The sequence below is a fragment of the Hevea brasiliensis genome, chromosome 8 (assembly GCF_030052815.1).
Source record: "Hevea brasiliensis isolate MT/VB/25A 57/8 chromosome 8, ASM3005281v1, whole genome shotgun sequence".
Taxonomy (NCBI): domain Eukaryota; kingdom Viridiplantae; phylum Streptophyta; class Magnoliopsida; order Malpighiales; family Euphorbiaceae; genus Hevea; species Hevea brasiliensis.
Genome location: NC_079500.1, coordinates 34,696,004 through 34,768,092, shown reverse-complemented (window position 1 = coordinate 34,768,092; position 72,089 = coordinate 34,696,004). Strand labels below are relative to the sequence as shown.

The window sequence follows — 72,089 nt, the reverse complement described above, 5'->3', positions numbered from 1 at the left end:
GGTTAATGTGGGATTAAGTGAACAATTAGATTATAATATGATTAAATTTATGAGTGGACCACTAATGAATAAAATAAACACATAATAGGGCAGCTGTAACTCCACTAAACCAGCAGAAATATTCATCTTCTCCAAAACAACCAAACCAGCCGAATTGAAGAACCAAGAAAAAACTCCATGGGCGTTTGCATGCAAGCTTGATCCATCCCTCATTTCAACCCCAAATCACTTAGGTTCCTTCATGAAACTTTTTCTACTCATCACAAGGAAGAGTTTGATACTAAATTTGATAAGTTTAAGCTAGGTTTAACAAGCTCCAAACATAAGGTAAGTTCATATTTTTGAAGATAGCTTTGTTAAGTTTTGTGTACATGTTATGGGTGTTGGGTTTGTGAAGAAAATTTTTGAGTTTGAAGAGTTATTGTTGTGTTCATTTTGGACAGCCATGGAGTCATGTATTTGATGAAGTATTTGTACATATAATTGATGAGAATGATGTTGATCATGATGATTTAATGACCTAGTGAATTACTTCACATGTATAAGGTGATCTTTGCACTTGGAATGAGATTTAATAAATTGTAGGACACTTGGTGTTGAAGGACAATTTTCGGCAGCTTGGGGACACTTGAATAAATGTATGTATTCATGGAAATGTTGGCAGAATGTTGACATAGAAGGAGTGATGGATATGTGTATGAAATTAATTTGTAAAGTGTATGTGAGAATTAGTGATGTTTAGGTGTGTGTGTGATTGTATTTAGACTTTGTAAATGTGAACTTTAATTGGTGTATTGAAGATAATTGTAATCTGCCCAAAGTGAGGATAATGTAAAGTGGGATGTGGTTTTGGTAATGTACCAAAACAGATTTGGTAGGGAAGTAAACATATTGCAAGGTAAATGTGTGTGATTGAAGTGTGTTGAGCAAAGTAACCAAGGGCAGTGTATATTTTAGCCAATAAGTTTAAATGTGTAACCTCAATTGGTATGAGACCAATTGGAGGTGGAACTAGGCACAAAATGTGCCAACTTTCATTGAGAAAACATACCAAAATTCTGCTTGCAAGGTGACCTAAGAAAATGACCAATTCGGATTAGGTACAATTAGGACCTGAAAAATGACCAATTGGGCAGCAGTGAGTGTTTAGGCCATAACTCACTCAAAACAGGTCCAATTGACCTGAAATTTTAACCATGAATAGTTAAGACCCATACCTACAAGTCTTATGAAGACACAAAAACCCAGAAATGGCCAGAAGCAGGTCAAAAAGCTTGCACAAGTTCGGGTCCAAAAACTGGCCGAACCAAAGTTGACCAAATTGACCTAAAATTGACCTAATTTGATGCCATTTGACCAGCAATAGTATAATGACCATAACTTGGTCTACTTAACTTGGATTGACCTGAAATTTTGCACCGCGTGCAATAAGACATAGATCTACAAGTTTTTAGTTTTGACCGAAACCCGAAAACTGAGGGAACTAGATCGTCTGGCTCGGTCAAACTAGTATCCCGAAATCCAGCAAATTGCAATAAAATGCAAGAAAATGCAATATACATAGAATTGAGTTTGGTAACACGTACCAAACCTAAAACCCTATCGAATGTGACATATTATTGACACTAAGACCTAATTTACCTAAAACGCATCGAGGATCGGTATATTAGGTGATTAAGCAAATAAAAGTATTCAGTGAATTGTTTATCGAACATTATCGTTAGAGGCAAATTAATTTAGCACTGAAACACTTCAAATTGTGTTTCTCAGTTAACAAGGACTCAGAAAAAGGGAAAGAAATACTGAGTCAAGACCAGGAGACAAATATCAGAGGTTTGTGCACAACAACTATTTCTTTTGAATTATTTTCAATTGAAATAAATATTGACTATTTGTATATTATTGTTTTAAATTGTGGAAATGTATTTGAATGAATATTTATTGCTTGAAAAGCATTGTAAATGATTTGAAACTGTGAGAAATTGTTGAATGACATTGATGGATACTTATTGAATTAAAAGCATTGGAAATGGTTTGAAACCACAGCTATCATGTATATTGATTGTATTCCTCATTAGCTTGTCTAGTGGGACGAATTGAATTCCTCTCCGTCAAGTGTTGAGGTGTGTGCCTGTTGAGGACGAATTGGATGAGTACTCATATTTTTGCTAGCTAGCTATGTTATTCCTCATTAGTCATCGACTTTTGGGACGAATTGAATACCTCATTAGCCATTGGCTTTTGGGACGAATTGAACTATGGATCATGATTAAGCTGTGTGTGATTTATTGATATGTATTGTGAGATTGTGAAATGGATTTAAACTCTTATTGACATATACTGTCTTTTGAATTCAAACATGATCTAACTTATGAAAATTATTGTGATATTGACAAATGGAGTTTAAATTCTTATGGACAATTACTGTCTAGAAATTGACTATGGTTTTAAGTATCCACTATTGATATGATTTATGAATTGTGATTTAAATTGTATTTGGTTAATGTTGTACACCACTGAGACATTATCTCAGCGATAGCTTTTTATTGCTGTCGCAGGTAGAGAGACAGACAGGGCAACAGACTAGGCTGCATATACATCCAGTGAGGGATTACCTGGTATAATGAGTATACCAATATTTTGCATTTTGTAATCAGAATGTATGACATCGTATGAACATTTTGTTTTTGGTTTTGAGCAGTTGTAAATTCAAATTGTACCTTGAAGTTGTAAATTAATTATGAGTTATTTGACTTGTGAAAATTGTATTATATTTCCTTATCTCAGACTTTGAAAAATTTCTATGGAATTGAGTTGATAAATTGTTGTGTTGAGAAATGTATTGGAGTTGAGATTTGGAAAATTATTGAAGTGTCTTTTTACAGGTTTTCTGAAGAACTGTTTTGTCCAAAATACAGATGGCACTCTGCCAAAATTTTTACAGAAATTCCAAATAAACCAAATGAGTTAGTTATTTCACTCAATTCACCAAAGTCTTTAACACCTGTAAATAGTGCTCACCACTGTAAAAGAAGTAAGAAAAGTTTTTAAAATCCCTTGTAGTGTATTTAATGGGTTATCAGTAGACGGAGTTGGTAATTCATTAGGTATACTACGGGATCATGTTATGCCTTACAGAGGGGTAGGGTGTGACATTTGGTTTTATCAAAAATGAGGATGAGCCATGTGTATATAAGAAGGTTAGTGACAGAGCTATCACTTTCCTTATCTTATATGTGGATGACATACTGTTGATAGGTAATGACACAGGTATGTTGACAACTATAAAGGTATGGTTGTCAAATACATTCTCCATGAAAGACTTAGGGGAGGCAACCTATATTCTTGGGATTCGCATTTATAGAGATAGAGCGAAAAGAATAATAGGTTTATCCCAAAGTCTATACTTGGAAAAGGTGTTAAAGAGGTTTAACATGCTTGATTCCAAGAGAGGATTGTTACCAGTAAGACATGGTATCCATCTTTCTAAAGAGATGTCTCCAAAGACACCCGAAGAAAGAGATAAGATGGCCAGGATTCAATATGCTTCGGCTATTGGAAGTTTAATGTATGCAATGTTATGTACTAGGCCGGATATCGCATATGCTGTTAGTTTGACTAGCAGGTATCAATCCAATCCAGGTTTGGAACATCGATAGTCACAAGAATATCCTTAAGTACTTGAGAAGAACTAAGGATTTATTCTTGATTTATGGAGGTGGAGACTTGCAATTAGATGGTTATACTGATTCTGACTTCCAATTAGATATCGATGATAGAAAGTCTACCTCTGGATATGTGTTCATTTGTAATGGAGGTGCGATGGTTGGAAGAGTTCCAAACAGAGCACGATCGCAGATTCCACTCATCGAGGTCGAGTATATTGTCGCATCGATGTCGCAAAAGAAGTCGCTTTGGATAAAGAAGTTTGTGACAGAACTTACAAGAGTTCCTTCCATTGAGTCGCAGTTCCACTACATCGTGACAATAATGGAGCAAATACAAAGTGCTAAGGAACCAAGGTCTCACCGTAAATCCAAACACATAGAAAGGCGCTACCACATTATCAGAGAAATAGTTGGGCGAGGCGATGTAGCCATGCAGAAAATAGCATCAGCTGAAAATCCAGCTGATCCATTCACTAAGCCTATGTCACAGACTCAGTTAGACCGACATCTTGAGAAGATAGGTCTAAGATATTGTAATGAATGGCTCTAGAGCTAGTGGGAGATTGTTAGTAGTATGCCCTAGAGCATATCATTTAGTATGTATCTTGTACATAATTTTATTAATAAAAGGCATTTCCACTTTTCCGTTTACATAATATATTTATGTGTAATAGAAAAGGTCCATTGATATTTTGTTAGAAATATTATTCTTAAGTTGTTAAGAATATGAGTGACAATATTTCTAGCACAAAGTATCATAAATAGGTTCACAATCGAGGATACTTCATAATAAGGACATGACTTATCCAGAAAGATTGTATTCATGTTTGTTCCCAAGTTATTTATATGAGATATAAATAAGATGGAATGGTGAGTCTCATGCCATATAACAAACGTGATAGGCACTTATAAATGATAAGTAGGTCGAACTAAAGGACACTTATGACAAGCACATGGAGTTTACTCTTATCAATGTTTTGTCATAAATCATATCGGCATATAATCTTTAGACACGAGATAGCACAGCTTATCTTGTATATAGGTAGTTTGAGTTTGATATCGCTTTCATACTTGTACTATGTATGGGTATATGGGCATGTGTTGGCTCCTGCTAGTTATATATGGAGGTAGGTGTTGATCAAGATGGAATTTGTTCCTCTAAGTAAATAGAGATAAAATCCTATGTTCATTTAATTGTTCTTGATGTTTCAAGTTCTGCCAGATAGATAGATTTATTCGTAAAAGAGTTTCGATGAGAAAATCTTTTAATCAAGAACTGAATTAAAAGAGAACATAATATTCATAGCAAATGGAGTTTGACATAAACCATGACTCAAATTTGAGTTGGGATTTTGTAACAGAGAGATTCTAGTGCATGGTAACATATGATTATAGGTTCATTTAAGGTAAATCTTATTACTAAATGGGTGGCCATGGCATGCTATGCTAGGTGTTAACCATGGTCTATGAGGATCATAAAATGATTTAGAGAAATCATTTATGGTAAGAAAGAGTTCTGATGATATTAAGAGTTGATATCATGTCTCATTGCCAATTAGTGATGAGCCTAGTAAGTCACACACATACACAAGTTATTACCTATTTAAATATGATTTAATTAATTAATTAAAGAGTTTAATTGATTAATTAAATAGGTTTGGTTTGCAATTAAATTGCAAAGTCCCTAGCATGACTTGAAACCAAATCTAGATTATTGGATGTGTAGTATAAATTAAATTTATATTTAAAGTGTTTAAATATGAATTTAATTGATGAGAAATTAATTAATAGAGATTAATTAATTAATTTATATTTGATATAAATTAATTAGAAGAAGAAAATAATTATTTTGGGTTAAGAACTCAAAATTAAGACACAGGGGCATTTTGGTCATTTCACAGTGTGACACGTGGCACCATGAGATGGTGACACATGGGATTACACATAAGCTTGCCAAATGTTTTTAATCATGTAAGATGATTAAAATCAAGATTAAATATAGGTTTGACACTTGGCACAATGTGATTGGGTCACTTAAACCTAGAGCTAATCAAAAGGTGACATGTGGCTAGGGTTTAATGTGTTAACCTAGCTATTTAACTGTGGTTATGAAAAGAAAAAATAACCAGCAGCCTCTCCTCTCATTTGTCACGCCACTTTGAGCCTCTCCAGCTATTTCTCTTCATCTCTCATCAATTCAAAGAGATTAGCCATCAATCTCTTGAATTAAGAACACTAGAAATTGTTTCTAGTGTCCTGTTTACATCTCTAATCTCTTAAAAGGCAGAACTTGAATTTCTAATTAATAGAAAAAGCTTTAGAGGCTGTTCAAGGGCTGCCATAGGTGTTCTTGGTGTGGACAAGCTAGAGGGACAACATTTGGTGTCCTGAAGACGAATCTCAAAGGCGCAGACACGCTGCAGTGCATCAAGAGTTTAGTGTAATCGTTCTTGATTTAATCTAGGGTTCTAAAATTAATCTGATTAATTTTAAAATCTTAAATGGCAAATGAAGATCCAAAAACATATTAAAAGAGTTTTAATATGTTGTTTATCATTGAAATCAAATAGATAAAAATAAATCTTGCATGGTGCATGTGACCCTAGGCGAAATTTTTTTGAATTCAATGGTATAATCTTGTGTTTTTTACACTTCCGTTCCTTCATTTCTTGTATTTTCTTTTCTTGTATTTCATTATTTTATGTCTCCTCACTCATATCGAAGTGTAGTTCTAGGCATTCTAGCTGTCCGGACAACACTGGTCATTGGAACAGCAGAACGCACTACCGAACATAGGGGTGTTACACCAAGTTTAGCATATTAAAGCTAGGTATAAGTGAATTTGAATTCGTTTTTGGATTTGCAATGAGTTATGATACCGAAACACTGTGAAACTGTCTATTTCAGTTGAAAAGAACACCTGGAAAGAACCCGAGGAATCGAGTCAAGGCCAAGAGGCGACTCGCTTAAGGTTTGTGCACAACTAACTATTTTGTTACTTTTCACTTCTAAATTGATTTGAACTAGTTTATTTTATGATTTATAATTTTGTTGTGTTGAGGATTTTAATTTGTTGAATGAAATTATATAAATTAAATGTAAATTTTCTTATGCATTTAAGGATTTATTGCATGGTTTTGAGGATTGTAAATTTTAAGTTTGATGTGTTGCCAACCTTGAGCATGAATTTATGATGATTAAATATGTTGATGATTTGTAAACACTTTGTAAATAGAAATTGTTTTGAATATGATTTAAAACCACAGTTGACATGGCAAAATATGTTGTGAATTCTCATTAGCTTGTTTAGTGAGATATCTCCTCCATTAGATGGGGCGAGTTCCTTCCTCTCTGACTTGCCAGTTGGGGAAGAGTTTGAATGAGTACTCATATATACTAGCTATTCTTTGTTCCTCCCTTTTAGCCTCGGTTATTGGGAGAGTCTGAAATATCGTGGTGTACAACACGGCATCTATTTGAATTTTGAGTCATGGGTTCAACTATGTGAATTCTTGGCAACGCCCTTTAAATTATGCATAGTTTGATAAATTGTGGTTGAAATAAATAATTTGTCAGTGATTCAAAATATTTTTATATTGTTTCGGGATTTAAAAGAAATGTAGATAAATAGTTACTATTTGATCAAAATGTTATTCAAATGAATAATTTGCATGAATGAAAATATTGATTTCTGAATGTTATGAATTTTGAAGAATTTAGAAATTTTAAATTTTTATTTGTTATGAATTATCAAGCATAACTTGTATTAAGTTTTAAATTATTAGTTTGTGCACCACTAAGTTCACCACTCAGCGATAGCTTTGTATGCTGTCGCAGGTGAAAGAAAATATAAAGTAGCTGAGCAAGATTACTAAAAGGCATAGTGAGACTATCTTCGGGTATATCATAGGTATACCCTTGTACTTTAGATTTTGATGTAATTCTGTAATTATATGTATAAAATTTACTTTGAGCAGTTGTACCAACTCTTTTGTAATATATTTTTGGATTATAATTAAATACAAATTATTATAAGGTTATCTTGAGATTTTATGTATTTATAAAGTTTTGCACTACTAAATTTTTAATGATCCTATGAATGTAAATATTAATTTTGTTACCTTAATGAGAGGTTTCAATGTTTGATTTAATTTAAACTGTGCATTGAGTTGCTTATGTTGAATTGTAAAATGAGATTGAATAATGGAGTTGTGATTGAGAAAAATATTGGGAGTGTCTTTATTTTCAGGTATGAAGAACTGTTTTCTCAAAATAAAGACGGCACTCTGCCGAAATTTTTATAAAAATTACGGAGATTTTAAATATCTAAAAATTTAGTTTATGTTTAGACTTTAAATAAAGGTTTTTAAAATCTGAAAAAAAAAATTTTACCCACCAATTTAAAAATGAACGAAAATTGTTTTAAAATCCCTTGTAGTATATTTAATGAGTTACCGGTAGGCGAAGTACGGTAATTCATTAGGTGTACTACGGAAGCATGTTACATCTTACGAGGAGTAGGGTGTGACAGTCATCATAACACTTACATTGTAATGCATGATATGCAATCTATCTAGGTTCAAAAACGCCTAAATCGTGCTTTGATGCCACTAAATGCAACACCCCTCACCCGTTTATAGTGTCGCCGAGCAAGGCGTGCTACACGGCATACCGGAGCACCTAGTCTGTGATTATCTCATTTTCTAAACTCAATTTGATTTAAGAAGTCTTTTATGTAAAATTCATGTCATACTGGTTCTATTTTCATACTTTAATAAAATCAGTATTTCAAAAATGGTAATAAAAATCCGGCAAGGTGCCGTCTGTATTTCGAACAAACTATCCTTCTAAACCTATTAAAAACAGTTCAAAATGATAATCTCAATCTTCCAACTAATTTTTCAATCTCAAAATTTCATAGTTTCAAAATACAATCCATCATAATTTACATTCATCCAAACACTCTCCATAGGAGTTTAATATGTACAAATTATTATAAACTTTAAAGTTTTATAATATGCAAATTACATAACAATATGTCAAAATACAACTGATAGTCATTACAAAAGATCCTAAGTCCTACCATGTATGCAGTGTATGCAGATGACTCTAGACTCCTGTGCAGATCTGATGTCTCACCCGGTCGTAGGTCTACTAGGCTCCCCAGCTGTGTCTCCAATACCTACGCGTAGCAAAAGCAACGCGCTAAGCAATTCTGCTTAGTAGTGCCAAATATAAAGAAATATACACTAAAATAAAATAAATGAATTGTTTATGAATTGATAACATCGATATTCTTTGCAGTTGCTGTTTGTATTTTTATTTGCTAACATTTCAATTTTTACTAATTTTGGTGGTGTTGTATGTTAGTAGACAGGATTTAGCTATTTGAATTTAATAGTGCTTAAATTAACTGCCCATATAGCCTATACACTGACAAGACTGGATAAACGGATATACTGGCACTGGATACCTAGTACCTCGGACCATCATACCGTCGGTCACAAAGTGTTTCCCAGTGTGCAAATAGTGTGGCTAAAAAGCCATATAATCAATCAGGCGATAAGCCAAATATAATGACACAATACGTATAGTCGTAGGCTATCAAAGTCACAGTGCGGCATAATAAGTCGTAAAACACAGTATAGCATGAAGCGATTTACAGAATAGCTATCAAAATCTATTGGCATGCCAACCTATCCAAACTTGTCAACTAGGCAAACTAGGGCACATTACAAATTAATTGTTTAATTCTTTTTTTTTTTAGTTTATTAGTTATCATGTAATTCACAAGTCAATGTAAATGTTGCCCTTTTTAGGTAATATGGATAATTTGATTCTAGCATCAACATATCACAAATTGTAATTCAATATGCTGCCAATATAGTGCAATTCACCTTTTCACAAGTTGGCATTCATTGCCAAATTACTTCAAGCATCATCGTATGTAAATGTCAAATTTTCAATTTTAGTGTTCTAGATTGGTCTAGCTTAATGTCCTATTTCTCTTAGTTTTTAACTTCTGGTCAAAGAAGAAAAATTCTAGCTCTATATCTTATTGAACTTTTAGCACAAATTTCAGGTCATTCTGAGTTGTATAGACCAATATATGGTCAATTTACTAAAGCTGGATAGATTTCATCTTTAGTGCAAATTTTGGTCAATTTTAGGTCACATTCAGTTCTAGCAGTTTTGGCACCCGAATTTGGGCAAGCATTTTGACTTGGTTTTGGCCATTTCTAGGCTTTGGTGTCTTCATAAGAATTGTAGCTCTATGTCTAAGTTATACATGGTAAAAATTCCAGGTCATTTGGACCTATTTTGAGTGAGTTATGGTCATCTTAGTGACTACTGTTCATATGGTCAAAAATCTGGGTTTGCAAGGTTGCAATTCCAGATTTGGTCATTTTTAAGGTCAGTTTCTAGGCAAAATTTTGACAACATTTTTATATGAAAGTTGGTCTATTCTCCTATTGGTCTCATACAAATTGGGTTCACAATTTTGCACTTATAACCTAATTTAGGTACTGCCAACAACACACAACCTGCACATGAAAATCACACTTCTAATTTGACAATCCTCCTCCTTCCAATACTACAATATTCATTCATGGCACTTCTATACATATTCAACACAATTCTAGCAAAGCATTTTGGGAAGAACACTCAAGTGCTCAATGCACACAATACACCATTAATGTTCAATATTTACTTCAACCCAAATTCAATATACATCAACATCTATATTATACATACACTTCCATGGCAATTACACAAACTGCCCACAATTCAACACCATCATATTTCATCAATAAATTTCATAAACTCACACACAATTTCATGAGATTAAAGGCTACCAAACATGGCAGTTTACTAAAGTATCAAAGTCCCATTTTTAAACCCTTAATTCAAGCACTAACATACACATACTTGGGCATTAACCAACTACAACTTCAATTTTAGTTAATCAACCTTAATTCTCATCCATTAGAGGTAAGAAAAACTCAAACACATCAAGCTTTCATGGCTATCGAAAGTGAACAATTTCATAACTCAATAATTTCTTCCATTCTCTTCACCAATTTACTCACCTCAACCTAAACATAAAGTTTACTAAAGCAAGGGAGAGGATTTGGACACTTACCACTTTTGGAGCTTATTAAAAACTCAACTAATCCCCTTCAATTTACCATCAATCTCTTCCTTGTGATGTTGTGAACAACTTTAATGAAAGAACTAGGTGGAAAACATGGCGTGAAGGTGGTTGTATGAAAGGTTAGGAAGCTTTGGCCATGGTGTTTTCATGGTGGTCTATTTCGGCTGGAGAAGATGATGCAGAAAACTGAATTGTTTAGTGGACATACACATGTCCTTTAGGTGTTTAAATACCCCTTAGTGCTCCACTCACTTTTAATTAAGTAATTTTATATGTTAAGATTTTAATTATTTAATTTATACCTCATTTCTTGCACTATTAATATAATGTACCACACTTTAATTTTTAAGACATTTTCAAAGTGTAATACCACTTATTTTTAATGGAAATTTAGGTCAAAAGGCTAATGGACATTTAGGTCAAAAGGCAACTGTGACACCCCTTACCCGTCTACAGTATATCCGAGTAAAATATGTCACACAGTGTACCGGAACACTCTATTTTATCTTAATCATTTTTTTTATTCTTCCTTAATTAATTTTTATCATAGTTTTGAATATAACTTGTGAAATATAATTCATTTAAGTCATTTATTGAAATTATAATTTATTTGAGGTTTCAAATATTTTATAGAAAATCTGGCAGAGTACCGGCTAAAAATGGAGAAAACAGTTCTTCGGAACCTGTGAAAAAGCACTTCCAATAATCATTTCCAATCAATCCCAACTCCATTTCATCAACAAAATCTCAATACGTTTTTGAACAACATTTCCATTTCTCAATCATTCATCTCATATGATAATCATGTAAAAGTCGTAAATAAATATTCACTTTTTTATTCACAAACATAATTTCCACTATATACATTAACATCAAAATACATTATATAAATCTCATTTACACAAGAGAAAATAAAAGATAGTTATAAAATACCAAAATGAAACCTAGTGTCCTACCAATGCACTGAAGATGGTGAGGTGACACGGACACTATGCAGAGCTGCAGGAGGTCTCACCCAGTCTGTGGTCTACTGGGCTCTCGATCAGTATCTCCAGAACCTACGCGTGGCAAAAGCAATGCGCTAAGCAATAATGCTTAGTGGTGCCAATAATAAAATAAAAATAAATAACAGAAAATAAATATACAGTGAATGTATTGATGTTTCATTTCAAATAAATTTTTGATGAGTATTTGTAATCTTACTTATTTTGTACTTGTTATATTCATTATTTTATTAAATTTGTCCACTTTCATTTTTGGTTGCCCAAGTAACCTATACTGGACGACTGGACTGGATAAACGGGTAAACTGGCACTGGGTATCAAGTACCTCGGTTCGTCACACCATCGGTCACATATGTGTCTCTCGGTGTTCAACAGAACAGCTAATAAGCTGTAATAACATTAGGCACAAGGCCAAGTATCAACATAATGTCAGAATGGCTAAAAGCCATGAAATCACAGCTTATTAGCTCGAGTTCTGACCCATAGGTCTCTCCCTCTTTTCTATTTCATGTTGCCCTTGTGGGGGTTGGGTCTGTACTTGAGCTTGAGCTGACAGAGTATCAGCCATTTGTTGAAAGAAAGTGGCCATTTGCTGGGCCATTAGTGCAGTAATTTGTACCAGTAAAATTGGTACAGTCGGGCCTTTGACACTTTGTGGAGCTAGGGCCTCAACTTGTACTTCTGCTATCACAGACTGTTCTATTGTCTCATTTTTCTTCTTTACAAACAGCACTGGAGCTCCCCATGGTGACACACTGGGGCGTATAAACCCCTTATCCAGTAACTCCTGTAATTGGATTTTCAGTTTTCATACCCTATCTTTACTATTCCATTAGTTACTGTTGTAGTGGGAATTTGAGAAAATGATAAACATGAAAGTTGTTCCTTATTTTGTCTAGTTGAATTTATTTTTTTGAATCACTCCATTTGGAGTTTTGTAGCTCAAGTTATTTTCCAAAAACCACAACTGGCCGGATTGGAATTTTTCTGGACTAACCATATCTACAGTGCAGTGAACAGTGAATGCAACTCCCTTTTTGGATGGGTTCTGTTCATAATTTTGGGTAGGTTTCTTCATGAAAGTTGTTGGTCTATATCTAAGCTTGTTGCTGGTAAAATTTCAGGTCAATTGGACCATTCTACACTGAGTTATGGCCAAATGAACAATCACTGTTCATTTGGTCATTCTGCAGAAACTGGTTGCAGGAAACCAGGATTGGGGCAAGTTTTTGGTCCACTTGGTTTGGTCTTATGGGCATGGTTTCTTCACCAAAGTTGTGCCATTATGTGTCTAGTTTCATGTCCAATTGGCTAAACACCAATTGAACCTACACAACCCAAGTTATGGCTGTCCAAACAGGCTGGACTCACATCCAAACCTGCTGGTTTCACTAGGCAGCATACCAAATCAGATTTCTAATGCTACAATTCACTCTAAGTTGTGGTCAATTTACCTCAAATGGTCACTAATTGACCATTAGAATGTTCATTCACCATTACATAAGCAAAGTCCAAATTTCTCTCCAAAACCCTAATTCTCCATTCCCATTCTCACAACATACTTTAGTTAAGCACACTAATTCATTATCAATATATATATACACTTTAAACACCATCTCTAGTCCATTCTAAACCCATCAAAACAATCAAAATCACCACCCCCTATAGGCTGCCGAAATTGACCATATACCCTAGCATGCATAATTCTCTTCAATTCCCACAAATTCCTAGCCTAACTTAGTGTCTTAACATGGATATCCAAAGAAAGAAATAGAAAGATGGCACTAACCTTAGTAGGGCAGAATTTTCTCTTATAAATTCTTCACTTTCTTTTGTTTTCTTGGCTTCCAAACACTCTAGCAAGGTTGGGTGACAAATTTTAGTGAAGGACTTTATAGAATTTGGGGTGAGAAATCAAAGGATTAAAGGTATGAGAGAATGAGAGTTATGGAGGAAGAAGGAGAAAACTCACGACTGGCTGAAGAAGAAGCAGAAACACCAAAAATTTTTGGTCCATTTTGTCTCTTTTAATTGTTTTAAGAAGGCTTGTTGAATGGTGATTGATGGAGGCCTTCCTAATGACATCATGTGATGTCATATTTAGGTATTTCTTTCATTTTCTTTTCTTCTTTTCTCTACTCATTTTCAATTCAATTTTTAACAATATTTATTCATATTTTAGATCATAATAATTATTTACTTAACTGGACAAGTCGGCCAAAAATCGCCTCTGAAGGCGAAATGACCAAAATGCCCTCCGTTTGGCTTAATGGGTCAAAATTGTCTGTACCGATTGAAAATTTTTTCTAAATATTTTCTTGGCATTCTAATGCCATAGGAACCTCAATGACCCTTCTCTGGAGTCCCAAAAATTATTTTATGAATTTTTCCCCGGGTCTAGGGCTCCTAGTTGCGAGAACCGCAACTTCTCACTAGGTTACCCATCGCTAGGGCACCGGCTCATTTAACTTGGTTGTATTTTATTTCTAAAATTTTTTCTAAATTTTTCTTATTAATATTTGAGTTAATTATGGTTCCTCACTTTAGTTTAAATATTTTTCTGGACGTTCTAGCTGTCCGGACCGACACTGGTCACCGGAACAGTAGAATGTACGGAGTTGCTACCGGGAGGATGTTACAGCAACTCTAGATGTCAAATGACCAAAATGCCCTTCTTCGGGTTGTATTCCCGATTTTTCGGTAACATCGATTTTTATCAGTTTTTCAATTTTTTATTTTTCTTTGTACTAATTTATTAATTTTCTTTGACATTTCTAATGTCAATTACACCTTAATAAACCTTTTATTATGTCCCAAAATTTAATTTTGATGGTTCCCCGCAGTCCTGGGGTCGGTAATTGCTTTCGCCGTAACTTCCCAATGCGGTCACCCATCGCTACTCTGCCGACTCGTTTAACTTAGTTTCATTTCCTCTCTTTTAATTTTCTTTGATTTTTCTTGTATTTTCTTTTTATTTATTTCATCATTATATGTCTGTTCACTATCACCGAAGTGTAGTTCCAAACATCCTGACTTGCCTGGACTAATATTAGGTCACTGGAGCAATAGAATGTATAGAATACGTACAGTGGGGATGTTGCAACACTTCCCACATACTTCTTCTTAAATTCAGCGAGGAAGAAATCCCAAGTTATCAACTCTGGCCGGACCTCACTAGATACGGTGTCCCACCACTAATAGGCATCATCTTGAAGTAGGGACACAGCACCCTCCAAGTTCTGCTCTGGGGTGGAATGCAGTTGCTTCAATACCCGAATGGTGCGATCTAACCAATTTTCAGCTGCTACTGAGTCATCTTCTTTCTTACCCACGAAGTCCATAGCTCCAAATTTTTTCAGTTTTTCTAGATGGGATTTCTGCTATAGAGGTCATGGTGGTGGCATTACTATGACACCCCTTACGCGTGTACAGTTTATCCGAGTAAGCAATGTCACACGGTGTACCGGCACACTCTATTTTACCTTAATTAATTTTTATCATAGTTTTGAATATAACTTGTAAAATATAGTTCATTTAAGCCATTTATTGAAATTACAATTTATTTGAGGTTCCGAAAATTTTATAGAAAATCCGGCAGAGTACCGGCTAAAAATGGAGAAAACAGTTCTTCGGAACCTGTGAAAAACACTTCCAATAGCCATGTTCAATCATTCTCAAACTCCAATATCAAAATCTCAACCTTTTTCAATTTCATTTCTCAATCATTCATCTCAAGTGGTAATCATGTATAAAACACAGATAAACATTCACTTTTCCATTCACAAACACAGTTCTCATTATTTACATGAAAATCAAAATACATTACATAAGTTTCATTTACACAAGGGAAAATAAAAATCAATTACAAAATACCAAAATGAAGCCTGGTGTCCTACCAATGCACTGTAGATGGTGAGGTGACACAGACACTGTGCAGAACTGCAGGATGGACTCACCCAGTCTGCGGTCTACTGGGCTCACGATCGGTATCTCCAGAACCTACGCGTGGCAAAAGCAACGCGCTAAGCAATGATGCTTAGTGGTGCAATAATAAAATAAAAGAAAATAGCAGAAAATAAATATGTATTAAATGTATATGTCTTACTTGTTTTGTATTTATTATATTCATTTATTTCTTTAACTTTGTCCATTTTCATTCATTTGGTTGCCCAAGTAACCTATCTTCGACGATCGGATCGGATAAACGGTAAACCGCACTGGGTATCTAGTACCTCGGGCCGTCACTCCATCGTTCACATTTGCATCTCCCGTGCAGGCAGCTAATAATAAGTAATAACAATAGGCACAAGGCCAAATATCAACACAAGGTCGAATGGCTAAAAGCCATGAAATCACTGAATGGCATATTGCCATGTGCGATCGCTAACTGAACCCTATTGGCATGCCAAACTATCCAAACCAATTTTGTTAGGTATACTAGGGCATTTGATACTTTTAAATTCTTCAATTTTTGAATTTCAAGTTTTAGTGTCACTATTCACCTCGTTGGTCAACAAAAATATTGACTTTTGGATAGAAAATAGGTACATTGGTTTCAACACTCCCAATGTACCACATTTTGCATTTAAAACTTATTAGAATTGATCATCATTACCATTTCTAAGCTTAAATCCAAGAGAGCAGAATTTTCAGTTTTTGAACCCTAACTTTACTGTTCCATTAAGCACTGTTGCAGTGGGAATTTGAGGAAATGGTAAACATGAAAGTTGTTCCTTATTTTGTCTAGTTGAATTTCTTTTTTTTGAATCACTCCATTTGGAGTTTTTTAGCTCCATTTATGGTCCAAAAACCACAGCTGGCCGGATTGCAAAACTGCAGAATTGACCATATCTACAGTGTAGTGAACAGTAACTGCTACTGCCTTGTTGGATAGGTTCTGGTCATAATTTGGGGTAGGTTTCTTCATGAAAGTTTTTTGTCTATGTCTTAACTTGTTTCTGTAAAAATTTCATGGCAATTGGCCCATTCTACAATGAGTTATGGCCAAATGAACAGTTACTGTTCATTTGGTCATTCTGCAGAATCTGAGTTCAGGGTACCCGGATTGGGGCCAATTTTTGGTCCACTTGCTTTGATCTTTTGGACATGGTTTCTTCAGAAAAATTGTGCCATTATAAGTCTAGTTTCATGTACAATTGGCCAAACACCAATTGAACCTACACAGCCAAAGATATGGCAGTCCAAACAGGCTGGATTCACAACCTCCTTGCTGCTGTCCCTAGGCAGCCTACCATTTCACTTTGCCATGCTATATTTTAGTCCAAATTATGGTCAACTTACCTCAAATGGTCACTAATTGACCATTAGAATGTTCTTTAACAATTTCATAAGCCAAGTCAAATTTTCACTCCCAAACCCTAGCCCAAATTCAAAGTTCACCCATATTGCCTTAGTTAACTAACTAATCCATTATCCTTATATTTACATACTTTAAATATGATCTCTAGTTCACTCCAAGTCCATCAAGACACTCAATCATGTTCCTTCCTTAGGGCTGCCGAAATTCATGGTAAACATAAACATAAATTTCATTCATTTGACTTTTAAATTCTTACTCCTTTTTAAGTCTTTAACATAGAAATAAAGAGTTCTAAGTATATATGTGCACTAACCTCTTGTAGGGCAGAATTTTCCCAAGCTTAACTTCACTTTCTTTCTTCTTCTTAGCTGCCAAAAGGTTATGCAATGTGCAAGGATGAATTTTAGTGAAAGGAATAGGAGGAATTATGGTGAAAGGAGGAGAGAAATGAAGCTTTTTGAAGATGTTAATGGAGGTTTGGGCTAGGCATGGATTTCAGCTGGTTTTGGGGAAGAAGAAGGCAGCTGGTATTTTAATTCCTTTGGCCTTATTTATCTCTTTTTTATTAATTAATTAAATAGTTGTTTAAATGTGATTGGTGGAAGCTTTTAAATGACATCATCATATGTCATAAATGAGCCTTTTATCTCATTTTCTATTCTTTACTTCTCTACTTATTTTCAATTTAATTTTTAGCAATATTTATTCACATTTTATGTTATAATAATTATTTACTCAACTGGACAAGTCGGCCAAAAATCCCCTCTGAAGGCGAAATGACCAAAATGCCCTCCGTTTGGCTTAACGGGTCAAAATTGTCTGTACCGATTGAAAAATTTTTCTAAATATTTTCTTGGCATTCTAATGCCATAGGAACCTCAATGACCCTTCTCTGGAGTCCCAAAAATTATTTTATGAATTTTTCCCTGGGTCTAGGGCTCCTAGTTGCAAGAACCGCAACTTCCCTCTAGGTTACCCATCACTTGGGCACCGGCTCATTTAACTTGGTTGTATTTTATTTCTAAAATTTTTACTAAATTTTTCTTATTAATATTTGAGTTAATTATGGTCCCTCACTTTAATTTAAATATTTTTTCGAACGTTCTAACTGTCCGGACCGACACCGGTCACCGGAACAGTAGAATGTACGGAGTTGCTACCGGGAGGGTGTTACAACTACTCCTGCCATTTGTCTGAAAAACTCGACCATTTGCTGAAACATGGCTTGTGGAGGCTATGCAGGCTCTGCTAGTGCTGGTGAAGCAGGTTCTTCCTTACCCCCAGTCTTAGCTGCTGTAGGTGGAGCACGACTCTCCACTTCCTCCTTAACTGCCCTCTGTGATGTGGGGTCCATATCCTAATCAAAATAAGAAAATTGAGCAGATATGCATTAGTGTTACCTCAAATCTTACAAATACAATGCATGGTATGGACTCGATCTAGACCCAGAAACGCCTAAACCATGCTCTGATACCACTAAATGTGACACCCCTTACCTGTCTACAGTGTAGCAAAGCAAGATATGCCACACAGTGTACCGGAACACCATATTTTATCTCAATTACTTTTATCCTTCCTTAATTTATTTCTTCATGAATGAAGTGTAATTTGTGAAATTTAACTCATTTAAGTCATTTATTGAAATTTTAAATTCATTTGAGGTTCCGAAAATTTTATAGAAAATCCGGCAGAGTGTCGGCTAAAAATAGATAAAACAGTTCTTCGGAACCTGTGAAAAACAATTCCAATAGTCATTCTATTCCACTACTCCCAATTATCACATCAATTTTCAAAAATTCCTCAATAATTCTTTCATTAGTCATTCATTCATTTAACATCATAATCATGTACATTTCATTTATAAACACAAATTTACAAATACTAACATTCATACCAAATTATATTACATAAGTTTCAATTTATACATGAGAAAATAAATGTTTAATTACAAATAGTATAAAATACCAAAATGGGACCTAATGTCCTACCAATGCACTGTAGCCTGTGAGGTGACACGGACACTATGCAGAACTGTGAATGGCCTCACCCAGTCTGTGGTCTACTGGGCTCTCTGTCCAAATCTTTAGTACCTACGCGTTGCAAAAGCGATGCGCTAAGCATAAAGCTTAGTGGTGCCAATAATAAAAGAAAATATAATATGCAAATAAAAGTAAAAATTTCCTAATTATTGTGCTTATAAGAAATAAATAATTACTAACTTATTGTTTAGTCGAAGGCTAATTATATCTTATGATATTAACTCTTTCTAGCATTTTCTTAATCATTTTCTTGATGATTTTGAGCTTCTTTTTATTGTAATCATTTTTCTCCTTTATCTTGATATTTAATTTTCTTACTTCCTTTAATAATTAATTTAATTACATTTATACTTTTCCACGCCCAAGTAACCTATACAAATTGACCGAACTGGATAAACGGGTAAACTAGCACTGGGTACCAGGTACCTCAGGCTGTCACACCATCGGTCATAATATGTCTCCCGGTGTGTAGACAGAATGGCTAATAAGCCATAAAAGTAATAAGGCATAAAGCCAAGTATAACATCATAATCAGTATAGCCATAGGCTATCATATCACAGAATGGCATGAAGCTATACGCAGTACTGCTATCAGAACCCTTTTGGCATGCCAACCTATCCAAACTATCACATTAGGCTTACTAGGGCAATTACACTTTTTAATTATGTAATTCTTGGAAATTGAAATTTTATGGCTACTATTCATTTCATTAGTCAACTAAAATGCTGACTTTTTTATAGACAATAGGTATATTGGTTCTAAGATCACCAACATACCACATTTTGCATTCTAAAATTGTTTGTCACACCCTACTCCTCGTAACTCCTCGTAAGATGTAACATGCTCTCGTAGTATACCTAATGAATTACCGTACTTCGCCTACCGATAACCCATTAAATATACTACAAGGGATTTTAAAACAATTTTCTTACTTTTATAAGTGGTGAGCATTTTCTAATAGGTATTAAAATCATTTACTTCAAGTTGAAAATTAGTTAAAATTTTTGGCCCATTTTATTTTTTCGCAAATTCTATAAAAATTTTGGCAGAGTTCCGTTTGTATTTTGAGAAAACAGTTCTTCAAATACCTAAAAAAAAAAAAAGCACTTCCAATAATTTTTCCACCACTTCTTCAAATTCACAATCAATCTCAACCATTTTCCCAAATTTCCAACTTCAACAATTCTCAAGATACTATCAATCACTATCATTCATTCATATTTCATTAAAGATAAACAATTTATATATATATACAACATACTAAAATTTACATTCAGAAAATCCAAACTAAAATTTATTATAAATTTTATACAACTTTGTACAAGCTGCTCAAGACCCATTTTCACATGTTCATAAATTTACGTACATTACATACATCAAAATAAACTTCTACAACAGGGTATAAAATATACCCGATATAACTTCAAGCTGATAGATCCTCAATCCTCAGCAGCTCAGTCTGCTGCTCCTCTAGTCTCTATATCTGTGATAGCATACAAAGCTATCGCTGAGTGGTGAACTTAGTGGTGCACAAACTAATAATTTAAAACTTAATACAAATTATTCTTAACAATTCATAATGAGTAAAAATTTAAAATTTCTAAATTCTTCAAAATCCATGACATACAAAAATCATTATTTTTATTTATGCAAATTATTCATTTGAATAACATTATGATCAACTAATAACTATTTATTTACATTTCTTTTAAATTCCAAAATAATACAAAGACATTTTGAATCACTAACAAATTATTTATTTCAATCACAATTTATCAAATTATACATAATTTAAAGGGCGTTGCCAACAATTCACACAGTTTATCTCATGGCCCAAAATTCAAATAGATGTCATGTTGTACACCACGACATTTCACATTCTCCCAATAACAGAGGCTAAAAGGGAGAAACAAAGACTAGCTAGTATATATGAGTACTCATTCAAATTCTTCCCCAACTGGCAAGCCAGAGAGGAAGTAACTCGCCCCATCTAGTGGAGGAGATATCTCACTAGACAAGCTAATGAGAATTCACAACAAATTTTGCCATGTCAACTATGGTTTCAAATCATATTCAAAACAATTTCTATTTACAAAGTATTTACAAATCATCAATATATTGAATCATCATAAATTCATGCTCAAGGTTGACAACACATCAAACTTAAAATTTACGATTCTCAAAACCATGCAATAAATCCTTAAATGCATAAGAAAATTTATATTTAAATTATAAAATTTCATTCAATAAGTTAAAATTCTCAACACAACAAAAATCATAAATCATACCATAAATTTATTTCAAATCAATTTGGAATTGAAAAATAACAAAAGAGTTAGTTGTGCACAAACCTTATACGAGTCGCCTCTTGGCCTTGACTCGATTCCTCGAGTTCTTTCCTAGTATTCTTTTCAACTGAAACACACAGTCTCACAGTGTTTCAATATAATAACTCATCATAAATCCACAAATAAATTCAAATTCACTTATACCTAGCTTATATATGTTAAACTTGACGTTCTTTAAATTTTGTATTTCGGGGTTACTATTCACTACACTATTCAAGTCAATTTGTTGACTTTCTAAGGCTTAATAGGTATGGGAATTCCAACTTCACCCACATACCACATTTTGGTCACTAAATTTGTTGGTTTTGGTGGTTTACTCAAATTCTAAGTCCTTTAGGCAAATTTGCAAATTTTCAGTTTTGGTGTCTTAAGTTGCACTATTCCATTGGTCACTTTTCTGTTCGAATTTGGCAGAACTTCCTTCATAGAAAATGTTCCCTATTGTCTTAAGTTTATTCTCCTTTTTGAATCACTCCAATTGGATTTTTGTAGCTCAAGTTATAGCCATTTGAACCATGGCTGCCGGATTAGACTCAACCAAAAATTCTGGGCAAATTTTGGTTCTGGCAGTTTTAGGTCACCAAATTGGGGTGGCCAAATGACTTGGTTAATGGCATAATTTGGGTTTGTGTTCTTCATGAAAGTTTTAGGTCTATACCTCAACTATCCACTGGAAAATTTTCAGGTTATTTAGACCTGCCTAGCTCAAGTTATGGCTAAATGAACAAACACTGTTCATTTGGTCAGTTTGTACAGGGCAAACTGAGATTTTCCAAGTTTGGTCAATTTGTTCACTAGGTTTTGGTCACTTTTTGGGCATGGTTCCTAAATGAAAATTGTGTCATTTAGTGTCTATTTTCATTCTCAATTGGTATCATACCAATTAGACTTAAAAATTTTCATTTTTGGTTCCTCAAAGGGACCTTGGTCATGCTGCCAACAGCATTACCAAATTGAGTCCGAATTTAGTCTCAACTCCAACACTTCCAACACATTTCATTTGGTCACAAATGACCATTTCTCACCTCAAAATAGGTCAAACATATTATTTACCAATTTCTCATATTTTTGTCTCTAAACCCTAAGTGTCCAAACCCTAACTACACTAGTAATTACATTTAACCAAATCCAAGTATCTCAACATCACCTCTACCTTCATATAAGCTTGCCTACACTTATAATCCAATCAAATTCATGCACTACCATATCAAACCCTAGCTAATCAAAATCCATGTTTATTCCTCCTACAATTAATTTCATTTCATTTTAAGTTAAGATCTAAGTTACATACAACAAAAACACAAATATTAAACGTAAATTTTCAATTTAAATTCACTAACCTTAAACTTTGAATTTCAATCTTCAATTCCACTCCTCTTTCCTTCTTTCTTTCTTACTCAATCCTCTTCTCAAGTGAGGTTATCAAGTTTTTATGGAATAATTATGGAAGAAATTGGGGTTTAGTAGGGATTTACAAGCTTGAAGCAAGCTTTAATAGAGTTTAACTAATGGAGAGGGAGAGTGAGATGGGAGACGGCAACTTAGGGAAAGAAAAAGAACTTTTTGCTTTTTTTTTTCTTTTCTTTTATGTCTTTTGTCTTATGGAAGACCAAAATATCTAATTAATTGAATTTATTAATTATACTATTTATGGTATCATGCATGATGTCATGCATGATGTCATCTCCCTACACTTTTTCATTTTCTTTTTTTTTTATTTATTTTTTTCTATTAGTTTTTTAATTTAATTCTCGACTCCGAAATTTTTTTTTCTCCGATTTTATTTGACAGTTAGGTCAGGAGTCAGCTCTCGAGGTCAATTGACCAAATTGCCCCTCGCCGGTTCAACTCGATTTGCAAATAATTCAATATTTCTTCCGGCTCCCTGACCTAATTATTTGACTGGCTTAATAATTTTTTTTTTTGTGATTTTCTCTTTTCCACTGTGTTCGCAATAGTCCTAAGGACCGCAGCGTCACATTTTACAGTTCGAAATTCGAGTTTAAATCGACTTTGCAATCCTGCCCGAGAAGGTCACCCATCGCTGTGACTCTCGGCTCGTTTAACTTCTTATGTTCTGTTTTTCTTATTTATAGTTAACTAATTGGCAATTACTAATTATTTGTGTTTATGGCTTATCTAGTTGTCTTAAGTGTGGTTCTAATCCCCTTAATTGTCCGGACTGACTCCGGTCACCGGAACAGTTAAATATACCAGGCTATGCAAATAGGGGTATTTTATTGTTGGCATTGGTTGCCAATTCCATTTCAAAGCTTAGGGTTAGTTATTTAAAATTTTCAGATTTCAAGTACTTGGTTTACTGTTCTATTGGTCAATTGTATAGTAAGAATTTGGCAATATTATCTTCATGAAAGTTGTTCCTTTATGTGTCTTCTTTAATTTTTTTTTTTTTTTAATCACTCTATTTGGAGTTTTCTAGCTCAAGATATGCCACTTTGAGCAAGGCTGACCATATTGGTATTTGCCCAGAAATTCTGGGCAGAATACCATTCTACTAGATTTGGTAGTTCAAATTTGGCCAATAATTTTATTTGGTTAAGTCCAAAATTAGAGTTTGTGTTCAACATAAAAGTTGTTTTAAATTGTCTAAGCTTTTCATTGACATAAATTCTAGGTTAATTGGACCTTTCTACAATGAGTTATGACCAAATTAATAAACATTGTTTATTTGGTCATTTTGCCCAGGCAGAATGTGTGTTACCCGGATTTGGTCAATTTTTAGGGCATCCTAAGTTTGTTTTCTGGATAGGTTTCCTTCATCGAAGTTGTGCATTATGTGTCTAATTTCATGTCCAATTGGCCTTGCACCAATTGAACCTGCACAACTCAAGTTATAGCTACCCAAACATGCTATATTCACATCCAGGCCTACAGAGCACTCAAGGCAGCATACCAAACCTCACATCCAAAGCTACAATTCACTTCAATTCCTCATTATACTCAGCCAAATAGTCACTAATTGACCATTAAAACTCCACTTAACATTAAAATACAATAATCCTCAATTCATCACAAACCCTAATTAATCAAAGTCTCAATCTCATGCAACTCCTAAAATCCCCGACTCCAATCCTTATATACACATTAATTGACATCAATACACAAATTTAATTGTTAGTAAATCATCAAAACCCTCACACTCTCTTGGCTGCCAAAATTTGAAGTGGTCCTATCATGCATATTTTTCTTCTTTTTCCACAATTTCTAGTTGATTTTTTTGTATCCTAACATGAAAACAAGAAAGGAGAGAGAAAGAGATAGCACTAACCTTGTGAGCAAAATTTTTCCTTAGCTAACTTCAATTTTTCCTTCACTTTCTTCAAATTTCTTGGCAGCCAAACACTTTAGCTAGAGTCTAGGGCAATTTTTAATATTGGAAGTTAGGGGAAATATGGTGAGGAGAGTGAGAGAATTAAGGTAGATGAAGAGAATTTGAGGGAGTGCTTCAATGGAAGCAATTCGGCTAGCTGAAAAAAAAAAAAAAAAAAAGAAGAAGACAACAGAAATTTTGGGTTAATTTTGTCTCTTTTTAATAGTTTAATAAGTGTTTATCTAAATATGATTGGGGTGATTTTAAATGACATCATTATGATGTCGAAATTCTCAATTTTCTTCATTTTCTTTCCATTTCTTTTCTACTCATTTTCAATTCAATTTGTAGCAATATTTATTTATATTTTATGTCATAATAATTATTTACTAACTGGACAAGTCGGCCAAAAATCATCTCTGAAGAGAAGATGACCAAAATGCCCTCTGTTTAGCTTATCGAGCCAAAATTGTCTGTACCGATTGAAAAAAAATTTTAAGCCTTTTCTTGGCATTATAATGCCATAGAAACCTCAATGACTCTTCTCTGGAGTCCCAAAAATTATTTCATGAATTTTTCCCTAGGTTTAGGGCTCCTAGCTGCGAAGACCGCAACTTCCCACTATGTTACCCATCGCTTGGGCACTGGCTCATTTAACTTGGTTGTATTTTATTTTTAAAATTTTTTTTCTAAATTTTTCTTATTATTATTTGAGTTATTTATGACTCCTTACTCTAGTCTAAATATTTTTTCAGACGTTCTAGCTGTCCGAACCAACACCAGTCACTTGAACAGTAGAATGTACGGGGTGGCTACAGTGAGGGTGTTACAAAGATGTCCAAGTAAGAGCATACATGCCCAGACTGATAAGCTATTCATACTAAAAGGAACATATCTATTGATAATTTGTGAAGAGTTTAACCATTAATAATCTTTTAATCATCCTATCAAATAAGTAAAAGATTCATTAAGTTGTTAAATATTACGCTGCCATAATGCGTGGTGCTTCCAATCCTAATAAAAATCAAACCATCTAATGGTATTTAACATCTAGAAAACTGCTGAATAAAATGTGGCCTAAGTTGAAATATCATAAGTATCACTGTGTATCAGACCATCACAAGGAAAACTATAACCAAAATCCATTTTATATGGCATTAACTTGAACCATGTGCATCTAAAGCACATTTTAATAATATCAATGTGGTTATATGTAAACCTAGAGCAATAGCATAATGAACTAAGAAGTTTCCATGCCCTATTGTTAAGAATAATGAATTACTATTTTTATCAATAGCATTTAACTAGAAATGGCAACTTTTCAGGTATTTGCAAATACTCGACTAAACCCTAATAGAATGGGTTGAGGTAGTTTATGATCCAATTTTGGATGGGTTTGGATTTGAGAAATAATATTCATGGTAGGTTTGGATTGGATTCTGTTTTGCATGTTAGATACTATTACCTGAACCATTTATATAAATAATTAATTAGTATATGTTCTTATAATAATTTTATATATTATATTTTAAATAAATAAAATTTAAATATTTGGTAGTTGAGGGTAAATTTTAATCGGAATGAGGACAAGTTTGGGTTGTGTGGATATTAATCAAGTTCGGATTCAAGTTGGGTGATTTTCGTGAGTAACCTACTCGTTGCCATTCTTACATTTAACCAGGTAGACAACCATATGCTTCGACCTAAGGGGGGGAGGGAGGGGCAGTGGGGGCAATGCCCTTCAACCCTCCTAAAACCTTCTTTTATATATATATACACCATTGTTTTAAAACGTTAAAATATTAAAATGATAATCACAAATTAAGAGTTTTTTCCTTCTTATCTATGCTACCTAATAGAATTTAAACATAAAATATTTTTATGTATATCTCATTTTTTTTTATATTGAACAAAATTTAAAAATAAATTATTTAATTTTTTAGAAAAATAAATTATGTAATTATTGACCCAATTTTATATTTTTTTTTTACCAATTTTAATAAAATTTATTTAAAATATTTTTTATATTATATATTTTTTAAAAGTCTTTATTAAGTTGAGTAGGTCAATTGACTATAATTAATAACACATAATCCTATTGTTGTATTGGCCTCTTCAAGAAAAAAATTTTCTGACTAGCCACTGCTTGGACTCACATTGAAATTTTGAGTATTTGTTTAAGATAAAAGTACATCAAATCCATAATGAAGATTTGTTTCTTAGGTTAGCAAAAACAAACATGACATCATTGTAAACATAAAGATAGAATATATGGATGAGACTGGCCCAACTTAAATAAAATACCATGGCTCCTTTATGGTCTGCTAACATTTTTGCCAATAAATTATTCAAATCTTGTCCTAGATTGGGATCCCTAATGAAAATATATCGTTACAAGAGTGCTCCTGTCATGATGATAGCTTCATTTTCGTTGGCACAATACACAATTATCTGTATCAAATGTTGCTTTCAATTCCATGCCCACTATGCATATAAATGAGGAAGTGGTTCACATACTGCCATCTGATCTTGGTGGGAAAGCATTTTTGAACTCGTGTCCTAAACCAATTGCTGGTGAAGTTCCCCATTGGAAGATGTATGAATAGGGTTTTTCTTCCTTTCTATCATTTTCATGGTAATGCTCAGGGCAAAATTTTTGCTCCATACTGGTCCATGGAGGATTTGGCTGAAAGGCGATGCATTTAAAGCATTATTTCGTGGAAATGCTCACAATAGACTTGAGGTATATATAATTTCCCTGATCATTTTTATTACGTATTCAAGTTTATTCAATGCTCTTAATTTGTTGGCTCTTGCTTGGCAATTTGCATATGCTGTTTCTATTTACAGACATACTGCAAGACTGAGGAAGTTTTGATGGATGTTCTTATTTGGGGAATTGCTGCACAGAACAGAGTTGTAAGTCTAGAGTTCAGTGTTTCTAAGGGATTTTCTAATTTGTGATGTTTATTTTTATTTTTTTTTTCCACCTTATTAAGAAGTCAGATAATGACTTGGAATTGGAATTGGAATTGGATTTTGGAATTAAATGCCTGACTGACAAAAAGACCAAACTCTCCAAATACAATAAGCACACAGGAATAGGCATTTTAGTGCCAATTGTTGTGCAAATACAAGTTGGCAGTAAGGAAGCAAAAACAAGTCGACAAAACCCACAATTAATTTGTGGACAGAAGTACATTTAAGGGTTCATGCCCATACAGAACATGGTCCTTCCTTTCAAATGGCAGTGGCTATAGATAATGAACCACTTTAGGACTGGGAAGACTTGTATAATTGAGAAGATTATTATCATGGAGATCAGATATAAGGCTGTAATGAGAGATTTGAATTTGCAGGTTTAGAATCCAAATTCTTCATGTCTACTCTATGTTTTATATGTGTGTGCATTTACTTAGTACATGTTAAACTTTCTTATGTAGAATGAACAACTGACTTTAATTCCTTATTTTGTTTAGCCTCTTAGGTTTCATGGATGGTGCCATCAACTGATTTCATAAGACACCTATCACGAGGAAAAGATGCACTAAGAAAGTTTCATTTTGATTACCAATACCACTACAACTAGGTTTGTTGCGAGAGGAACCATCAGAGTTCTATTACAAGAAGCTAAGGGGAGGAGGTGGCGAACCAAAGTGAGGTATGCAAATGCTTGGGAGCTCTCCTTACCAAAAAAAATCTCTTGATCTCCATCAAAGGCATAGTAGCTCCAATATTATAGATTTGACTTTGCCTTTTCTTGCAGGGTTTAGCAAATGCAGAGTAGCTCTAATGTAATAAATTTGACTTTGCCTTTTCATAAATTAAAGCCTTTGGGCGAACTGAGTTAATTTCTGGAGATTTTTATTAAGACGGAATTCTTTTCTGGCATCTGTTTTACCCAAAAATGACCTTGTGGGCTCTGTTTTTTTACCCTGAAGATCCTTTATTAAACTAGATTTTGAGATTTTTGGAGTTTTTATACTCTGTTTTTGTGTGGGTACTTTGGGTTTTTGCCCTTTGTGGGTGATTAAGATAATTTTGGGGGAATGGGATTATTATGAAGGAGGTTAAAGAAGCTGGAAGGCATGAAGAGCTGCCATAGAGTTGAGCTTTTGTTGTCTCAACCCCAAGATCAGGTCTGATGGAGGGATTTAATGGTGGCAACTGGAGAGGCTGTGTTTAGGTTAAGAAACTTATTTCTCTTCTAAATTCTGGTTTAGGTCATGCAAGAGTTGGGAAGCTCAAGAAATTTCTGACCCCTTTAATCCCAAAGCATCCGTTGTTTTGGTAGTTACCCTGGCAGCCTCTCAGTTCAGGAATTGGGTTCGAACGCTAAGAGTTCCCTTTGTTTTGGGCCCCTATCTTTGGAGCTGAGTTCAAATCGGAAGAACCTTCTTCACTTTGCCCAACAAACACCATCAACACATTATCACTTCCATCAACAACAGCAACTTTTACAGCTCTAACAGCAGAAGCAAATGAAGCAGCAAGTTTAGATGATGTTTAGGAGCAATGGTGGGATTAGTTGGAACTTCGATGACTCTAGCTGTACGCCAACAATTTCATCTACCAAATATTTATATCTTCCTTGAGTATAGGTGGTAGTCTTGTTTAGAATAAATCATTTACACTTGTTTAGAATAAATCATTTACAACAAAAAAAAAAAAATAATTTAATTCTCACACAATCATACTTGATTTTTTTTTTAAATAATTTTTTTATATTAAAAACAATTGAATTCTTTTATTTTAAACATGAGAATTGACAAAAAAAAAATATATCAATTGAATTGAATTCTTGTAAAATTTTAAATTTCTAACATGTGCTTCATTTAGGAAGTGCACCTCATACCTCGGATCAGAGTTCATAGGGTAAAAGGGGTCAATCAAGGTACCTGCTGTTAGCAACAAACTTGTTGATATCCCTTCTGATGATTATTCGCGGAGGAAGTATTTACAAAAGATAATCAAGGGTTCTCCTCATCCAAGGTATGTTCATTGTTGGCACTAACATGTGGTTACAATTGAAAGGAGTACTTTAAAGTTTTCTCATTAAATTAATATATTTAAAGAGTTATTTTTAATCATTATTTCAATAATAATCCAACAAACTTTTAAATTACTAACCAAGCTGGATTACTTAGTTTTAACTATGCTTAAATTACTGTAACCTATGTTACTTTCTTTTGACTCTCTCTCTCTGTCACTCTCTCTATAATTGTTCAATCTTATATTATTAAAATTATTATTTGTCTATATTAGATGCTATGTAAGATAAGTCACATGCATGAGATTCCAAACTGAGTTTTAAGGTTTCTGTTTTGAATAATTGTTAGATTGCCTAAAATATTCCACTAATGAGAAAAACGATTGTTGAATGCTCTTGAACGATGAAAAAGACGCCACTTCACAAAAACGACGCGGTTTGGATTTTACCCTTCACCCATTGTCCTAACAGTTGGCGTGAGATATTGGATCTTTAGAAACCTTATAAAGAACAGGCCAATTTAAGTAGCAAATTTAGAAACCTTACAAAGATTGCATGCGTTTGTTCATTCTACTATTTCAATTAATTAATTGAGAAAAAAAAAATCAGGTTTATCTACTATATGAAGCAAGCACTAAGCAAAGCTGGGCGATAGGGTGAGGAAAAGAGATGTAATTAAGTTTGAGAATTAATGAGATGCTGATTTATTTTATTCCTTAAAGCTATTCTACTAATTTGTTATTTGAAGTATTAAGAAGGATGAAGGGCAGAGATTTTCATGTGTTATCATCTACAGAATCAGATAGGCTTGCTTAGAGTAAATTATTTTAATTTTTAATGGTTCATTTTTGGGTGTTAACAATTTTGATGTTGCTTCCATTTTCGATAGAGAGCGTCTTCATAAGCAGGTTTTCACCTCTCAAATTCAAAATTTTAGTTCATTTATTTTCTCTTGGTTTCTCTGTCACCTGCATTTAGTACTAGAGATTTTTTTGTTTTCAACATTTGAATATTTTATATCTAAGTAGCAATCTTTAGTGAAAAGTTAAAACTCAATTACCTTTATTAAATCATGTTACGTTAACAGTCGAAAAGATTAAGAATAATCGGTCATTCATAATACATAGCTTTCTCATGTTTTAGCATAAAATTAAACATGTCTCTTTTCAAAACAAACATAGAAATCTTAATTAATGACTGTGGTTTAGTACGTTAAGTTAACGTGTAAACAAGAAACATTACACCATATTATATTTTTGATGGGGTTTATATAAAATAAATGAAGGGAATCATAATCCAAGATCCACAAATAAAATTAACCAAATGAAGATAAAAACTTGATTGAAGCTCTTATCATGCATCGATTGTAATATTGAGTATTTATTGGCATTATGTCAAGGCTCATTGACTCTACCGTCAACTTTAGATTAACCAGTGCATATACCATGATTTTGTGAGGCTCCAAGACATTCAAAAACATCTTGACTGCTCTAAGATTCAGGTTTTATAATGATTTTTATTCAAGGTTAATGATTAGTTATTCACTTGATTGATTTAGTAATTAGTTATTGTTTAAGTAATTGAATTGCTATAATTGAAATTTTTACCTTGCTTCCTCATAACAGTAGACAGTAGGAATTCAATAGGATGTAATTTTCTTTTTTATTCAAAAATCTAAATGATAGGGATTAAGAGATCCTAAGAGATCATACTTTTGTTCCTTAATCTCTTGTTTCTTACTGTCCTACTAGAAATTTCTGGATTACAAAGAATTTTGCAATATTTTTATGCAACTAATTTCATAATCGTCTTATTGGGGCAGCGAATTGGCAACCTTAGTGAAGCCATGATTGGAATTGCCCTTGGTAAGGAGAAAGCCCTGTTCCCAAATGAAAAAAAAAAAGCAGTTTTTTTTTTTTTTTTTTTTTTGAACTGCATCCAAAAACTTATATTAAAAAGATAACTGTGCATCAGAAAACAAAATGGACAAAAGATTCTGGGGAATAGCTCTAATCCAAGAACAATCTAAAGAACCCGATAAAACATTTTTTGCTACAAAATCAGCTGCCTTGTTGACTGTTCTCTTCACTAACATTACAGGCACATCATCAAATGCAGCCATGTGATCTTTAATTGCAAGTTCTGAAGCTCTAATTTCCCATGGAATAACTCCTGACTGAGCTTGAATTGCATGGAACAGTTCTGCATTATCAGTTTCAAGAACAAAAGAAAGGGCAGTTTGGATCTGTGTTGAAGCACTTTTCACAAGTTCTTTTCTTTTCAAAGTTCTCTTCATTGAAGATTTGATATATTAAAGGCATAAGTTGATACTCGCATTTGCCTGATTTGTTGATATTATGGCAATGAAATCTGTCGTCTGACTCATTTTCGTTTATTCTTTATTTTGCATGCAAATATAATCTTTTGTTAACAATCAAGCTGTAATTGCAGACAATGACTGACAAAAAAAAGCTAGGTCATATGATAAATATTCTATTTTTAATTAGTGAAATATCTTTTCATATGTGTATATGTGCGTCTTTTGGTTGAAGATATAGAAATTCTTTTTCATAGCATATTTAATATCTTTATTGTAAAAGTTAGTAAAATGCACCGTCAACCTCAATTTAATTGATAAACAGAAATTAAAAAAAAAAAATTCTTACTTCCGAAGCAATGCGAGGGCATGTTTCTAATAATGATTATGGCCCATAATCTGAAATATATCAGGTGTTGTATATATTGGATCAGACCTGAACAAAATCAATGTCCTCATTTAAGTTCAAAGACGTGAACAACTAGGCCCGACTGATAATTTGTACAAGTGTTTCGCGTTATTATTAGAATTACTATTGATAAAATAAATTAATTAGTGAGTATTAAAAATAATTTAAAATTAAATTTAATAAATGTCATAACAACAGTAAAATAATAAATAATTTTTATAAATTTATTTTAATATATATATATATATATATATATATTTTTTTTTTTTTTTCTTTTTCTTCTAAAAGGCAGTTTTCGCTTATAATGATCCACACATTTGAGATCCCATGCTTCCTTACTCCTTATCATTTATCACCCACATGAGCTTCATGTTCCTGATAGTCTACCCATTAGAAGATCTATGGTGTTTGGTGTGTTATTGTAATACAACAGAAAAAGGGAAAAAAACTTAAAACAGGGCAACTTCATCTGTGTATTCAGCACTGTTTTCTTTCTGAATAACCAAATCCATCATTGTTTGCATTCGCAAATTAAAAAAAAAAGTATATATTACTCTGTGATTCAATAAATCCCCCTATATTGGCCAGGTGATTGCTTCCAAATTTTCGGTATTATGTACAAAATGCCTCTGGCCAATGCAGTCTCTCTCTCTCTCTCTCTCTCTCTCTCTCTCACACACACACACACACACACTAAATAATACCACAACAGCACTATGTGGGTACCTCACGAATTGACAGACCAATCATAGTTTTGGTACACAATGTTGATGGGGCCACCATCTCCCAAAAGATGTGTCAGAAGACCCGCTTTGGTTGCATCCAAGTAGTTGATAATCCACTTGAGAATGTCTCTCTCTTGTCCAAAATCTGCGCTGAACCTGCACAATAATACAAACTTGATCAATCAAATGCTGCCATGGAGTTTTTGCTAGTGATATTGGACTTATTTTTCAGGACTATAAGTCTCAAGTTCAAACTTCTGGTCAAAGAAAAAAGTTGTCATGGCCTTCTGGACCGATTGAAGTCAAGAACTCATAGCTCACCACTTGATGATCCGTGTGAGATGAACTGCCCTCTTTTCCAAGTCCACCTCCATTCCAGTTCTTTGGAAGAACTCCCTAGCAGCGTATTTTAATTCAGCTTCAATTCCTTGGGCTGTGAAAAACCTTACTGTGGGACTTGACCTTGTCCCATTGCAGAGCCCAAAATGAATTAATGGATTCACTTTAGGAAGAGCTATCTGCAAATTTTATCAAACAACAGTTTAATCATCATAATTTATGCATTCCTAAGCTTCAAAAATCGTCACAATTTTCATTGCAATTTACAAAGTTATTTAAGCATTGCATTTGTCCAGATGAACTATCAAATTCCTATATTTGTGCTCTAGATTGCATCATTTGGGGAAGGGAAAGAAATAGTTGGCTGCCTAGAATGAATGCAAGTGTTAGAATCCTTCATATACTAGCAGATAAATGATTTTAATGGGCTTGGCTTTATCCCAAAAAAAAAAACTGAAAAGTGTTTACCTCCAACCGTTTGTCTCCAGCTCCAAGGGGCTTTACCAACGAGTATGGAGGTCTTCGATTGTTTCTGAGAATTCCATTCTTTATGGTATTGAGCGAGTAAGCAGATCCTCCTACAATGTATTGGAAGTCTGAATTGAAGGATCTCCGATCGATTACCCCTTCAGGGCACCCCAATCTAATTACAGCATGGATGGCCATGGCATTATGCAGGTTCATAAAGAAGGCCAGTTTCTCATCTGTTGAGAGTTCTAGTAGATCCACCCTGTGGAGATCTTCAGCCAAATTTACATATCTGCATTTATAATAGAAGTGAAGTTAGAGAAGGTAACAAGGAAACAAGTGGATATATTTAGTGTAAAGAGTTCACTGAAGCTAATGCAATCGCAATGTCCTTCAAAGATCAAGTGCTTAAGTAGGAAAATATCTTGGTTTTTGAAGGAAATAATTATGCATGGACATGGTATAAAAATTTGTCCAAAGTTTTAAGGCTAGATATATATACTCTAGAAGAATGCATCAGATTCCCAAAAAGAAATAAAAGTTTTAATCCTCTAAGTCTTGGTTTGTTCCTCAAAAATGCAGTCCGATTAGATAGGATATAAGGAACTGCTGGTGACATTATTAGGTAGCAAAGGCCAATACTAAACCAGTTAAAAATGAATAAGTAAATTAGATGAGGTAATTCATTTTTAGGCCTCCTGTCAGAAAGCAGCCAAAGGAAGATTAAAGATTCATAAAATGAAAGTTCAAAAAGAAAAACGTTCAAATTTAATTGCCAGTACTACATCTTTAAAAGGTTTTTCAACGAAAATAATAGTCCTTATGCAAGAATTCAGAAAGAGCTATGATCGAAGTTGGAGCAGATGTCCTAAAGCTGATATATACGGTAGAAAAATTCAAAAGGCATGATTTACCAGGTTTGTGAATATGGGACCTTTATAGTACGTTAGGAGCTAGTGTTTTTGAGAACTTGCAATGGTACATGTTTCCAAAAGTTCAGGTACAGCTTATCATAGTTTTTGAAAAATTTAGAGCAATCATGTCATGTCTACCAAAACAAGGTGGACTCAAAAGCCCAAAAATGAAATGAAAGCACTAATGAAAATACCAGGACATCTTTAGACACGAAACGAATCCATGATCTATAGGTCAAACTGAAAACAAAATCAACCCACCTTCAAAGAAAATAATAATGAAAACAAATTCTGAATTAATGGAGGTAAGAGTACAAATTATTATCGCCTGTTCCACTCAATTAATTATCTTAACATTTTTCTGTCTATCTGCAGTTCTGCACTGCATTAAATTGCCATGTAGTTAAACAATAATTTATATGTACTTCTTTTTGTAACTAGTTGAAGCCTCAATTAACATTGCAAATCCATCTTCATCATTCTCCTTAATGGTGTTAAAAGTTAACAACAATGATCTTCTAGTTTTATTTTAACTAAACCTCTATCTACATTCAGACAGTCAAACATAATGTCATAACAATTTCCACCTATAAATGTTGATTCTTTGATTTAATTCACTCAAGCTTAATAAAGAACAAAATGCCCTTAAACCACTTACCACTATGCTCCAAATTATGTAACATTATAAATAGTAGCGTTCACCGTTTCTATTGGATTTGATTTTGAATAAAAAAGCAAAAGAACCGATACCTATTGCTTTGGCTCAATTGAAAAACTAAACCGAACAAGATTAGTTTGGTTTAGTTACGCTAAAAGACCTCTACCTTAAATCAGCAACCATAATATGCTAATAGAAAATTAAAAATCTATACTCGCATTTACTTCATGATATCATATTCATATAGTCAGACAAAATTATGTGAGAATATATATATATACATATCTTAAGTTAATATGGTTCTGTCAAATTGGGTTCTATAATTCAAACTACACTAGGCAACTTCGTGAATTTCATTAAACTGGAATGAAAATAAGGTGCTAGCACAAACGAATTATAAAGAAGCTAACCATTCTCTTAACTAGTAGAGTTCAAGGCCCCTCACATTTCTAACTAGAATTGAGGGAAGGTGGCAAACTCATTCGCAGAAGATGTTCACTGTGATTGGAATAACAAATTGATGACACAAAGCCACAAAGGTATATTCAGAGGTAACAAAAAACCAATAATACCTTCTGAATTCCTCACTTCTGCTAATGCTAGCGTAATCAACATGGCACCTGTCATCAGAGGCATAGAACTCAAGTATTGCAGACATTATTTTGTTGAGCTTTTGGCCAACCTTTATTGCTGACTTGGGTTCACTGTCATTTGTAGATCCTCGAAAATTGTAGCATTTGGAAATGAATGGTTGATGCTCAAGAAAACGATAATAGTGGTTTCCATCTTCAAAGTCATTTTCCCTATACAAATTAAACAAACTTTTGCATACGGAAAAGCCACAATAGTCACGAGTACATAAACATATCCAACGTAATGATAAATATTCATACCCAAAGACGTGATGGATGAAATGCTTCCTTGCAAGCTGCTTGCCAATCTCAACAGCCTACATTGCATGGCAGATGAAAACCCATTAGCATCTATGCAAGTAAGAAAGAAACACTTCATGATATGATATCCTTGCCTAAGGAAGACTCAATGAAAACTGAATTTCCCATCATCTTGCTTTCTTTTTTTTCTTTTTTTTTTTTTGTATGTATATATATACATAAAATTTTCACTTTCATACATTAGAAAACAGTGGACATAACTAGAAGCCTTCCTTTCTATTATATAAAAAAAATAATTCAAAGTAAAAAACTAAAGATATTTCATATCATTCTCATTTGACTAGCTAGAGGTCATTGCAATAATGTTTTGAATTTTTTTTGTATGAAAATCATTTAATTTTAATTAACAAGCCCGTTATCATTAGATATCACCAATTTATGCACCTAAAAATATAAAACTTTAATGAAAAAAATCTAAGATACATGCAAGTTGCTTGAAGATTTCTAATAAATTTTTAATTAAAAGTGAGTTCATTATAATGATTTTCTTATTTGAGTACCATATAAAAATCTGAGAATATTATTGTAATAATAATGAACCTATTCTTTTATGAAAAATAAAAATTAAGAGATTAGAATATATATATATATATATATATATATATATATATATCAAATAAAATTCAGCACGACTGTTAATAATTACATCCGAAGGCCGGAAAATCACACGGTGCACTGTCCCATTGAAAATCAATAATTATCTTATTCTACCAAAAAAATTAATAATATCTTAATTATCCAAAATTATCTTAATTAAATATTTATTTAGTCTTCCAAAATTCAGCATTTTTCTAAAATTTTGCTAATTTCTGTGCATATCAGAATCAAATACCAAATCATCACTTGAAAAGAAAAAAAATTCAAAAAAAAATCAGTAAATGGGGCACAGATGAACCTTGTCCTCATACTATTTTATTATATATTGTATTATGCACTACCATAAATGCCTATTGATTTTTGATGAGATTTTGATTTCATTATATTTGCACTAAATACTAGTGCTTTCACTTATCATGATGGCATTGATTGTTGACTTGTGAAATTAAAATTATTCCACCAGTTCAATGATTATATCACTAATTTTTTATTATTAATAATGTATGTATAGAAGAGACATTTTTTATAAAAAAAAAATAGAAATATAAATAAACTAATAACACACTAAACTAAAAAGAAAATATTATACTTTCACACGCTCATCTAAAAATATCTCATCACACTTACATTGAAGTCAAAACTGAAGATATTGTATATATGCTGCCACACCAAAAAAATCAATGACGAATTCAAACCTGAGATTTCTTATAATTTAATAATCAATGAATTTTTTTTTTAAAATAGTTTTTACTTATGAAAATTTAATCACAAACTTAATTAACTTTAATGTAGAAATATAATTTAAAAAATATTATATATTTATTTCTAATAATAATAATAATAATAATAGATTAGCTACTATCAATTCAACTTTATATAAAAATTAATCTAATAGCTTGTATATCTAAGTATTTATATTAATTTATATATTATTATTGTTAATATATATTTTAATTAATTATACATAAATTTAATATAAATATTTAATTAAAAATACTAAACTTATTTTTATGTAAATCCAACTTATATTACAATTACGACACTAGTAATAATTTTCCCTAACAACCGGTCTTCTATACTATTTTTTTTTTTTTAATGATTTACTATTATCCATTGACAAAGCACTAAAGCAGAAATTGGGACCGCAGCAATGAAAGGTACGAAAAGGTCAAAGGCAATGCGCGTTTGCCTAATCACGGCGAAACCATGGCCATCGCCTATAGCTTCCCACTGTTTCTGTTGTTAACTTGAGCTATCATTTTGACACTTATGGTCGGTCCACTCACTCAAATGTTGCACTTGCATCCACTTAAAAAAATAAAATAAAAAATATATATATTTTTCCGATATATTTCTTTTAATTTTTAATCTCAATAAACGAGGTGGCTATCATGCCAACTGCGTGTTCATCATCATTGATGTTTTCGCCATCGGAAATTTTTTTGGGTAAACTGTTAACTAGAGAGATTTGGTTAAATTTATAATTTAATTTTTATAATTTTAAAATTAAATAATTTAATATTTAATATTTTACTAAATTAATAAATTAATTTTTATGTTAGAATTTTTTTAAATTTTCATTAATTTTAATAAAGTAATTAAATTGCTCTAATTCTATTTTAAATTTAAAAATAATTTAATCTTTAAAATTTATTTTATAGATAATTTAGTATTTAAAATTTTATTTATTAATAATTTAGCCCTTATATTTTTAAAGTGTGAGTATCATCAAATTAAAAAAAATGTTATATTTAGATTGTAATTATTAAAATTATAAATTAATTATTTTAAGGTCATTAAAAATTTTGATTAAGTATAAAATCATTCATATATTTTATAATTTAATCCTTAAATATTATAACTATTTATAAATAAATTCTTATAAATTTGTAAAATTATATATATATATTATATTTTTATATTTTAAAAAATAACATATAAATTTAAATGCAAATTGTTAATTAAAAAAAAGTCTAAGGCTAAATTATTTTGGGATTGAAAATATAGCTAAAGACATTTTGGTTATTTTTGTCAAATTTAATGGGAATTGATAGTGATTCTAATGGAATTAATCAACTTGTAGGTTTATTAAAATATCAAAGACTAAATTACTTGGTATTAAACTATAGGAATTAAGTTATAAGTTTTACTAAATATCAAAGACTAAATTGTTTATAAAATAAATTTTAGAGACTAAATTATTTTTATATTAATATTAGAATTTAAGATATTTTGATATTTTTATTAGAATTAACGGTAATTTAATTGAAATTATAATAGTTGGAGTTAATTTATAGATTTATTAAAATATAATAAACTAAATTACTTTATTTTAAAACTACAAAAACTAAGTTATAGATTTAAATAGACACCATGAACAAGTTTACCGAATTTTTTTTACATAGGACTAAGCAATTTTTTATTCTTATAATAATATTAATATCAATATTAGTATTTTTTTTTTGAAACTATATTTTAATAATTGTTATTATTAGTATAATCTAATCCTCTGATATTGTGAGTATAACTGAGCTTTTAGACCCTACATCAAAATAATAAAATAATTTTTTCAAATTTATTTTTTAAATAATACTTAAAATAATTAAAAAATAATAATTTTAACCTCTACCTTTAATGCCAAACAAGTGCTTAATTAATTATTAAAATGAAGGTTTTTTTAAATATGTATGAAGGAGCAACTACTATTGTGGGCACAGTGGGAGGGGACACAAGATATTTTTCGATCTCAATTGGATTACACTAAGGATCAGCCATAAGCCCTTACCTTTTTACATTAGTTTTAGATGAACTGACGAAACATATACAAGAGAGTATTCCTTGGTGCATGATGTTTGCGGATGATATTGTTCTGATAGATGAGACACGAGAAGGAGTCAATAGGAAGCTAGAACTTTGGAGAAGTACTCTAGAGTCAAAGGGTTTTAAGTTAAGTAGAACGAAGACAGAATACATGCATTGCAAGTTCAGTGAAGGCCAAACTGGTGATAGGGAAGGAGTTAGTTTGAATGGAGTGGCACTGTCCCAAAGTAATCACTTTAAATATCTAGGCTCAGTCCTTCAAGTAGATGGGGGATGTGAGGAGGATGTTAGTCATAGGATTAAAGCCGGATGGTTGAAGTGGAGACGTGCCACGGGAGTTTTATGTGATCGTAAGATTCCCAATAAATTAAAAGGAAAATTTTACCAATGCTGATACCATCTGCTATGCTATATGGTAGTGAGTGTTGGGCACTGAAAGAGTCGTATGCATCTAAGATAAGAGTTGCAAAGATGAGAATGTTAAGGTGGATGAGTGGTCATACTAGACTAGATAAAGTCCGTAATGAAAGTATTAGAAAAAAGGTAGGAGTGGTGCCAATTGAAGATAAGTTGAGAGAAGGGAGGTTGAGGTGGTTTGGTCATGTGAAGCGTAGACATACGGAGGCTCCAGTTAGACAAATAGAGCACATTAGGCTAGAGGATAGAAAGAAAAAAAGGGGTAGACCTAAATTGACTTGGAGGAGAGTAGTACAGCATGACTTAGAAGCATTACACATTTCTGAGGATTTAACCCAAAATCGTTCAGAGTGTAAAAAGCGAATCCATATAGCCGACCCCAAATTTTTGGGATATAGGCTTAGTTGAGTTGAGTTGAGTTATAAATTGAGTAGAAAATTAATCAAAATTATTTCTAAATATGAAAAGTTATGAATAAGGAAATAAATTAATAAGAAATATTTTTCATCAATTAATTGAAATATTATAAATAAGGAAATAAGAACAGTTTTATTTAATAAATTGAAATTTATTATTTAACAAAAGTGGTTGTCAAAATATTTTCATATTTTTATAGTAACTTTTTAATAAAAGTTATTACAGAGAAAATTCTATCCTATGAAAAAAAAAAAGCCATTTTTTAAGATACCAGGAAATGAAAAAAAAAATTATGAGAACAATGGAGCATTCTATTCCAAGTTTTGGCCTAATTGATTTATTAATTATTTAAAGAATAATTAATAGTGATAATTTGAATATAAAAATAATTTATATAAGTAATTTATTTGGAGAATCATTTGCGAAGAACAAAGGTGCACAAATTCTAATTCTTGAAAAAATTAACGTTAAAATCTTTTTAAATCTCTTTAAAATGGATTTATTTTAAATGATATTGATATATTATTTTTACTTTATTTATAAAGAATTTATTCGAGGATGTTATAGTCTTTTTAACATTTAGGTTGTAACTCCAGTAGACCAAGTTATAGAAATATGCACTTCCTTACTATTAAAATAATTTATAATTTAATTTTAAAATATAATAAAATTATAATTTATTTTTATATTTTTTATAAGAAATAAATTAATTCTTGAATTATATTACTATTAATAGAATAATTTAATTTATTAAATTTCACTTTTTATAATAAGTTAATTTTTATAATTTTAATATTTATAATAATTTAATTTCTTAAATTTAAAATGATTGTTTGAATTATAATTAGTTAATAGTGAATTTTTATATTATTTATTTTGTTGACAGAAACGTAACCTACAGTGTAATTTTTATCATTTTTCAAAATTTAAATTAAATTAAATTATTATTATTATTATTATTATTATTATTATTATTATTATTAGAAATTTAAACGTTGCACACCGCGAGCATTATAACATAACAAAACAGTGAAAAGAAATTCCATAATTTATGCCGAGAGGAGTTGACACCTACACCTAAGTCTCCTCTCTCCACCAAGAATATGCTGTGTAAAAAAAGGATATAAGATAACATGCTGAAAGTATGATCAGGGATTGCAACGTGTTAGGAATTCGAAAAAATCCTCCTACGATTAATATTTTTAAAATTTAATTTTTTTTTAAATTTAATTAAAATTTATTCTCAATCATATAAATATGTTCTAAACTCGATTATTATTATTTAATAATATTTTTATTTAATTTTATATATTTAATTAATAATTTATATAAAAAAATTATTTTTATTAATAATTTATATTTTAAAAATTTAATAATTTTAAAAATATTTTTATTTTATTTTATATAAAATAAAATATATAAAAATTTATAAATATTATTAAAAATATATATATATTATATTTAATTAAATATTTATATAAATAAATTCAGATAATAAATATTCAATATATAAAATTTAAATTTAATCTAAATTTATCATAAATATTAAATTTAAAATTTAAATTTAAAATTTAAATTTATTTTAAATTTAATTATATAATACTTAAATATATTTTATTAAAATTCGATTAAATCAAATATCCTTAAAAATCCTATTAGTTATCATTCCTGGGTATGATCATCCTCAAAGGCTTTTAGGAGAAGTAATCTAACGGTCATGAAAGCGCGAGTATATCGAAAAAACGAACAAATTAAAAATAGACTATGGACAGAGTAGGGTAGGAGCAACCCACGTACCTTCTTTCTGCCGCAATCCAGCTGCTGTATCAGCACTTCCACCATCTGAGACCCAGCAAAGCAGTTCTTCACAATCTTCATCTTCATCACACGGTCCTGAATAGGCAATCTCTGTCTCAAAACCCTTACGATCTCCACCATATCGTCCATCGATTCCTCCTCCGGTTCATCAAACCCGTACACAGGAGCTGCCGGTGAATCACCGGAGCATTTACTCCCTAGCATCTCCTTCAACCTCTGGTCGAAAATTCCGCTGTTCCTCAACGAATTCAACGCCACTAAACCGCCAAATAGCTTATCGTTGAAGAAAATTTGTGGCACCTGTGAACTCCCTGTTCTTTCTATAAGCTCTTGTGCTCTCTGTGGGAACACATCGATGTTAATCTCGATGAATTTCAATCCTTTCTGCCTAAAAAATGATCGTACTGCTGTGCAATCCCTGCAATTTGACCTCGAGAAGAAGCTTATTCGTCCCTTTAATTCTTCATCGTTTTTGAGCCTCACTATGACTTTGAGCCCCGATATGTTGAATTCCGTAACATCTGAGTCCACAGACTTCATCTTATTGTTAGTCTCCTTGTCTTCATAGTTGTGGCTGTTATTTCTCAGAGACGATAATCGATTCGCAATCGACGCCGATAAGCTGTTGCTTCTTTCTTTAATGAATTTCCCGATTGACGGCATGTCGACTGTTAAACTTTCCGATAAGGATTTTGACCGATTGAAAACAAGTCCGTCTTCTTTTGGCGTCGGAGAAGGGGCAAGGCCTGGTGGTGCCTCTGGCTTTGGGAGTTGAGACAGAGGTTGGATTATTTGTAGATGATCATCGCCTGTAACGGCTATATTTTCCTCTTTCATTACGTGACTGTTTTGGGGCGGGATAATTTCAGTATTATCCGACATCTCAGGCATGTGAGGAGTATCGGGCGAGATAATTTGAATATCTTTGGGTATTTCGGTCGTCGAGTCTTTTTTATCTGCTATTTGTCCGTCCTTGATCTCAATTTCGGAGCATTCTTCCGGTTCCCCTTGATTTTCCGAATCCAACTTTATCGGAATCTCGTCATCAATTTTCCCATTTATATGCCGGCCATCATCAACTCCATTCTCCGGAGGGTTCCCTTTGACAGAATCATTGGTTTCTCCGTTAGATAGCTTCATTCTTTCGAAGGAAATCAAATGGGAGAACTCAGAGACACATGTGAGAGAGAGAGAGAGAGAGAGAGAGAGATTGGCAACGGAGAAAAAGACGAATAGATGAGAAATGGGATAGCTTACAGTTGAGGAGAGAACGATGAAATCGGGAGGGGTTTAGCGGAGGAGAATATATATTTATATGGATTGGATTAGAGGTTTAACGAACAAACCTCTTAAAATCAAAGAAGAAGTCAAATGCGTTGGGACAATTACCATCTTTTGAGTTCCAAATTTTTTTATAATTTAGATACCCATTAAAAGTAAATAACTTATTAAAAGTGGTTTCACATTTAAATACTTACTTTATATGCTGATTATTTTTCAAAATATTTTAATTATTTAATTCGAATATTATGTACTAAATTTACTAAGCAAAATTAATTCATTTGCTAAAAATGAAAGCTCCCTTTCTATATTAAGAGAATTTCATAATTATTTAGCTTAAATATATTGTTAAGATATGAGTGAGTTAATGTACCAGATATGTTGTGATGCGTAAAAATTAATAAAAAGTATTTCTAATTATAACCAAAGAAACTATGTAATTTCATTATTTTAATTTTAAATTTTTGAATAATATTTTTAATATTAAAATATTTCTTATGTCTATTTTAGACCCTGTTTCTTTTGATTTTATGTTAAAATTTATTTTATTTATAAATAAATTTCATAATAAAATTTATTTATAAATAAATTTTTTTTATTTAATATATTTCATATTAAAAATAAAAATGAAATAAATTTTGTATTTAAAATAAATAAAATAAAATAATATATAATAAAAAGATAATTTTATCACCTAAAATATATATAATTTTAAGTTTAAAATTCATTTACAAATTTCATCAATTTTAGGTTATGTTTGATATAAATGAATTTCATAAATTTTTATAAAATTTATTTATAAATATAAAATTTTAATATTTAATCAAAATAAAAATTTATTTGAAATTCTTAATAATTAATTTTATGAAATTTATTATATCTAAATTAAATTAATTAAAATGGATAAAATTTATAAATAAATTTAAATTTTAAAATTTTAAATATTTTAAGTGATAAAATTATCTTTTTATTATATATCATTTTATTTATTTTAAATATAAAATTTATTTTATTTAAAATAAATTTTATATTTAATATAAAATATACTAAAAATAAATAATTTATAAATAAATTTTATCATAAAAATCATTTACAAATAAAACAGAATTCATAAAAAATTAATTTTTTTAGAGTTTATAGCTATTTCTCTAACAATATACTTTTTAAGAATCAAATCTGAATTATTCTTTAAAAATGCAATGCACCTTTTTTATTTTAAATAATTTTTTAATATTTCAATGATGTCGAAAGAATTAAGATTTGAAATTGTTTAATAGCTTTTCAAAACTAGAGAAATAAATTTAAATATCCAATAATTCTTGTAATATTTTTTATTTAAAAAAAAAAAACCTCTTTTAAATGTTTTCCGGTTGGCCTTGTGATTTTCGCATGACGCTGGCCCGCCGGCTTACAACAGTACAGTTGGTCCCGTGTTAGCGCATTTAACGGAGAAATTTTATATCATGGGTTAAGTTACTAAAATGCTCTCCATTGGCGATTATCGCGTCAACGCCTGATTGTGACTGGGCTCACTTTGGAAGTGCCCGTCCAAGATTTTTCCTTTGAAGCATTCTTTTAGAAAAATTAAGAGTGTGAACACGTGTTTATATCTATTAAATAAATGGAATACGTCCAATGGATTAAGAATTTTTCTATTTAAATTGAAAGTAAACAAAACTACCCCTTAAAAAGAACTCAAAAAATTGTTGCCGACTATTCATATTACAATGCCATTTGGGGAAATTATTTGGATATATTTTACGTATGTGCATCTTTATTCAAAAAAATAAGAATTTTATCTTCTCAAATTGAAGATTTTTTTTTTGAGTTTTTGATATTTTAGTACACCAAATATATTATATAATTTATTTACAATCTCCTCAATTGAATTAAAAATATTAACAATAAAATAAAACAGCAATTTTCTAATAAAATTTAAAAATTGGAATCTTTTTATTTCTCTAATGAATTTAAAAATTTTTATTGACTAAATTAAATTTAAATTTAATAATTTTATTGACTAAAAAGCTGTAATATTATTAATGTTATTCATATATAAAAAGAATTTCCTTACTAAATTGATTTTACTCAATTTGAGCTTATCAAAAGTATGCATGACATTTTCTCATATTTGAGTTGGATCGTGGACTTGTCAGGGACATTAAGATTTCAATTGTGAAATAAGCATGCGTTAGTCTGACTTCTAATATGACAATTGGAAAGAAATAAAGGATCAAATTTTCTTTGGTTTCTTTAACTCCATTAAGATACGTTTCGTCAAGATTTTTACTTGATCAACTTGAGAACTCGAATCAATTATTGAGAGATTTGAAAGTTGAAAGTTGAAAGTCTAATCATTTGAATGAAAACATTTGTAGGGAATTGTAAATTGACATTGAAAATTAAATGGCTTATTTGTAGGAATTAAAATATGAATAGAAGAACTATTTATTACATTAAAAGCTGAAAAAATTAATTACAGGAATTGGAAATATGTGCAAAGATTGTAAATTGGTTCCTTCAATTGGAAAAAACAAAGCTGAAATAAAATTAATACTAGGCCGAAAGACTAATAGATTACTGAAACATAAAGAAAAAGGTTGAACTAGAGAAAATTAGTTAAGAGCATTGTGTCTGTTGAACTGATTTTGCTGATGTTGTGTGCTTTTGAAATGAAGTATTGTTGTAACAGCCTAGGCAAATCCCACATTGGCAAAACACGGGAGAGATGCTGGGTTTATAAGTTGGTGGTTTGTAACTCCTAGCGACGTGTTTTAAAACCGTGAGGGTTTCGGCCCAAAGTGGACAATATCACTAGTGGGCCGGGCCATTACAATTGATACTCTACTTATAAAGTTTGATTGCTTGGTGGCCAAGTCTATATCATCAAAAAATAATTTACTACATCAACTTTCTGCAACTTGATTCAACTGTTGCACCAAGTCTTTTTAATAAAATCACGTGATTTTTATAACACTCCTTATCTGGTCTACAGTGTAGTCGAGTAAGGTGTGTTACATTCAGTGTCGGAGCACCCTATCCTATCCTGTCATATATAATATTAATTTTAATGTCTCTTTTATTTATAATATTCCATGTATAACCCTTTTTTTTTCCATTTCATCACATTATGTCTCATATCAATTATTCATGTACCATATTATACCATTACTCATAAAATTTTCAAATAAAATAAAATTGCATTTTATTCGTATAACATACTTACAATAATGTACAATTATATATACAATCCAAAATTTAGTTACATATCTCAATCAGATTTATTACATACAATAATCGAAATACAAAATCTAACTATACATGAGCCCTACCGAAATGAACTGGTGAGGTGACAATCCACATTGTAGCAGATCTGCTCAAGTCCTGTCTAGGCTCAACTACTGTTGCCGTGGGTCTCCTGTACCTATGCGATGGAAAAACCAACGCGCTAAGTATAACGCTTAGTGGTGCATAAATTGAAATAAAAACATCTAAATAATTAAAATAATTAATTTTATGTATAACCTTATAAAGAAATATAAAATTTTCATGTATTTAAAGTCTACTACATATTTTTCTAGAACTTTGAAAGCACTTAAGTTAATAGGGATCTTTTCTGTGCTTGTATCTCATATTCAGTCTTATAAAATTTATATTAATGGCCTTCTCATGTATTTCTTTAAATTTAATTTATTACTCATATCTGTGCCCAAGTAACCTATGACAGACTATAAAGATTGGATACACGAGAGTATACAAGTTAGACATCTGTATGCCTATCATGTATACATCTGTCATATCAGGCACAAGGCCAGCGGGCAGGCATAAGCCAATACTAATGAAAATTGACACTATGGCCATCGAACAGGCATAAAGTCAGTAGAACAATCATCTTAGACATATATTATCTGTCAATTATTATCCCTGTGGACAGTACTGTAATATGTAATCCCTAATTGGTATACCAATCGACCCATACTATATAAGTAAGTCTAGGTATACTTTGGGTAAATTAATATTATTAATTATTTATTAACATTTTCATCTTACTTATGATGGGAAACATATGTAACACATGCATATTCCTTTCACTTTATGTTTAACAATTCATTTTGATTAACTTCATATCATATAGCAAGTAACTTCTATGAACCTTTCTCAAGTTTCGGATTTGATGTCTCAACTTTACCTAACAATTCAGTCAAGATGTGGCCACTGTTTGGCCATACATGTAACACCCTCCCGGTAACCATTCCGTACATTCTACTATTCCGGTGACCGGTGTCGGTCCGGACAGCTAGAACGTCCGGAAAAATATTCAAATCAAAGTGAGGGACCATAATTAACTCAAATATTAATGAGAAAAATTTAGTAAAAATTTTAGAAATAAAATACAACCAAGCAAAACGAACCGGTGCCCAAGCGATGGGTAACCGGAGGGAAGTTGCGGTTCTCGCAACGAGGAGCCCTAGACCCGGGGGAAAAATTATAAAATAATTTTTGGGACTCCAGAGAAGGGTCATTGAGGTTCCTATGGCATTAGAATGCCAAGAAAATATTTAGAAAAATTTTTCAATCGGTACAGCAAATTTTGACCCGTTAAGCCAAACGGAGGGCATTTTGGTCATTTCGCCTTCAGAGGTGATTTTTGGCCGACTTGTCCAGTTGAGTAAATAATTAATATGACATAAAATATGAATAAATATTACTAGAAATTAAATTGAAATTGAGTAGTGATGAAAGGAAAAGAAAAATCAAAGAAAAGCTTATTTATGACATCTTGATGATGTCATTTATAAATTGTGACCAATCACAATTAAGCAACCCTTTGACTAACAAATAAAAGAGACTAAATAAGACCAAAATAACAAAATTTCAGCAGCCATCTTCCTCACCCAAAAACGTTACATTCTCTCCCAAAACCCTATTCTTCCATGGGAGCTTAATGGAAGCTTGAGACAACCCACCAAATCACCATAAAACCTTTAGTCATCTTCACAAAAATTTGCCCTAGCACCTTGCTAAAGCTTTTGGCAGCCAAGAAGAAGAAAGAAAGTGAAGCTTTCTCAAGCTTGGATTGGCATACAACAAGGTTAGTGCACTATATACCTAAAACTCCTTAATTTCATGAATGAGCACTTGAATTTAGTAAGAAAATGTCATTTAAATGAACAAAATTCATGTGTGTGTGTACATGAATTTTGGCTGCCCTAGTGGAGAAATAGTAAGGAGTGTTTTTGATGAGCTGGAAGTGAACTAGAATTATGTTGAAAGTTTATAAACATAAGAATAATAATTTGGTATGCTAACTAAGGCATTATGTAGGAAACATAATGTGAAGCTAGGGTTTTGGAGAGTGAAATTTGGTTTTGGCTTATGAAGTGGTAAGTGAACATTATAAGGGTCAATTAGTGACCATTTTAGGTATGTTGACCATAATTAGAACTTAAAAATAGAATGGCAAAGTGAAAGTAAAATCTGCCCTATGGACAGCAGCATAGGGACTGAAATTTCAGTCCCTTTGCACTGCCATAACTTGGGCAGTGGTAGTCCAATTGAAGTTTGGCCAATTGGACATGAAACTAGGCTTATAATGGCACATTTTTGCTGAAGAAACCATGCCCAAAAGACCAAAGCAAAAGGGTCAAAACCCAGCTCCAATCCGGATTCCCTGCACTGAATTCTGCAGAATTTGACCAAATAAACAGTAACTGTTCATTTGGCCTTAACTCACTGTAGATTTGGTCAATTGGTCTGAAATTTTTACAGCAATAAGTTAAGACATAGACAAACAACTTTCATGAAGGAACCTACCCCAAATTATGACCAGAACCCAACCAACCAAGTGACTCAAGTTACTGTTCCTGCACTGTAGATATGGTAAATTTCTGCAGAATGCAATCCGGACAGCTTGGGTTTTTGAGCCATATCTGGAGCTACAAAACTCCAAATGGAGTGATTCAAAAAAGGAAATTCAACTAGACAAAATAAGGAACAACTTTCATGTTTTACATTTCTTCAAATTCCAACAGTAACAGTGTCCAATGGAACAGTGAAGTAAGGGCACCAAAACTGAAATTTTCTGCTAGTGTGGGTTGCACTTTGAAATTGCAAAAACACTTAATGCCAACAAGTTTTAAACACCAAATGTGGTATGTTGGGAGTGCCAAAGTTGATGTACATATTTTTATGCTAAAAGTCAACATTTTTGGTTGACCAATGATGAATAGTGACACCAAAAAAGTTGAAATTCACAAATTGAAGAATTTAAAAGTTTCAAATGCCCTAGTATACCTAACAAGATTGGTTTGGATAGTTTGGCATGCCAATAGGGTTCCGTTAGCAGTACTGCACATGGCAAAATTGCCATTCTGTGATTTCATGGCTTTTAGCCATTCTGGCTTTGTATTGAGACTTGGCCTTGTGCCTGATATTATTTACAGCTTGTTAGCTGTTCTGTTGCACACCGGGAGATACATATGTGACCGATGGTGTGACGGCCCGAGGTACTAGGTACCCAGTGCCAGTTTACCCGTTATCCAGTCCAGTCGTCTAGTGTAGGTTACTTGGGGCAACCAAATGAATAAAAGTGAATAAAGCTAATGATTTAATGAATATACCAAGACCAAACAAAGAAAGCATACACATTGTATACACATTTATTTTCTTGCTATTTTCTTCTATTATATTATTGCACCACTAAGCATTATTGCTTAGCGCGTTGCTTTTGCCACGCGTAGGTACCGAGATCCCGATCGTGAGCCCAGTGAGACCACGCATCGGGTGAGTCTATCCGATTACGCTCGATGTCCGTGTCACCTCACTACTGCGATTGCATCGGTAGGGCACTAGGTGTCATTTTGTCATTTTGATATTTTGTAGCAGATTTGTATTTTCTCATATGTATTTGAACTCATGTAATATATTTTGATGTATACGTAAATTATGAAAATTGTATTTGTTAATGGAAAAGTAGATGTTTACTTGTGATTTACATGCGAACATCACATGTGAATGATGAATGAAAATGGAAATTGAAATGTGGAAATCATGATATTGAATTTGGTGTTGATAATGGATGTTTGAGAAATATTGTTGAGATGATGAAATAAAAAATATTGGAAGTGTTTTTTTAACAGGTTCCGAAGAACGGTTTTCTCCATTTTTAGCCGGTACTCCGCCGGATTTTCTTTAAAATTTTCGGAACCTTAAATGAATAATACTTTTGATAAATGGCTTAAACAAATTGTATTTCATAAATGATATGCAAAAAGCATGATATAAATTAATTGAGGAATATTAGAGTGTGCCGGTACACCGTGTGGCATTACTTACTCGGGTATACTGTACACGGGTGAGGGGTGTCACATTTAGTGGTATCAGAGCACGGTTTAGGCGTTTCTGGGCCTAGATTGAGTCCATACCATGCATTGCATTTGTAAGAGTCGAGGTGACACTAACGCAGATCTGTTTATTTTTCTTATTTTGAATAGGATATGGATCCTTCATCACAGAGAGCCGTTGAGGAGGAAGTGGAGAGTCATGCTCCACCTGCAGCAGCTGAGACTGGGGGCATGAGAGAATCTGCTCCACCAGCTCAGGCAGAGCCTGCTCAGCCTCCACAGGCCATGTTCCAACAAATGGCTGACTTCTTTAGACAGATGGCTGGGGTAATGCCAGCACCACCACCACCACCAGCTCCACGCAGTAAATCACACCTGGAAAGGTTAAGAAAATTTGGGGCAGTGGATTTCTATGGTAAGAGAGAATATGACTCTGTTGCAGTCGAGAATTGGTTGAACAGAACGGGCAGAGTACTAAAACAGCTCCACTGTACTCCAGAGCAAAACCTGGAAGCTGCCATCTCCTTGCTACAAGATGATGCCTATGAATGGTGGGACACGGTGTCTAGTGAAGTGCACGGAAGTCAGAATTTGGGATTTCTTTCTCTCGAGTTCAAGAAGAAGTATGTGGTCTTTGTATATTTGGAAGAGAGAATAAGAGAATTTATTAACCTGAGGCAGAGACAATTGTCAGTGGCTGAGTATGAGAAAGAATTCGTCCGATTAAGCCGCTATGGAAGGGAGATAGTCCCAAATGAAGCTGAAAGATGCAAGAGATTTGAAGAGGGACTAAATGATAACATCAAGATCCAGCTCACTGCCTTGGGAATCACCGAATTTACCAAGTTAGTGGAAGCTGCCATAAAGGTTGAAAAAGTGAGAATTAGTGAGTGGACTAGAAGAGAGAGACAGAGAAGAGGGGACCGGTCACGAGTTCGGCTCTGCATCGTGGAAGAAGTTCAAGGGTCCTCTGCACAAAGTTTAGCTCACCCACAGTGGTCGTGGTCACCTCGGGCCCAGCCACGCTTTACCCCTAGGAGAGGTCACCCACACCATCGGGCAGCTCTCCAGGATGGGGTTCAGGACCAGCCAAAGATCTTCTCGCATGTCCACACCACCAAAGAGGGCATAAGGGGGAGTGAGGGAGAGTGACTGGTGCTTGCTTTAGATGTGGGTCTACAGAGCATCGCTTGAAAACCGCCCACGCAGAACTACTACTGCTACTCCAACACAAGCGCATGCACTGCTCCCGCACTACGCAGAGGTAGAAAACTGCAAGTCCGAGGTCAGAGGACCATCACAGAGGCCTGCATCTGAGCCAGCAGAGAGGCCTGACAGCAGACCACCTGCAAGAGCCTATGCTATTAGAGCTCAGGAGGAGCAAGATGCCCCGGATGTCATCAGGGGTACGTTCTCCCTCTACACTACACCTGTGCATGCATTGGTGGATCCAGGATCCACTCACTCATACATCTGCATCAATCTACCCGTAGAAAGGGGGATACTGGTAGGGGAGAGTGACCAAGACATTCTGGTCACTAATCCATTGGGTCACAGTGTGGTAGTGAACAAAGTATACAAGGGTTGCCCGTTGAGGATTCAGGGGTATGAATTCTTGGCAGACCTAATTGAGTTACCCTTCCATGAGTTTGACGTGATTTTGGGAATGGACTGGCTATCACGTCATCAGGCAATAGTTGATTGCAAATTGAAGAGAATTTCTCTAAAAACTTCAGAGGGTAATGAGATCACAGTTGTGGGGGAAAGGACAGATTTCTTGTCCAATGTCATCTCAGCCACAGTTGCAAGAAGAATGATGAGAAAAGGCTGTGAAGCCTACCTAGCACATGTGGTGGATACTAGGCAGGCTAAGCCAAACCTGAGTGACATACCCACAGTGAGAGACTTCCCAGAAGTATTTCCTGAAGAGTTACCTGGTTTGCCACCAGAAAGGGAAGTTGAATTTGCCATTGAGACACTGCCGGGTACAGCACCCATTTCCATTGCTCCTTATAGGATGGCACCCACGGAATTGAGGGAGTTGAAAACTCAATTGCAAGAGTTGTTGGATAAGGGGTTCATACGCCCCAGTGTGTCACCATGGGGAGCTCCAGTGCTGTTTGTGAAAAAGAAGGATGGGACTTTGAGGCTTTGTATTGATTACCGGCAGTTGAATAAAGTGACTGTGAAGAACAAATATCCGTTGCCTAGAATAGATGATCTGTTTGATCAGTTGAAGGGAGCAGGAGTATTTTCTAAGATTGATCTCAGATCAGGGTATCATCAGCTGAGGGTAAAGGATGTAGATGTGCCCAAAACTGCATTCAGGACCCGGTATGGGCATTATGAGTTTCTGGTGATGCCCTTTGGCTTAACATCATGGACCTTATGAACCGTATCTTTCATCCATACTTAGATCGGTTCGTAGTGGTCTTTATTGATGACATTTTGGTGTATTCCAAGACCAGGGAAGAACATGATGAGCATTTGAGGATTGTTCTGCAAACCCTGAAAGAAAAGAAGCTGTATGCTAAGTTGTCCAAGTGTGACTTCTGGTTGGATGAGATTGCATTCCTTGGACACATAGTTTCATCTGATGTGATTAGGGTGGTTCCCAATAAAAAATAATCAGTGATGTAATGGAAGCCTCCCAGAAATACAACTGAGGTCAGAAGTTTCTTGGGGTTAGCTGGTATTACAGAGATTTGTAAAGGGATTTTCCTAATAGCTGCTCCAATGACCAAGTTGTTACACAAGAATGTCGATTTGACCGAATGACAAGTGTCGCACCAGCTTTTGAGAAATTGAAGGCTATGTTGACAGAGGCACCAGCAGCACACACAAGGTCGTGGAAGGACTTTGTGGTCTACAGTGATGCCTCTCATAATGGGTTAGGATGTGTGTTGATGCAAGAGGGGAAAGTGATCGCCTATGCTTCCAGACAGCTAAGGCCACATGAACAAAATTACCCTACCCATGATTTGGAGCTTGCAGCAATTATCTTCGTGATCAAGATATGGAGGCATTACTTGTATGGTGAAAAGTGCTACATATACACGTACCACAAAAGCCCGAAATACTTGCCAACCTGTATGAGCTCAACCTTAGACAGGCGATGGATTGAGTTCCTGAAGGATTATGACTGTGTAATTGACTACCATCCTGGGAAGGCAAATGTAGTTGCTGATGCTTTGAGCAGAAAATACATGACAGATCTGAGATCTTTGAATGCCCGTCTATCCTTGGTTCGAGATGGAGCTATTTTGGCTGAGTTGCAAGTGAGGCCAAACCTGCTACAGCAGATTTTAGATGGGCAAAAGGCAGATGAAAAGTTAATGGCTATTATGAGCAAGGTCTCAAAGGGAAAAGCAACTGACTATGTGATGGAAGCAGATGGGTGTCTGTATTACAAAGGAAGGTCAGGTGTACCAGATGATGGGGAATTGAAGACCAAGATTCTAAAAGAGGCACACACTAGTGTATATGCTATGCACCTGTGAAGTACAAAGATGTATCATGACCTCAAGCTTCAGATTGGTGGCACGGTATGAAGAGAGATATAGCCGACTATGTGACTAAATGCTTGACATGTCGCAAGTCAAGGCAGAACATCAAGTTCCATCGGTTTGCTACACCATACGCATACCGAATGGAAGTGGATCGGGTCACCATGGATTTTGTAAGTGGTCCGCCTCACCTGCAGGAAACATGATGCAAAGATGGGTAATAGTGGATAGATTGACAAAGTCAGCACACTTTCTGCCAGTTAGGACTGACTACTCACTAGAGAGGTTAGCAGAATTGTATATTAGTGAGATAGTTAGACTGCATGGAATTCCACTTTCCATCATATCTGACCGAGACCCAAGGTTTACATCGAGATTTTGGAAGAAGTTGCATGAATCCTTGGGTACACAACTCCATTTCAAGATGACTTTCCATCCTCGACGGATGGGCAATCGTAAAGAGTAATCCAGGTAAACAATTGAAACCCATGAAATTGATACAAATATTGAATTGAAATGATAACAATAACGTGAAATACTTGTCAGGTCCTTGAGGATATGCTGAGGAGTTGTGTCATTGAATTTGAGGGAAGTTGGGATAGATATCTCCCACTGGCAGAATTCGCATACAACAATAGCTACCAGGCTAGCATCCAAATGGCCCCATATGAAGCACTATATGGAAGAAAATGTAGAACTCCAGTGTGCTGGACTGAATTGGGTGAAGATAAACTGGTAGGGCCAGACCTGGTGAAACAGACTGAAGAGAAGGTAAAGATAATCAAAGCTAACTTGAAGGTTGCCTCGCATGCATGTAAATCTTATGCCGACCTGAAGAGAAAAGAAATAGAATATGTGGTTGGCGACAAAGTGTTCCTCAAGGTGTCACCGTGGAAGAAAGTGTTGAGGTTTGGAAGGAAGGGTAAGTTGAGCCCTAGGTTCATTGGCCCATATGAAGTCATTGAACGTGTGGGTCCAGTGGCCTATAGGCTAGCTTTACCACCAGAGCTGGACAAGATCCATAATGTGTTTCACGTGTCCATGCTCAGGAGATATCGCTCAGATCCTTCACATGTCATCTCCAGAGAAGAAATTGAAATACAGCCGGATTTGACATATGAAGAAGAACCTCTACGGATCCTGGCTCGGGAAGTGAAAGAGTTGAGGAATAAGCAGATTCCACTGGTGAAAGTGCTTTGGAGGCACCACAACACCGAAGAGGCAACTTGGGAAAGTGAAGAGACGATGAGGCAACAGTTGCCACAACTGTTTGCATCAGGTAAATTTCGAGGACGAAATTTAAATTAGAGGGGAAGAGTTGTAACACCCTCCCGGTAACCATTCCGTACATTCTACTGTTCCGGTGACCGGTGTCGGTCCGGACAGCTAGAACGTCCGGAAAAATATTCAAATCAAAGTGAGGGACCATAATTAACTCAAATATTAATGAGAAAAATTTAGTAAAAATTTTAGAAATAAAATACAACCAAGCAAAACGAACCGGTGCCCAAGCGATGGGTAACCGGAGGGAAGTTGCGGTTCTCGCAACGAGGAGCCCTAGACCCGGGGGAAAAATTATAAAATAATTTTTGGGACTCCAGAGAAGGGTCATTGAGGTTCCTATGGCATTAGAATGCCAAGAAAATATTTAGAAAAATTTTTCAATCGGTACATCAAATTTTGACCCGTTAAGCCAAACGGAGGCCATTTTGGTCATTTCGCCTTCAGAGGTGATTTTTGGCCGACTTGTCCAGTTGAGTAAATAATTAATATGACATAAAATATGAATAAATATTACTAGAAATTAAATTGAAATTGAGTAGTGATGAAAGGAAAAGAAAAATCAAAGAAAAGCTTATTTATGACATCTTGATGATGTCATTTATAAATTGTGACCAATCACAATTAAGCAACCCTTTGACTAACAAATAAAAGAGACTAAATAAGACCAAAATAACAAAATTTCAGCAGCCATCTTCCTCACCCAAAAACGTTACATTCTCTCCCAAAACCCTATTCTTCCATGGGAGCTTAATGGAAGCTTGAGACAACCCACCAAATCACCATAAAACCTTTAGTCATCTTCACAAAAATTTTCCCTAGCACCTTGCTAAAGCTTTTGGCAGCCAAGAAGAAGAAAGAAAGTGAAGCTTTCTCAAGCTTGGATTGGCATACAACAAGGTTAGTGCACTATATACCTAAAACTCCTTAATTTCATGAATGAGCACTTGAATTTAGTAAGAAAATGTCATTTAAATGAACAAAATTCATGTGTGTGTGTACATGAATTTTGGCTGCCCTAGTGGAGAAATAGTAAGGAGTGTTTTTGATGAGCTGGAAGTGAACTAGAATTATGTTGAAAGTTTATAAACATAAGAATAATAATTTGGTATGCTAACTAAGGCATTATGTAGGAAACATAATGTGAAGCTAGGGTTTTGGAGAGTGAAATTTGGTTTTGGCTTATGAAGTGGTAAGTGAACATTATAAGGGTCAATTAGTGACCATTTTAGGTATGTTGACCATAATTAGAACTTAAAAATAGAATGGCAAAGTGAAAGTAAAATCTGCCCTATGGACAGCAGCATAGGGACTGAAATTTCAGTCCCTTTGCACTGCCATAACTTGGGCAGTGGTAGTCCAATTGAAGTTTGGCCAATTGGACATGAAACTAGGCTTATAATGGCACATTTTTGCTGAAGAAACCATGCCCAAAAGACCAAAGCAAAAGGGTCAAAACCCAGCTCCAATCCGGATTCCCTGCACTGAATTCTGCAGAATTTGACCAAATGAACAGTAACTGTTCATTTGGCCTTAACTCACTGTAGATTTGGTCAATTGGTCTGAAATTTTTACAGCAATAAGTTAAGACATAGACAAACAACTTTCATGAAGGAACCTACCTCAAATTATGGCCAGAACCCAACCAACCAAGTGACTCAAGTTACTGTTCCTGCACTGTAGATATGGTAAATTTCTGCAGAATGCAATCCGGACAGCTTGGGTTTTTGAGCCATATCTGGAGCTACAAAACTCCAAATGGAGTGATTCAAAAAAGGAAATTCAACTAGACAAAATAAGGAACAACTTTCATGTTTTACATTTCTTCAAATTCCAACAGTAACAGTGTCCAATGGAACAGTGAAGTAAGGGCACCAAAACTGAAATTTTCTGCTAGTGTGGGTTGCACTTTGAAATTGCAAAAACACTTAATGCCAACAAGTTTTAAACACCAAATGTGGTATGTTGGGAGTGCCAAAGTTGATGTACATATTTTTATGCTAAAAGTCAACATTTTTGGTTGACCAATGATGAATAGTGACACCAAAAAAGTTGAAATTCACAAATTGAAGAATTTAAAAGTTTCAAATGCCCTAGTATACCTAACAAGATTGGTTTGGATAGTTTGGCATGCCAATAGGGTTCCGTTAGCAGTACTGCACATGGCAAAAATGCCATTCTGTGATTTCATGGCTTTTAGCCATTCTGGCTTTGTATTGAGACTTAGCCTTGTGCCTGATATTATTTACTGACTTGTTGTTACATTTGCCTGCCGGAGATACATATGTGACCGATGGTGTGACGGCCCGAGGTACTAGGTACCCAGTGCCAGTTTACCCGTTATCCAGTCCAGTCGTCTAGTGTAGGTTACTTGGGGCAACCAAATGAATAAAAGTGAATAAAGCTAATGATTTAATGAATATACCAAGACCAAACAAAGAAAGCATACACATTGTATACACATTTATTTTCTTGCTATTTTCTTCTATTATATTATTGCACCACTAAGCATTATTGCTTAGCGCGTTGCTTTTGCCACGCGTAGGTACTGGAGATCCCGATCGTGAGCCCAGTAGACCACAGACTGGGTGAGTCTATCTGACAGTTCTGCTCAGTGTCCGTGTCACCTCACTACCTGCAGTGCATCGGTAGGGCACTAGGTGTCATTTTGTCATTTTGATATTTTGTAGCAGATTTGTATTTTCTCATATGTATTTGAACTCATGTAATATATTTTGATGTATATGTAAATTATGAAAATTGTATTTGTTAATGGAAAAGTAGATGTTTACTTGTGATTTACATGCGAACATCACATGTGAATGATGAATGAAAATGGAAATTGAAATGTGGAAATCATGATATTGAATTTGGTGTTGATAATGGATGTTTGAGAAATATTGTTGAGATGATGAAATAAAAATATTGGAAGTGTTTTTTAACAGGTTCCGAAGAACGGTTTTCTCCATTTTTAGCCGGTACTCCGCCGGATTTTCTTTAAAATTTTCGGAACCTTAAATGAATAATACTTTTGATAAATGGCTTAAACAAATTGTATTTCATAAATGATATGCAAAAAGCATGATATAAATTAATTGAGGAATATTAGAGTGTGCCGGTACACCGTGTGGCATTACTTACTCGGGTATACTGTACACGGGTGAGGGGTGTCACAATACATCCTTCATTGAAGTTGTTCCTCTATGTGTTATCTTTGTTTTCCTTTTTGAATCATATCATTTGAAGTTTTAGAACTCAAGTTATTATCAAATAACCATAATTGGTTCACTGTCTCTTTTTGGGTCCAGAATTAGGCAGATCCTGGAGTCTGTCTTGGTCTAATTAATTGGACATATTACAGTCATTTTTAGGCCTAATGTTCTTCATAAAAGTTATTACTCTATGTCTTATGGTCACTAAGAAATTTTAATTTCAAATTTTCAGGTCTTGTAGAATTAATTATAGCAATTTAACTGGCCTGGACTTAGGTACCCTGTGTCTACAGGATCCCAGGTTCAGGTCAGTAGCTTTTACTCCCATTTTAGGGTTCTTACCCTCAAATTTTGAGAAAGTTTCTCAATCAATGTTGAAGCCCTATCTCTTAGGTTTCTAGAACAATTTGGCTCATCCCATTTGGGATTTCCTAGTGAAAGTTATGATATAAATTCTATTCTGGGGTCAGGTGGTAGTTGAGGCAAATTTTAGGATTTAGAGTACTAACTTTTTCTAACAATTTGACTTAGTTCCCTTTGGTTCTGTGTTCTGGTCAAAACATCAACCTTGTAGATCTATGTCTTACAAAATTTTGGCACTGGTTTCATTGCTTTTGCAATTTTTTAGACCAAGTTATGGCATTTTTGCCAAAACTGGTCGGGTAGTCTATGTCCAGAAAATTTTGGGCAGAATTAATTCTGGTCAGTTTGGTGACCTAACTTGAGTCAGTAATTTCATTTGATTATAGGCATTTCTGGGCTTGGTGTTCTCAATGAAAGTTGTAGTCCTATGTCTAATCTTTCCAACAGTATAAAAGTCAGGTCATTTGGACCTGTCTAGAGGGAGTTATGGCCAAATGAACAGGTGGTCATTTTTTTGGGTTGAGTATCTAGATATCTAGATTGGGACAGTAAATTAACCAAGATTTTGATAGAATTTGAGCAGTATTTCTTCATGAAAAATGGGGTATTTTGAGTCTAGTTTCACTTCCAATTGGACTCATACCAATTGGAGTCACACAACTTCAGTTATAGGTCAAACAATTCACTAGACTCATAAGTCCGAATTTCCTGCATAAGAGAAGCACTCCCAATATTTCATCCTCCTTACTCCCAACTCTAATTTATCATTCATAATACTTCAAATTATTAACAAACAGTCTCAACAAGATCAATCTCAAGCCATAACACCAAGGTACCAAAATTAATTCAAACCCTAACTCAAAATTTCTCCAATCATGCAAACCTTATACCAATCATCATATATATCTTGTCTTTCATCTATTCTAAGTTAGAAATTTGATTTTATTACACTTAATTCCATTATCCATCACTACCCTTGGCTGGCCGAAATTTGGCCATGTAATACACTCAACAATCCTTTTTAATTTCTTTTAATTTTTACTTCCTTATGCATGCTTAACATAGTTTAAGAAGAAAGAAAGAGTTACATAGCACTAATCTCTTTGGAGCTTCACTTAACTTTGTTTAAACCTCCCTAATTTCTTCTTCCTTGGCTGCCAATAGCTTTATCTAGGTGTAAAATCAAATTTTTATGAAGGGACTTAAAAATTTTGGTGAACAAATGGAGAGGAATTCAAGCTTTTAAGCTTGAAAATGGTGGAGATAAAATGGCTATGGTGAAGTGTAGTTCGGCCATGAAGAAATAAAATGAAGAAGATGGTCATTTCTTGATTTATTTATGTGATTTTTATCTCTTTTATGTGTGGTTGTCTAACATCTATTAGCTATAATTTTTAATGATGTCTTTATGACATCATGCTCATATAATAACTCATTTATATTTTGATTTTTTTTCTTTTCTTTTCTTTTCTTTTCTCATTTTCAATTAAATTTTTTTAGCAATATTTATTCATATTTTATGTCATATAATTTATTTAATCAATTGGATAAGTTGATCAAAAATCATTTCTGAAGACGAAATGACCAAAATGCTCTCCATTTGGCCTAAGGAGCCAAAATTGTCTGTATCGATCTTAAAAATTCTCCTAACCTTTTTTTGACATTCTAATGCTACCTAGGGCGCTATAACTCTTCTTTGGCATCTCATAAATTATTTCACGGGATTTCCCTCGGGTTTAGGGCTACTAGTTGTCTTCACCGCTACTTTCCGTTAGGTCACCCATCGCTAGGGCACCGACTCATTTAACTTCATTGTATTTCATTTCTTTTATTTTTCTTTAATTTTTCTTAGTCTTTATTTAGTCAATTTATGTCTCCTCACTCTAGTTTGAGTGTAGTTCCAAACATCCTGACTGTCCGAACAGACGTTAGTCGTCGGAACAGTAGAATGTACGGATTACCTAAAGTGAGGGCGTTACAATTTTATTTTCAGATACTCTTCCATAACCACCTAAAACCACCATTATCTCTTGTACTTTGGTCTTAGGAGACTAACACATAATGCTCCATTATCTGCAACTTCTTTGATTCAGGTAACTACCCACTAATTTCAGATAACCACCTTGACTGCTTCAACTACAAATTAATTATTACACTCTGATTGTTTTTCTTTTACCAGTTTGAACCATGGGTCAGGCCATTTTAATTAGATAATTTAATTTTATATCTCGAACCTATTAATTAATTCGGGTTTAAAATAATAAAATTAAATTGTGGTGCAAATAGATGCTCCCAATGTTTTTAACTTGAGAATTTAAGCTAAAAACATGTTAAGAAAAATATTTAATCGTCACCTTAGTGGTCCCACAGTTGCTTGACTTGAATTGAATTTTTTATTTTTTGTAGCTTCTCGTGTTGCACTTGTTGTATTGCTCCTTTGTCTTGCCTTCATCTTAAGATGTTCTTGACAAATAAATTTAATCAATTGAATAAAAATTGGCTAAATTTGCTAACCAAAATTTCATCCAATAAATTTGAAGAAGATAAATTTAATTTGTTGAATAAAAATTAGCTAATAATTTTACAAGCCAAATTTGTTTCCAATAAACTAAATATGGATTTTTTTTTTCCAAAAATCTAATCTCTCAATTAATTTTTCTCTCAAAATATTTTTCCTTATCTCAATTCTTTTTTTTTTTCTCACAACTCATAGCTCAATCTCACTAACTCAGACCTTATTCTTATAAAATAAAATAAAATTTTTATTTGAATTTTCATAGATGTAAACTTCTTTCACCCAAGATACCTAAACTCACATCTTTCTCTCACCCAATCACAATTCACTCAATTTTCTCTCTCCCAATTAATTTTCTTTCTCTCCTAAACACATCCAAACACTCTCTCTCAAAATTTTTGATCGACAACACCCAAACACATCCCATTTCATTCTCTCATCTAAATTCCCAAATCTCACTCTCCTAATCTAACTTCAATCCAACTAAAGACCCAAACTCACCCTCCCAAAACTAATTGATGGTAAAAACCCATAGACCTACCATCGTCAATGACTAAGGGAGGAGGGGAGAGGACCAATCAACATTAGCAAAAGGGAAAGAAGGACGCAAAACTTGTTGGCAAAGAAGGGAAGGGCACGCTGGTGAGAAAAGAAGAAAGAAGGAGAAGGAACAAAAGGAAAAAAAAAAAAAAGAAAAGAAAAGAAGGGAAAGGAAGGGAAAGAAGAAGAAAAGAAGAGAAGAAGAAAAGGGGCTAGTCAACGTAAAGAAGAAGAAAGGAAAAGAAAAGAAAAGAAAGGAAAGGAAGAAGAGAAGAAAATCAGGTATGTGTTTGGTTTTCTTTCAACGTTTAGCTTGCTAGAATTTTTTGAGAATGAGAAACATTACTGTAACTTATGAATTTGGGAATTTTGACGCTGCCTCATGCACATATTCACTACACCATTTGTTTTTGAGCTGCACAATGTAGAAACTTGTTGAATCTTGTAAAATTGAGCTTTTGAGAACTTGCTTTGTAACACCCTCATCGTAGGTAGTCTATACATCCTACTGTTTCGATGACTAATATTTGTTCGGACAGTCAGAATGTCTAGAACTATACTTAAACTAGGGTGAGGAGATATAGATTGATAAAATAAAGACCAACAAAAATTAAGAAAAAATAAAAGAAATGAAATGTAACTAGGTTAAAGGAGTCGGAACCACGGCGATGGGTGACTGTACCGGGAAGTCACTGCATAGCCAGTTGATGACCATAGACCCATGAGGAACCTTAGGAAATAATTTCTGGGACGTAATTAAAGGTTTACTGAGATATAAATGACATTGAAAATATCAAAGAAAATTTAGTTAATCGGTTCAAATGAAAATGAAAATTAAAGGAACTGTCGGATCAGGGATTTAATCGGTATTACCAAAAAAGTTCGATTATAACCAAGAGGGGTATTTTGGTCATTTGGCACATAAAGTTGACTTTTGACCTAAATGTCTATTAAAATGAGTGACATTAAAATGAGTGATATTAAAATTTCGAAAATCTCATGAAAATATGAAACTATATGTAATGTAATTAAAGGAAAAATGAGGGAGATTATTTGAAAAATTAAAACTTTAATTATTATAATAATTAAACAAATTGTTAGTGGAGTATATAAAGGCATAAGATGACAAATATTATCCACTCAAGTCATCTTCTCCATTCCATCTCTCCTATGGTTGAATTCATCTTCATTTTTTCCTCTTTGGATTTTCTCTCGTCCAAGCTTAAATCCCCTCCATTTTCAACATAAAATCATAAGTTCACTTCACAAAAATTAGTCTTCACACCTTGGGAAGTATATAGGTAGCAAAGGAAAAGAGAAATTTTGAAGTTTTACAAGCTTGGGAATTTCTTGATTAAAGGTTAGTGCATAATTTCTCTTCCTTTCTTAGTTACATATTGAATTGAGGTTGAATTGAGTTGATATGCTAAGAAAATTTAAGAAAATGATGAGGAATGGTGAACCCTAGAATTCGGCAGCCATGGGAACCATAAGAGTTTGATTAATTCATAAATGTAAATGGTGATTAGTGATGTTGATTAAGGTAGTTACATGTACTAGAATTTAATTGCATGTGTATGTTTGAGGTTGACAATTTGAATTAGGGTTTAAACAAATTATTGGAGACTTGTGTAATTGTCTCATTTCGACAGCCTTGAGAAGCATGGGATACATGCATGTAAAAGGTGATTTGTGATGTTGATGAATGAGTTATATATTGAGGGATAAAGTTCATGTATTAGAAATTTGATTAAATATGTATTATTGACCTTGACAATTTTAATTAGGGTTTTGAGCTAATTATTAGAGACTTTGTGTAATTTGCTAGAATTTGATTGTATTGAGATGAATTGATGATATTAGAAGTGCCATGAATGTTGAATTGTAGTTTGGCAGTTGGAGGAAATAAAATTTGGAAGTGTAAATTTCTTTGTAGGTTGAGAATTATTGAATCCAGTATGTGTTTTGAGCCATAACCGAAATTGTGTTGCTCCAATTGGTATGAGGCCAATTGGAGATGAAACTTGACCTAAAATGCTCCATTTTTCATGAAGAGACCATACCCAAATTCTGCCCAGAAATTGACCAAATTATTGTCCAATCCGAATGACCAAATGATGAACCCAGAAAATTGATCAAATGAACAATACACATTCATTTTGCCATAACTCCCACTAGACAGGTCCAACTGACCTGATTTTATACCATTGGAAAGCTTAGATATAGGACTACAACTTTTATGAACACCATAGAGCCCAGAAATGCCTTAAACCAATCCAAATTCTTAGCCCAAATTAGGTCACAAAACTGCCCAGAACCATATTGCCCAGAAATTGCTAGAAATAGGCTTGTTTGACCAGTTTTGGCAAAGAGGCCATAACTTGGTCTATAGAAATCCAAATATAATGAAACCAATGGCAAAATGTCCACAAGACATCAATCTACAATATTGATACTTTGACCAAAACCCAGAAATCAAGGAAACTAGATCAATTGGCTAGATCAATTTAGTATGCAAATTCTAGAAATTGCCTAAGTGACCATTTGACCCTAGAAGAGTCCTTTAGTCATATCTCCCACTAGGAAACTCCAATTAGGATGAGCCATATTGTTCTAGAAACCTAAGAAATAAAGCTTCAACTTTTATTTGGACACTTTCCTCAAATTATGAATGTAAGAATCCTAAAAGTTGAGTCAAAGTCACTAACCTAAACTAGGATCCTGTTGGCACAGGGTACATGAGTCCATGCCAGTAATTTGGCTATAAGTAATTTTACAAGACTTGAAAAATTGCAATCCAAAATTTTGAGTGACCATAAGACATAGGGAAACAAACTCTATGAAGAATATTAAGCCTAAAAGTGACTACAACATGTCCAATTAAATTGGTAAATTGTAACTCCAAAATCTGCCTATCTAAGGATCCAGAATTAGGAAATGAACCAGTTATGGTTATTTAACCATAACTTGAGTTCTAGAAATCCAAATGATATGATTCAAAAAGGGAAACAAAGATGATACATAGAGGAACAACTTCCATGAGGGAAGTATGGTAAAACAGTGGCCACAAAGTGATTAAATTGATAGGTAAAATTAAGACATTAAAACTAAACCTAAAGAAAGGTTCACAAGACAACTTATCTTATGGTAGGGTTTTAACCCTAATATGTTGATAAACACTAAATTACATGAAATAGGCATATGGGATCCACTTTCCCACTATAAAGTGACTTGAAATTTCTAATAAGTAATTAATAATGCTTAATTACCCAAAGTAAACCTAAGCTTATGTATATAGTTTGGATCGATTGGTATACCAATTAAGGACTACAGATAGTAGTACTGCCTACATGGATAATCATTAATTGACAAAATATGTCTGATATGATTGATCTACCGGCTATATGCCTGCCTGTTGGCCATTGAGCCTAATTTTATTTCTGGCTTTAAAAGCCTGCCCGCTGGCCTTGTGCCTGACATGATAGATGTATACTGGATAGACATACGGCTATCTAACCAGTATACTTTAGTGTATTCAGCCTTATAGTTTGTTATAGGTTACTTGGACACTGATATGATTTTAAAAGACTGAGAATAAAACAATGAATAGATAAGATACTGATAATTAATTTATTTCCAAAGTGCAATAAGAAGTGTAATAAAAATACAATTGACCTAGAGTTATGAAATTCCACCTAGAATTATTATTTTAATTAATTAGTTATTTTTATTTTAAATTATGCATCACTAAGCAATTCGCTTAGGGCATTGGTTTTTCTATCGCGTAGGTACTAGAGACCAGACCCAGCAGCCGCAGCCATGGTGCTCATACAGAGAGTAGATCAGATCTGATTGTAGACAATCACCTTAGCAGTCTGCATTTTATTTTGATAGGGTCCATATATAGATTAGTATTTTGATTCATTGTATATAAACATTATGTAATTATAGTTTGTGATGTAAATAAGTTGTAATGATATATTTAAAACTGTAAATAAAGCTTGTAACTTTTTGTATATAAACTTTCATATGAATGAATGATTGAAAAATATATTTTCTTGAAATTGTATAAGTAGAAATGATATGATATGACATGAAGTATATGTAAATATGAGATAGACATGAAACATTTTTTAATAGGTAAATAGTGAAACCCACCAGATGCTAATAAAATAGAGGAGGCTCTGTCCGAGTTTCCACAGAAATAATTTGTGATAAAAAAAAATTTACTACATGTTTTCTATGAAGTTCAAAATTAACAATGGACAGGACAAGATAAGATAGGGTGCTCAGGCACCGAATGTGCACTCCTTGCTCGGCTACACTGTAGACTGGTGAGAGGCGTTACATGCTTGAGCTCTAGTTGTTGAGAAATTACTGATTGTATCTTGAAAAACTCTGTTGCATTAACTGAATATTGAGAAACTTGAACTGCATCTTGGGATATTGTGACTTATGAACCTGTTTGGGCCTCTTATGATTTGAACAAAATTCTGGCAATGCAAATCCTATGGGGAAATGCTACCAAAATTTATACAAGACTTTTTGCACCTTACTGCACTTGTATGCTTAACCACTGCATCACATTATACCTTGCTACACTCATAACTTTTCCACTACACTTTACTGTATCTTGAACCATCCTATCACCATACTTGCACTATAACTCCATAATTAATACTTAGCCTATGGCATTAAGATTCAATACACTGCATTTTCTTTTGTCACAATATTCCCTTGTTGCACCTCAAGAAAACTTGCTGCTTCCTGAAAATAACAACTACATCTTGACTTTTCGCACACCTCCAACTGTCACTGTTATTTGTATTTATGCTTTAGCAACTAGAGTTGAGTTGGCACCCCACTAGGACTTTTGAGAGTTTAACTGGCTCTCTAGTGTTGTCACCATGGATAAGCCTTTTTCCACTGATCCTAGTGAGCATCACTATCCTTCTTATGCACACAAATCAATCCACTTGCCTACTTGCTTTGAACTAACTTTGCATAGACTATATAGGTTCCTCTAGCATGGCATTAAGAGTGTTAGCATCCCATACTACCACCACTATTACTCCAGGTACCTCCATCAACCTTTATTGCTTGTAGTATGCTTGATGTATTCTATTTTAATGGTTTCTTTGCTTGTAGTGATACCATTATCTATCTTCGCTCCATTTGCTCTAGCTAACAGCTCCAGAGCTTCTTCTTTTTTTAGCTTTTTATAATGGATTTATGTCCCCAACACTATTTTCTAAGGTTTCCATCTGATGCATTTGTGTTATCTTCTTACACTTAGAAACTACTTTACTTGTCAATGATCTGGATAGCCATATTTTCAGCTTTTGAGACTTGATGATTGGGGCTTAGCCTTTGATTGTGATTGTGAACTGATGAATAGAGTTGATCCCTTTATGGTGCCACTATCACCCATTTCACCATGTATACGAATTGTCTTCAATAAGTACCCAATAGGTTGTAAAGCCCTTCGATATGCTTTATTTAACTTGTCTGTGCATGATAGAAATAGTAGAATGACCTCTGGATAACTTGCTTACTCACCGTACTATAGACATTGCAGCCATTAAGGCCAACCTTAACATAGGCTAACTTAATGGTACTATATTACTTCCACTAGAGCTTTTGATTGTACCACCTCTGAAATAATAGGGTAGTACCCTTTGAGGTAATGTCCATTGATGCACTTCATGTGTGGGACTTTATCTAGGCTAGCTAGCCAGTATGCGTTGTACTTCATAACTGTGTGGACCTTATCTTCTTCCAATTTCACTAGCACCAAAAACATGGTTAGTGGAATAACATTTTTTGCTAATCCATTTTTATTAACACTTCTAAAATTGGTCTACCATTAACAAGAGCCTTGATGTATAATGGCTAATGTATTTAGTCAATTGTGCACCCGACTTTTTAAATTTGACTCTTCTTGGACTAATGCCACCCATGGTTTGTACTGTTAATGTCCTCATGCATTCTTTTGATTTTGCTCGGACTTCTTCCTCAATTGATTTTACTTGCTTAGTCTCTGCCCCTCAAGTCTCTATTTTATCCTCCTTAGGTGCCTCCAATAATACAAGTGGTGTGATTGAGGCAACTGCACAACCAAATAGGACTGGTACTTCTCCTACCATGAAATACTTATGTTTTTCTGGCAAATCATTCTTTTCCCATTCAACAAGTTGAATGGAGTCCTATGGAATATTTTTTGAAGGCAACTTTATGTGTTTGAAATGGAAGCCAAATTTGCTTATTTGTTGCCCACACAAATTATAATGACCCAAACCAGAGATTATTGTCAGCACTAGGGATCAAGTCAGCTTAAAGCTGTCAGAACCCGTAGTAAGCCTGAAACTTGTGAAACATATATACATTCCTACATCTCACCATCCTAACATACATCAAATCATTACACCTTGGTCTTTTCATCCATACATAAACATTTATACATAATAATGGTTCAGAATTTGAACCTTAACATACATAAGATCCAAAGTATAATGGTTCAACATGCATACCCTCAAAGGGTTTACACAACATAAACATTATTATACTTTAAATAATTATTACATTTTTCCTTAAATCACCAGCACAGTACTATCCATTCATGAGTTATATGTCCATATACCCATACATCATACATAAAGAAGGGCTAAGACTATCCCTGAAGCTCTCTCTTCAAGAATTATTCTAGTCCTACAACCCTGCACCTAGAGGTTAAGGGAATGGTGTAAGCTTACACAAGCTCAGTGAGTAAACTAACCATTATTAATTACATCATTTATGCTTACATGTGCAATTTATCATTCACATGGATTTTTACATCACATACATTTCATGTAAGATGGACATTATCACTAATAACTCCCCAAACTTTCCTTTTAAACATGACCTGTGTCATGTTCCTCGGGGTAACTATCAAATCTCTCTTGAAGGGCAACATCAAGATTTCCCCTTAGAATTTACTTATGGATCTATAAGATTACATAACATAACATGAGAGGAGTAATGGGTCATCTAATATCCTTCAATGCACTAACAACAATTTATGCAATTATGCAATATCTTCGTGTTTTAGATACATACATTCTAAATAAATATAATATGATGAATAAGAATGTTCATTAATTGCTTGTGAATAGTTTTCATTTTAATAAGGTTAGAGTTACTCATCTCTTATAGCCTATCAACCTCCTTACTTGAACACGAGCTATCCTCAGATCCTTACTCTTTGAAGTCTTTCAAGGTCGATCCTATAAAATCGGCCCCTAAAATATTATATAAGGCTCTAAAACTCTAAACATAACATAAACATCCTATTTTAGGCCCTTAGGAACTATGAAATTAGGTTTTGGAACCTTGGAATTAAAGAAGAAAATAAGTGAGCAAAATCAAGTTTAGCTGCCGAAGCCTTGGGTTTCGGCTGCTGAACCTTAGAACGTCAGGTACCTAGCTTTGTGTGGTAGCCACTATGGCTGCCAAAGTTTAGGACTTTGGTTATCGAACTTGAAAAACTTTTAGATTTTTTAAGAAAATGCAAGCTTTAGCTTCCGAACCTCTGGCTTTTGGCAGCCGAACCTGGGAATTTTTAAATTCATTTCAAATTTCCAAACACAATCTCATCACATATACACATCTCTAGGGCCTAGAATAACTAGAAAACATGCTTAATACCCGCATACATTCATCAAAACTCAAATCCCCCAAACCCACATGCATAAACTTCATAAAAAACTTAACTTAGAATAACTTTTCATGAAATCAAAGCTTTAGAAACCTAATTCCTCATCAACTCTCTTAGATCTATCTATTAGATCAAGAAGAAAAGAAGTTACCACTTTTTTTGAACTTGGAGGAGGGAGAACCAAAACTTTAAAACTTAAATAAACTCTTTTACACTTCTAAATGGAAGAATCCACCTTTAGATCTTTGAAAACTCAAGGAAATCTCTTCAAAGAGATCATTGTATGCCCCAATAGTTGAGAGAGAGAGGAAAGAAAGAAACCCGAGTGCTTTGGGAAGGATGAGCTGAGATCCCTTTTATATACTCTCTGTCGAGGGACTTTTGGCTACCAAAAGTTTAACTTTCGACTGTCAAAGTCGATTCTGCCCAAATGGGCATCTGAACTAAAAAGGAACTTCAGCTGCCAAAAGTTTACCTTTCGGCTACCGAAATTCCTTCTGTCTAAAATAACTTCTTTAAAACTTTTAAACAATAAAACCCTTAAATATTCTTTTATTTTTAAATACATTTTAAACACACATAAATGAACATATTCTCATCTTTTACCGCAACTATCTTGTCAATGAAGTCTCACTCTTCACTAGAATATTCCATTAAGGAAAGATATTCCTACATTAAAAAATGGCGAGTGTGACACAAATCCCCTCCTTTATTATTCCATATTGGAGAAATGTTTAATTGTGACCCATTTCTTTGTGGCTTCTGGTTCAAGAACTTTTCATGCTGCCATTGGGTGTTAGTTGTCTACTTTTGGTGATGTTTTGCCTTTACCAATTGTATTTTTTTTTTTTTTTTTTTTTTTTTTTTTGTGTCTTTGTCAATAGCTTTGAAAATTCCATATTTTGCTCTAAGTTTTATCCTTCACCTTATGGACTTCTAGGTGGTAACATGAAATGAACCTTATTCTCTTGAGTTGCATTTGGCTTCTAATGCCCTAGTCCCGAGATCTATCTCTTAGGTGCAATGACCCTTATGGCCTTCACTTGTCTCTTCTCAAGTATCATGTAAATTTTTTGCTTTAGAACTCAAGCCTTCTTAAGTTTAGTACTTTGATCCTTCAATACCTCTTTTTAGCTTTATTTTCCTTTTGAATCGCCTTTGGATCAAAGGTGACAGTGTTTATGGTTGCCACTGGTGTTGATTCCTCCTAGTGAGGCAATTGATAGTGTCACTCCTCTTGGACTAGCACTACTTGCTCCTCATTGGATTCTTGAATTTTAGTCACTATTTGACTAACAATTAATCTTACCTGCCCCCGGAGCTTCCTATCAAGTCAGTGATAGGATTCTTGTTCCTCTTGGATTGGCTTTTCTTGCACCTTATAGGATTCTTGAATGTTAGCCATTATATGACTAAAATTTGATCTTGTCTGCCCCCAGGGTGTTTTTTTTACTTCAGGTTAAACTACCTTTGCCCCTTTGCAAGCTTGTAGTAATTAAGCAAGCAATGATGTGAAGGCATTCTTAAGAATAGTTCCAATCTTTATCTCCATTTGTTGAAACAATTGTGGTGTAAATTATGCTCTAACATTCTGTTAGCCAAAGGTAGCTCATTGTTATACAATTGTTGTTTGTATGCATTGA

The 72,089-nt window shown here is 33.6% G+C and overlaps 1 protein-coding gene and 1 pseudogene across 1 annotated transcript; one reads left to right on the top strand and one right to left on the bottom strand.

The window, feature by feature from the left end:
- The first annotated feature begins 27,251 nt into the window (after positions 1-27,251).
- On the top strand, positions 27,252-32,252 carry LOC110672592 (probable WRKY transcription factor 21; annotated as a pseudogene).
- A 780-nt stretch (positions 32,253-33,032) lies between these two features.
- Positions 33,033-44,072, bottom strand: LOC110672594 (uncharacterized). Its single transcript, XM_021835403.2, has 6 exons — positions 42,689-44,072; positions 36,581-36,636; positions 36,260-36,490; positions 34,116-34,407; positions 33,630-33,826; positions 33,033-33,464 (listed from the first exon to the last, which is right to left on the bottom strand). The coding sequence occupies exons 1-6, from the start codon at positions 43,847-43,849 to the stop codon at positions 33,311-33,313; spliced, it is 2,091 nt and encodes a 696-aa protein (XP_021691095.2). The 5' UTR covers positions 43,850-44,072; the 3' UTR covers positions 33,033-33,310.
- Positions 44,073-72,089: the final 28,017 nt, after the last annotated feature.

What these genes read in the sequence shown, in the direction of transcription:
- LOC110672594 (XM_021835403.2), bottom strand. Translation starts at nt 43,849, where the DNA reads ATGAAGCTATCTAACGGAGAAACCAATGATTCTGTCAAAGGGAACCCT. An exon ending in TGGATTGCGGCAGAAAGAAG is followed by an intron (nt 36,637 to 42,688) that starts GTACGTGGGTTG and finishes CATGCAATGTAG; the next exon opens with GCTGTTGAGATTGGCAAGCA. An exon ending in CTCACACGGATCATCAAGTG is followed by an intron (nt 33,465 to 33,629) that starts GTGAGCTATGAG and finishes ATTATTGTGCAG; the next exon opens with GTTCAGCGCAGATTTTGGAC.